At 41.1% G+C, this 72089-nt stretch overlaps 1 long non-coding RNA gene across 1 annotated transcript; it reads left to right on the top strand.

The window, feature by feature from the left end:
* Positions 1-9784: 9784 nt before the first annotated feature.
* Positions 9785-52955, top strand: LOC133247490 (uncharacterized). Its single transcript, XR_009736408.1, has 2 exons — positions 9785-10512; positions 52429-52955. It is a non-coding gene; the product is annotated as an uncharacterized LOC133247490 (long non-coding RNA).
* Positions 52956-72089: the final 19134 nt, after the last annotated feature.

The raw sequence follows: 72089 nt of genomic DNA on the forward strand, positions 1-72089 counted from the left end.
GGGTAAACTAAATCACAATCGGCCTGTCCCTCATGAATAGAAAGCCAGCTTCTTTTCTTGAGGCAGTGCCTCTTAGTGAATCATATCTAAATCCAGGAGTTTTGACTGGCCCAGATGAACCCATCTCCCAGAGTATAATAAACTTCAAGAATTCGCTTCCAAAAAAAAAAAAAAAAAAGAATTCGCTTCCACCAGTGCATTAAGTGGGGGCTTCCCCAATGGCTCAGTGATAAAGAATCCACCTGTAATGTAGGAGATATAGGAGACACAGATTTGATCCCTGGGTGGGGAAGATCCCCTGAAGGAAGGAATGGAAACCCACTCCAGTATTCTTGCCTGGAAAATCCCATGGACAGAGGATCCTGGTGAGCTACAGTCCATAGGACACTCATTGCCTGTCGCAAAGGGTCAGACACAACTGAGCATGCATATTAAATTAGATTAGTACGTTAAATATCTGTAGCCTGTAACACACCAAAAAAAATGGAAGTTCGCAGAAGAGGTTAAAAAATCCATCAAATGACACTGACTTTTTTTTTACATGTTTGTTTTCATCCTATATTACTTTGGGAGGTTTGGTTGTTGTCCTAAGGCCCTAACTCTTAATAAGGTTATAATCTAGTTAGTAACAAAGAATGAGATGGTTGGATGGCATCATCAACTCAATGGACGTGAGTGTGAGCAAACTCCAGGAGATGGTGAAAGACAGGGAACCCTGGCGTGCTGTAGTCCATGGGGTCACAAAAAGTCAGACACAACTGAGTGACTGAACAACAAAAACAACTAGTTAATGAGAAGACCTCAAGACAGAAAACAATTAAATGACCAACACGAATCAGCATACTGAAAGATGCAGCTCAGATCCCCCTCTTCGAGACAGAACTCCCTACCCAGCTGTGAGGACCGTGGTGAGCTGACAGCCTCCAGCTGGGAGCTCCTTCAGCTTCTAGCCAAGGTCACACTCTTCTCAGGAGGTCCCCAGACAATAACTGAGCAAGGCAGGAGTACAGGGCCTGATCATTTCCACACAGTTAATATTCCTCTCACAGCCATCTCTGCTGTAGAACTCTCCATGGAGATGGCAGGGACTCTGTCAGGTCCGCATGAGATTTGAGGCCTCCCTGCCCAGGTTTGTGGCCCATTCTTTTCTTCTCACAGTGGCTGCTCCTCAATAAACCTTTTGCAATCCTCACTATGCCTCAGAGTCTGCTTTCTGGAGATCCTAACCCCCAGTAGTTTGAAAATATTAAGAGAAATCGAGAAGCAGGTAGGACCAAAACCCTGTGTGTGCCTTCAGGGGAGTGGGAAGTGATAGGTGATGGAAGGGGTGTTTAAGTCCCCAGGGGAATTGTGATGGCTAAGGAGCTTTGGGTTCCACTGCTTGAAGTGATACCTGCTCTTGGAAAGCTGGAGAGATCGGGGACCAGTAAAAGGAGAGATTTGGGCAGACCAATCAAGTGTAGGTCAGGGAGAAGGGCACCAGGAAGAGACCATCATCCATCCATTGTCCCTCCATCGTCCCTCCTCTGAGGAAAACTTTGCAGGAATGCAGTGGAGGAAAGTGCGTATCTTGCATTCACTAAAGCTCAACTTGAATCCTTGATCCCTCTTTGATGGCCTGTGTGACACTAGACAGGTCACTTCATCTGGAATCTCCTTGGACCTTTCTTCTTCACCAGAGATGATGCTTGATTCTCCCAGTGCTTATGTAGAATCAAATGAAATAGTCCACAGGGAAGTGTTTAATTGGCTGAATGAGATTACCTTGCCACGTCTCAGAGGCTAGGAGGCAGCCACGGAGCACCACCTCCTCCCCCAGACATGCTGTGTGAAGCTCTTTCACCCTGGTGGGCTCAGGTCCCCACTCCCAGCATCATCACCCCCAGACTGAGTACCTACGATGATGATATAGTTAGAACATCCCTACCTTCTCAAATGTGTATCTGTTAATCATTTTATTATCTTCCTGGTGTATAGTTTAATTTAGCAATCCTGGCACAAAAATACACACTCAGTATCTGTTGGGTTGAACTGATTTGATCCTTTATTTAGTCTATTGGTCTCTAAGGGTTTGTGATAGCTTTTATTATACAAACTGATTTTTTTACACTACTGTAACATCCTGTCCTTTATGTCATGGTGAATGATTTAGTCTCTGTTGTTAAATAACATGCTGTTATTTCTTTCATTAGGAGATAATGACTTGAATTCAATGTCAATTTATCAAGGCTGCATGAAAATAAATATTCAGGGACATTTGCTTATCTTTAGTGAATTTTACCCTAAAAAAATTTACTGAATTCCCTAAGGTATTTTTTATGGTGTGCAGTCTTAAAAATAAGTGTCTTCTAGACATAAGGGAGCAGGTAGGTGTTGCCTTTTGTTTTGTCTTTGTTTTGTCTTGCTTTTTTTTCTGTTCAGGGTCCTTTTCTTCAATTTCTTCTAATAATAACACCCTTACTTTGTGGGAGAAGCATGCCCCCTACCTCCACTTAGCTTTGGTGGAACTGCCAACCACAGTCACAGTGGCCCTGGCCGCAGGGTGAGCTCATCATGGTACTCATCCCCCTGGCCTGGGTGACTGACCCAGGCCTGTAGATCCAATCCAAGCTGAAATGATTTGTGGATGGATATACTAGGATAGCGGGGGGTCAAGATTGGGCAGGGCTAAATTTAGAGCGTTTTAAGGTCAAAGTCCTCCTTTTCCTCACCACATCGAGGTCTGTGTGATGCAGGAGAAATGACCTCAAACTCCTATAGAGTAAGGCTGGGGGAGGAAGAAGGGAGAAGAGAGGCAGAGAGAGGGACAAGGAGAGGGAGAGAGGAAGATGGGGAGAAGAAGGCGGAGGGAAGGGAGAGGAGGAGGGGAAGGAGGAAGGGAGAAGGGAGGAGGAGGAGCGGAAGAGGTGAAGTGGGGCAGGACGGGAAGAAACAAAGATGGATCAGGGAAGGAGAGAATGAGGAGAAAAAATGAAGACGTCTAGGGAGAAAGAGAAGCAGAGCGAGGGCTATAGAGATCAAAGAAGAGAAAGGGCAGGCAATACAGAGGAAAGGAGGGGAAAAGAGAAGGAACTGGAGAGCAGAGAGGAAAGAGGAATGATGGGAAAAAGGTGGAGATTGCTGAGGACTGTTGTACAAAGACGCAACACACAAAGTGAACTGTTTCAGCATTATCATGTCAGTTTACTTGCTAAACCCCAAAGAATTTCTAGACAGTACAATATTTTGTGATTGAGAAGATAACAGATTTTTCCAGATGAAAGGGTACAAATCAGTATAGATTAATTTTAAGATCATGACCTTGTAAATTTTTGAAACACTATGTAAAAAAGAACAATGTTACTATTTTTCCACCTTCCTTATAATTAAGATTCCTCATCAAAAATTACATCTTTGTGTTCCCTCCAATGACTTGGATACAGTAGATACTCAATGAATGTCTGTTAAATGAGCACGGGCTAGATAGACAGAAAAACACATCACAACTTGGAGGCTCTCAAATGGCATAGCCAAGACCACAGCTAAGACCTCGTAAAAAAAGCAAGAAGGATTTGTCTGTGGGTTTCTCAGTGTCTTCTTTAAGGACATTTTCATCTCTTTTTGGAACCCACCCTGCCCCCCACTGCTTTTCTCACTCACCGCCTAATAAAACCTGCTTTCAAAGGACAATCAAACACTTCTGCTATCAAGTTGTAAAGGGCCAGAAGAACTTAATGGTCTGTCTTCGGGGGGCCTTTCTAAGGGCATTTTAAAAAGAGACAAAGAAAACAAAGCTTTAAAAATCACACACACAAAATGAACGTTTAATTCTGGAATTTCTGGCCAGTGCAGAAAGCATTTAGAGATGATGACACAGGAAGGCAGGGGCCTTCTGGGGTCCCTGTGGTTGTACAAATGGTCATCTATGTGTTAGTTCTGGGTGACAGTGCTGCAGAGTCAGGTTTCAGACAGAATTCCTGAAATCCTGACCACTGGGCCCCAGAAAGAAACCCATCTGTTTGAGCCTGATTGCATTTGTTTACATTTTGCATTTTTCTTGCAGGAAAATACATAGTTATTTTGGCCACGTTGTGCCCACTAAAATCACAGAATGTGTTCCAATACCTTTAATGTCCACCATGAAAAGAACAAATTTATTACTTTTCCACAGTTCCCCAGAGAGTTTTCTCAGAACCTAAAAACAAAATTTTCTTATTAATAGGCTAACACACAGAGAGAGAAAGAAGCCAAAAAGGGGGCAATGAAAAATGCTCATCAATGATTAATTTTGACCTTACTATAGAATTCTTTTAGTCTGTTTCTGTCTTGATTTACTGATAAGGAAAAGGACAGCTTTATCCAGGAATTTCCAAGTATCTTTTTGCATTTTTGCCTTGCTCAGTAACTCTGCTGGATTGTTAGAGGCTACAGCACTGCACTGATAAAGCCATGTCCAAGTACAGTGAGAAAAAGTACCATGACTGATGATCAATGTCTGCCATGGGTGCAAGAAAGAAAATGGTGGATTACATGCCATCAGTTGTTCTTGCCACTTGGCCTTCATTCACATTTCTCCTGGTAACTGAACCCAGATACCCACCTGGGAAACAACACATCTTTCCAAACCAGCCCATATACTCTGGGCTCAGAGCAGAGCATAAAACCAGGACCAGGTCTTTTGCTCCACTAAACTAATAGTAGACCAGACTCATAAGACCAAGCTAATCAGTGTTTCCTGTTCTCTGAATCATAATGACAGGGTTACAGTGGTCAAATAACCCTATCAAAGCCAATAACACTTCAGTAGGAGATGCTACAGTAAGGACTCTCACTTTTTCTGCAGAATTTCAGCTTGGAAGGATTTCGTAGTTCCTAGCGTATATCTTGCAACCCTGAAAGAAGATTTCTCCTGAAAATGAATTCAGCCCAGAGGAAGTGGAATCAAAATTTACAAGAGTAACTCTCCATGGCTGCACCACTGAGTCCTATTTAAAGTCATACCCGAAATCACATATTTGCCTTGCCTAAGCTACTTTGGGTCAGATATTCTATTACTTGTAATCAGATGAATCCTAACCGATATGGCCATTAATGCTATTTCCTGCCCTGGCTACAACCTTTGCATCGTGCTTAGCTGATTCAGTCATGTCCGACTCTTTGTTATCCCACAGACTGTATAGCCTACCAAGCTTCTCTGTCCATGGGATTTTCCAGGCAAGAATACTCAAGTGAGTTGCCATGCCCTCCTCCAGGGGATCTTCCTGACCCAAGGATCAAACCTATGTCTCTTATATGTCCTGCATTGACAGGAAGGTTCTTTACCCCTAGTGCCACCTGAGAAGCCCGGCTATAACCTTTAACCAGTATGTTTTAAAATTAGTTTACCTAAGGAAGTCACCAAAAAAAAATAACAAAAAAAATGAGGGTGAATATTTGTTGATAGAATGTTAAGGGGGGCTTTTCACAGTTTGGGGGCCCTAAAAGGTCAAAAAATTTCTAAGCACTCTATACCTGAAAAATATAGGCTTCACAAAAAAGTATCTGGACCATCCTTACTCCATCCACCGTCCTGGACATCCTCACTCCACACTGAGAAATCAGAAGTGATTGGACAGCACAAGAAGGAATCCCTAGAATATGAAGCTGTTCTGCGGAAGAACCTCGATACAATTAATGAATGTTTCCTGAGCACTTGCTGGGCTCCAGGTCAAGGATCTGAGTCTATAAGGGATGAAGATAAAATATAATCTCATCAGGGAACTTACCTTGGCCACCTGATCAGCATTCCAACCGTGCTGATTCCAGCCCTTGTGCGAGAAGTTAGTTTGTCCAGATTATCAATCAATGTTCCATGCGTATGGGTAGAGAACACACATTAGAGGTATTTTTTCATTCTTAGTAATTCACTTGAGCATGCACAGTGCTCTGTGAAGAAAGAGAAATTTCTTCTTTGCCTTTGCATCACCAGAAATTTACCTTGCAGATGGAGGGTTTCCTGACAAGTTTAGGTTTGCCTCAGTCTCATCAGGGATTGTTCTCAAAGATACTGATGTCAGAAGCTCCCAACACTCTTTCCCCATAAAGACTATGAAGACCAAGAGAAGCAACAGCTCCCTCTAACACTGCTCTCAGTGCACTTCTGTATACTCTTCTAATTCCCTAAACTACATCTCTATCTCACATCCTCTTCCTGATCATCAAGTTGTGAAGACTACTGAAAACCTCTACTTGCTATCACATGATCATTTAAAGCATACCATGCCAGAACTCACCACACAGAACTCACTATCCTCCCTGTCTTGCCCCTCCCCGTTTCAGAGACCGACTCTGTTGTTCACTGGGTTGTTCATACCAGGAGCCTGAATCTGTCCTTGTCCCACTCTTTATTCCTCACTACCCATTTCTCATCAAACAATACACTATTTTTTAAAGTTTTTATTGAAGTATAATTCATTTATAATATTGTGTTAGTTTCAGGTGTACAGCAAAGGGATTCAGTTACATATATATGTGTATTCTTTTTATTCTTTTCCATTATAGTTTATTACAAGATTTTGAATATAGTTCCCTGTGCTGTAGAGTAAATCCTTGTTGTTTACCTGTTTCACATATGGTAGTGTGTTATCTGTTAAACCCACGTCCCAATTTATCCCTATCCCCTCTTTCCCCTCTGGCAACCATAAGTTTGTTTTCTATGTTTGTGGGTCTGTTTCCATTTTGTAAATTAGCTCATTTATATCATTATTTTAGATTCCACATATAAGCTGTATCATATAATATTTTTTTCTCAGTCTAGCTTACTTCACTTAATATGATAATCTTTAGTTCCATCCAAATTGCTGAAAATGGCATTATTATTTTCTTTTTATGGTTGAGTAATGCCTGCAGTGCAGGAGACCTGGGTTCCTGCATTGGGAGGATCCCCTGGAGAAGGAAATGGCAACCCCCTCCAGTATTCTTGCCTGGAAAATCTCATGGACAGAGGAGCCTGGTAGGCTAACGTCCACGGGTTCGCGAAGAGTCAGACATGACAGAAGCGACTAACACTAATATTCCACTGTGTGTGTCTCTCACACACATGCATCTTCTTCACCTTTTCATCTGTTGATAAACTGGCTGCTTCCATGTCTTAGCTCTTGTGAACAGTGCTGCTATGAACATTGGGATGCGTGTATTTTTTCAAATTAGAGTTTTCATCTTTTCTGGATATATGTACAGGAGTGGGATTGCTGGGTCAGGTGGTAGCTGTATTTCTAGTTTTTTAAGGAAACTCCATGCTGTTTTCTGTAGCAGTTGTACCAATTTACATTCCCACCAACAGTATAAGAGGGTTCTCTTTTCCCCACACCCTCTCCAGCATTTGTTATTTGTATAGACTTTTTGATGATGGTCATTCTGACCAGAGTGAGGTGATACCTCATTGTAGTTTTGATTTGCATTTCTCTAATGATTAGCAATGTTGTACATCTTTTGATGTTAGCCATCTGTATGTCTTCTCTCATTTTTTGATTGGGTTGTTTGTTTTTTTGTTATTGAGTTGTCTGAGTTGTTTATACAACACATCCTATTGAGCTCTTGTTTATATCTGCTTTTCTCCATTGCCACTAGCACCACTTTGGTTCAGCCCCCTGCTCTGTCTCTTCAGTTCAGTTCAGGGGCTTAGTCACGTCCAACTCTTTGTGACCCCATGGAGCTCTCTCTCTTGCATTCCTGTTATTCGCCTAACTCATTTCCCCACTTCTAGTCTTATCTTCTCTGATTCAGCCTCAGAGTAATTTTTATAATTAAAAAGTATTACCATGTAGCCCCCATTTAAAACACTTCAATCAGTTCTCATTGTCCTCCATATAAAGTCCCTAGCATAACTCACCATTCATTATTTGACCTCTGCTTATCTCTCACTTCAAGGATCGCCCACCTTATTCTCCATAATCCCTACGGTTCTAATTGCAGCTCTTCAAACAAAAATGCCTTCTATTGTCTCTGGGATTTTGAACGTTTCTGGATGATATGTTCTTTTATTGCTTTCTATCTGTTCTCTCTCCCAGCTTCAAGTTCTTCAGTTTCTTACCTTTTTTCTGCTTGTGAAAAGTGAAAGTGGTAGTCTCTCAGTCGTGTCTGACTCTTTGTGATTCCATGGACTGTTGTCCACCAGGCTCCTGTGTCCATGGAATTCTCTAGGCAAGAATACTGGAGTGGGTAGCCATTCCCTTCTCTAGGGGATCTTCCTGACCCAGGGACCTCATTCAAGTCTCCTGCATTACAGGCGGATTCTTTACTGTCTGAACCACTTCTTTCTGAAAGACTTTCCCGGCATCCAGACTGTGCTGATATCCCTGAAATGTACTCCTATAAGGTGCACAACTAATCCTACAACTCAAACCCACTGAACTAAACTGCCTCTTAGACTGTAAACTCTTTGGGAGCCAGAACTATGACCAGTATATTATTGAGTTCCTGATGATTAATACAGAGACAACACAAACAGGACGTCAAAAAAGATGGATCAAATCAAAGAATGAATTACCAAGGACTCTTGAGTACCCATAGGTGAAGCAAAGAAAATACACATATCTGGATTTTGATGTCACATAGCATTTTGGTTTGTATGTTTACTCACTAAATATGTGTTCTATGTTGTTTCCCATTTATCACACGTCTATTCCAATGACCTTGTGAAGCGTCTGACAGGAGAGTGAAAATAACGTTTCTCAAAACTAATGACCTGATGTTGCAATAATTTCTCCCCACAACTATGCTAACCATAGCTATGGAATGTGTAAGAAACCGCCTGATTTTTTACTATATGTGTATGTATACATACAGTGTGTATACATATATACATATATCTGCATCCAAGTAGAACTTGAAAGCTGTAATTTCTGAGTTCAATGCCTTCCACGGCAGCTGCCCAGCCACAGTCAGTCACATGAGTTGTCCCTCCCAGGGCCCTGCCCATGGTGGTGGCAGGCCCCTAGAAGCCGGGTCTGAGCTGTGTGGTCCTGCCCCTGTAACCTCAGCTCATTGATCCAAGGTGGGCACAGACCCACACTGGCCTAATAAGACTTTTTCTCCCAAGAACTGGGAATCTGGTGTTAACCTGGTGTCTGGAGAACTGAGTCATTTGACATGATCTCTTTAAAGTTCCATGGTGCCTCCCCTTCCCAAGGCCTCCCTGGACAACTCTTGCTTACACCCTCTGAGAGTTCTCAGAATTGTTTCAATAAACCTCTTTTGCTGCCTTATATAGGATTGTCATTCCCATCTTTCTAAATTCCATATATATTTGTTAATACACTGTATTGGTGTTTCTCTTTCTGACTTACTTCACTCTGTATAATCCAGTTTCATCCACCTCATTGGAACTGACTCAAATGTGTTCTTTTTTATAGCTGGGTAATATTCCATTGTGTATACACACCACAATTTCCTTATCCATTCGTCTGCTGATGGACATCTAGCTGTTGTAAAGCTTGCTGCAATGAACATGGGGGTACATGTGCCTCTTTCAATTCTGCTAAAACCAACCTTTTTGATCAGGCACAGATCTCTAATTAGTTGAAAACAAGGTGACCAACAATCAATGTTTAAACATAACTTTCAATATATGCTATTTATTGACACAAAGACAAGAACAGAAACTCAAATTCCAGAAGTTTTAGTGAGTATTTGACTTTAAAAACAAACAGCCGCCCCAGAATCTTCCCTCTGTTTTTGTTTTTAATAAATATACAAATTAAGAAGAGATTAAGTTTTAATAAATGTTCTGCCACAGGAACAGAAGAAAGTATCTTTGTCACCAGCAACCAGCACCTGTCCAGTTTTTCCAAGCCCACTTGTTGGCAGTTCTCATGATCTCTATAGCAAATGAACTTCCAGCAATACTCCCTAAGAGTAGCAGTAGACTATACAAGTAGCCAAAATTGTCTTTAAAGGCTTTGTGAATGAGTGGATATCTTTCTGGGTTAACACTCAGAGTCCCAGAGAAAGAGAATTTACCACAGACATCCGAAAGATGCAGCTGCTCTTTCCGCTAAGACAGATCATGAATGCCCAAAGCTTTTGAAACCTTTATTATTCGGTTAAATTTAGGGAAATTGATACTACCAAAGAGTCCCAGCAAATCTAACTGAATGTACTTCAGAGAACAGTGATACTGGCTGAAAACCATGGTTTACATTCCATCTTCAAAGTGAGATAATGCAAGAATGCCAAAAATTCAACAGAGCCTTCTCAAGTAACAATCTTGTCCTTAAGAGAGCACTGGGATTCTGAGCTGTGGAATTTTCCACTCATTTATTCTTTCATTTTCCATCTTCCTTTGCCTTCAAGTGTCAATTGGCTCCTCTCAGTCACAGCTGTACAAATCACAGGACCCCTTTTTTTTTAATTGGCAGAAGACATATACATTATTCATCTATTCATTTCCATCTAATGGAAATCCAAAAAAGACAATTGTATTTTCCAACAAAACATTTAAAGCTGCTTTTTCCCCCATGAGAAACGGGACAGAAGACTCCATCCATGGTCTATGTAAGTAAAAAACTTTTTGCCTATTAAAGCATGTATGAATTTGATTTTATTAAAATGTGAGACTGCTTTTTTCCTGTTATGCTTCACAGTACTTGTACATAACTATGTAGCAAATTCAATGTTTTTCTTAGCTTGTGAAACCTTGTACCATAATAATACCAAGAACACGCTGTGCTTTTCCCAGCAAATATTGACTTAAGAGGGCACTTTGTTTACACTTATGCTACATCCTTGATAGAAAGCATGTACATATTGCGTTGTGGGATGTGTTTTTCTCTAACTGTAAACACAATGAAGCAGAAAAGTCAAGTAGTGACTCTGCATCAAGTGATCACCTTGGCCTCTGGGTTATTGATTGAACTGGAACGCAGGTTAAGGTCATGGTGGCTCTCATTTCGCAGGCTCCTCTGTAGCGAAAGGAAATGACCTGTGTCTAACTCAACATCCACACAACTTCCTATTTGACAAGACAATTTCCATATGAAATGAAGGGGAAAAGTGACGTTTGCATCGGTAGTGAGGTATATGTATCTGCCTTGAGAGTCGGCCACAATGATAGGTTCATGATATAAGGATAAACCTTCCTCTCCTTCAGGAGATAGTTTATTACCCTGCTCTGTAAAAGCCTTGTGGGACACACAGAGCAGGAGAAAGAAATGTCCACCTGCCTCCCCATCTTCAACCCAGCTCTCCATGACAGAAGAATGAAATCCTTGAGTAGTCACCATCAACCACTAATGAAAATGCTGAGCAAAAAAAAAAAAAAAAAGATGTGAGCTCCAAGCTCTCTGTCAGAAGATAAAAGTTCCATTATAAAAGACAGTCATGGCTTTACAAGCCAAACAGAACTTTCTCAACGTCTCACAGCCATCTCATTAACCAATGCTCTCTCATCATGAGTGATCATGGGTGTTTAGAGTCAGAAGCAAAATATGGGGAGCTCTGTCTGCAGGCAAGTAGAGACACAGCATTATAGAGGAAGAGCTAGGTGTGTGAGGAAAATGATGAAGTGGGCATATTTTAGCGCTTAATTCATAAGGAAGAAAATGCAGCGCAGGCAGGAACTTAACCCCTGTCTGGTTGGCATTTCAAATGGATACGTAAACAATTATTTCCACTTCTTTCAATATCAATCCCATCTATATGATTTGAACTTCTCTTTTGCCCCCCTACTTGGCTTTATTTCAAGGACTGGTAAAGGTACCTCATAAAGGCCTTTCACATATAAAAAGGTACAAATTTCAACATCTTTAATTGTTTTTGAAAGCTCATTGATTCTAAGTAGAGGAAATCATCATTTGAGATGATTCATTTCCGAGTTACACCAAGTGTACCATTGAACTCACAGCTGGGCATCTCAAATGAAAGACGGAATTTCTGGGACCTAACACTTCAGGGGCAGCAAGGAGAGTGGCCCTTCAGTAGTTAATGCTGAAAAAGACTTTAAATTCAAACAATACAGGACACCCAGCACATGCTCCCGCAGCATCATATCAGCGGCAAGCCTTATCTGTTCTGCAGAAGTCTGTACACAAGCCTGGGTGTTTACCTGGAGACGTCACCTTCCTGTTGCCCCATCACAGGTTGCCCTTTTGTTGGTTTAACCTAGTTTTCTCTGTATACACTTGTCAAGGCAAAGGAAAGAACTGTTGGATTGGGGACTTTATATTCTTTTGTGGGAGGATTTTGTATTACCACTGAGTAATGAGTTTGCTCAAACGAATATTTTAAGAAGTAAAGGGCAGAGGGAGGAGAGAAGGAGTGGTTATTTTATATCCCATTTTATATTTTATATCCCATTTTTCCTATGTTAAAATGTCTGGAAATTTCGTAAGCTTAATGCTTATATATAAATACAAACGATAACGATGTAACTTTTGCTTATCCCTGGAAATAGGGATATTTTTGTTTGTGTGTGTGTGCATGCTCAGTCCTGTTCAACTCTTTGTCACCCCTCAGCATACATAGCCCACCAGGCTTCTCTGTCAATGGGATTCCCCAGGCAAGAATACTGCAGTGGTTTGCCATGATGTAGGATAAGGTGGAGCAGACTAGGGGTGTGATGGGACAGCCTAGGTTCATGGAGCATATGATGGTGATCTCCAGTGGCCTTGACCTGCAATGTCTTGAAGTGGGTCTTGGGTTCCCCACCAGAAATTGGGCTGGGTTGTGGCAATGAAAACACCAGATCCTCGCAACTAGACCAGTGGTCAGTGACATAGGCCCTGATCCTTTGGCTTTGCAGAAAAGAATTTCCACAAAGATGGAAAGCAATGGAGCAAGTAAAGCATTTATTAAGAAGGGAAAAGTAGAGTACGTGTGGACAGTCACACAGGAGGACTCAGATGGGGAGAGAGTCACTGACTCGCACCCTCATGGCAGTTGGAATTACTCTGATGGGATATTTCTTCCAGGTTTCCTTTGACCAATCATTTTGATTTGCCTGGTTCACAGTCCATATCTGGTATATCTCAGCATCCTCCCAGGTGTGCACACGCATCTCTTAGTCAAGGTAGATCCTACCAAAAAGGCATCTGGGTAGAACATCCCTTGACAAAACTCTGCTCTGGCCTCCAAGGAGCCTTTTCTGGGTATGTGTGGCCAGGGAGGTCTCTTGACTTGGAGAATAAGAAGTATGTGGTCTGGGCAGGGCCTAGCTTCTCCCCTCAATTGCCCTGCTACTCTTGTCTTGGAGTTTCAGTCCATAGAGAATGAATGTCCGATTGCTTTACCCTGGGTGGGGCCTTCTGCCTCTTGCCTCAGAGGCAGGTGAAGGTGATGTAAGTGAATGTCCCTCAGTTGTATCCAACTCTTTGCAACCCCATGGAATTCTCCAGGCCAGAGTACTGGAATGGGTAGCCTTTCCCTTCTCCAGAGGCTCTTCCCACCCCAGGAATCAAACCCAGGTCTCCCACATTATGGACGGATTCTTTGCCAGCTGAGCCACAAGGGAAGCCCTCAGTAGTGGGGCGGGGACAATAGTACTAGAATGAACTGCTAGTTCAACCCAGTGGTTTTGGAGCTGAGAACCTGAGCTTCAGTAAGGGGAGAATCTTAGACCATAGATGAAGGATTGAACAGTTGGAGTTAACGATATGAAAATACTGAAAAGGAAAGTGTTAGACGTTCAGTTGTGTCCAGCTCTTTGCGATCCCATGGACTGTAGCCCACCAGGCTCCTCTGTCCATGGGATTTCCCATGCAAGAATACTGGAGTGGGCTGCCATTTCCTTCTCCAAGGGATCTTCCCAACACTTTTAATAAGAAAAACAAAAATGCAAATTTTACTTACCTGCCATTTACTAGCTGTGTTACCTGAAGTAGGTTACCTACCCTCTCTGTGGCTCATCTATAAAACTGAAATATAATGGTCATAGCTTTGCTGGGAAAATAAAATCAGTCGATAACTTAAAAGTCATCTAAAAAAAGTATCTGATAAACATCAACTGTTTTTATTATTGTTGCCACTGCTAGTGTGGATTCAACTAGGCCTTTCTCAAGTAAGTGAGTTTTTGTTGATTGATGAGCTGAAAAACTCAGTCCACTATGAATTGGCATGTCACAGCAGTGTGGGTGTCAACATTTTAGGATACACTGAGGCAGAGCCTAGCTTCAGCGTGGAGCTAAAGGAAGTGGGGGATATCTGGGAGTCTCCTCTCCGTGACTAATGATCACTCATACTTAAGAGCACTTAGGTATCATCTTTCTTATAGCATAACAAAAACTCCTAAAATGGAATTGAAAACTCAAACCTTTCCTGAGTCCCAATTTTGATTTTTGGAAACCTTGACCAAGCCTCTTCTATATCTGGTATTAATAACAATCTTCACCTGAATTGTTACAGAGATTAAATGTGTTAGAAAGCACTTTATGACCTACAGATTCTACAGAGAACTGTACATTCTTAAAAGCATGGTGTATTACAATTACAACATGTTTCTCTTATTTTGAAATCACAGGGGAAAATTCATTCTTGCTTTCTTCCAAGGATTTAGCTTTGACCATGAAAGTAGGATATATGTCCAGAGTATTCACGGAAAGTGTATTTGAAGAGAAACACTGAGCTGGGAAGGTTGGAGGATGGGTTCCAGCCCAGCTTTCCCATGGGCACAGCATACAGCTTCCAGGCAAGTCATTTAGACTTCCTGGCTCCCAGTTTCCTTTCCTGTAAAACACAGGATAAATTAGATGATCTCTCCCCCCTCATTCTATAATTCTAAATGTCAGACATAAGTTTGCATGAATCCGTGAGTCACTAAAACTTGGTAAATTTCAGAAAATTATTTAATAAACAAAATCTCTCATAAGCAACTCGAGCAAGCTTGGAACTGACTCCCAAAATATTGCATAATCGTGTTTAGGCAAAGACTTCAAACCTAAGAAGAAGATGCTGGAAATGGGCCTCTTTTCACTACCACTAGCAATTCACACGACTAAAGCGATTTAGCAGCAGCAGCAGCAATTCACAGAAGACAGGCTGTCGGTTCCTGTGTTCATACTCATTCTGCCTTAAGGGCTCAGAGCATTTGAACATTTCTCATTAATTTTATGGGTCACTTAATAAACAGAAAATGCTATTGCCTCTTTCAAAATGAAATGAAAGCCATTTCTATAACACGTTTAGCATCTCAAAATGCTTAATAACAGTTTTAGTTTCCCCCTCTTCCTCATTTCTGGTTTGATCAACATAATAACTTTGCTAAGAAGGCTGGGCCCAGGTATTCTTACGCTCATTTTGCAATTGAATATTCTGGGGACAAACAAAAAAAAGTAACTTGCTTCCTACTTGGAGTTGATGGTCCTCCTTAGATCCTCTGACCCTCACATGAAACCCGATCCTGTCTAAGAGTATCCTCCTCACTATAGTCCACCTGCCTGCAGATAAGCCCCTGGAAATGCCTAACTCAGCTCCCTTCATCAGCAGAAAACTCTCCTGCCTACTCACTGCCCAAGTCTTTCTCTGGGACCCTATATACAACTGAAGTGGTTCTCTGAGTGCTTTAGCCCTTTTAAAGAACTTCTATGGAAAAATGAGATTCCCAAGATAGAAACAATGGACTTATTGATGACTGAATTAGACCCTGCCTCCATGCCCTGTGGTTTCTCCCCATAAATGTTTTTCCCGTAATTCAGTGGCTGCTTTGGGAGAACTGTCCAGAACCCTTTCATCAAGAGTTATTTTTTCATCCTAAGATTTTGGCTATCTCTCAAAAGGGCAAGAAATGGATCATGTCCTAGAGAAAGATCCTACAAGGTCCTCAACATTTTATATCCATGGGGATAATTAGGAAGATTGAAGAATTACAGCTCCTCCAAGAACTGACTGAGGAGTGGACCAACTTCAAATCACAAATACAGGATTCTGAACACAAAGTATAATTTTATAGAACTCATTTCCCAGCCTCTGTGGTGGAGACAAGATAGTGATAGGTTTGAAGTGCCTGCCATGGGCTTGGCTGGCAGAGTCAGAGGGCTGGGAATGAAAGATCACACAGAGATTAACTCCACAAGAAACATGCTTGTGCTTACATAATATTTATCTTTAATATTTACCTTCATACTGGCTTCATTTCTTGTATCCCCCAAATTAAGTGGCAGAAATAGCTACTCATGGTGACACACAGCTCCATTACTGCTTCCACTGGTCCTGGGAGAGAGGCAGTGTTGCCTTCCCTCTCTTCCCTGGTGGCTCAAAAGAATCCACCTGCAATGCAGGAGACCTGGGTTCAATCTCTGGGTCAGGAAGATTCCCTGGAGAAGGGAATGGCTACCCACTCCAGTATTCTTGCCTGGAGAATTCCAAATGGACAGTGGAGCCTGGAGAGCTACAGTCCATGGGGTTGCAAAGAGTCAGACACAACTTAGTAACTAGCACTTTCTGGCAACTGAAGCCACTGAAGCAAACTGGCAACTGAAACAAAATAAACACAGCTCCCATCTTTGACTCACTCTTCACTTATGATGGGCGATATTGGCAGCAATATGCATCACTTCACCTAATTCATGTCCACAAATGGTAAGAAACTAGTGTGGGCAAGCACCACATTAGGTGCCCAGGGGACCAACACCTGAGCTCAATGGGGTGAACTATGGCTGGAAAGGGCTTGTGGGCAGCTGGTGATGGGGCAGATGAGTCTTCATATTACTGTTTAGAATCAAAAGTTTTATAATAAAAACATACCTAATGATCAAACTCAACAAAGATATCAGACTAGGGATCATATCTCCTTTTAAATATCCCTGCATCCCACTCTGGTACCTAAAAAAATTTTTTTAAGGAAAGAGAAATATCTTGAGGATTCAGAGAAGGGATGGTTCTTAGGAGGATAAGTAATGGTTTCATGAAGAAAGTGGTGCTAGTAATAAGTTCTAAAAGTTGAGCTTATGTATATATAATGCACATTTTTTTGGCCATGCCATGAAAGATCTTAGTTTCCCAACCAGGGATTGAATTCTTGGCCCCTGCAGTGAAAGTGCAGAGTCCTAACCACTGAACTGCCGGGGAATTCCCAATGCACAACTTTAAATGGCCCTATTATATTAGGCTTCCCTGGTGGCTCAGATGGTAAAGAATTCGCCTGCAATGAAGGAGACCTGGGTTTGATCCTTTGGTTGGGAAGATCCCCTGGAGGAGTGCGTGACCACCCACTCCAGTATTCTTGCCTGGAGAATCCCCATGGACAGAGGAGCCTGACGGGCTACAGTCCCTGGGGTTGCAAAGAGTCGGACATGACCGTTCAACTAAGCACAGCAGTACATACATCATCTTCCTTCTTAAGACAAGGAGAGGAGGTCCCTTCACGTAAGAAGTGGGCCAGGAGTAAAAGCAAGGGCCTGGAAGCACCAGACTGCACACGCCAAACCTTTAGTGAGCACCTACTATGTTCCAGGTGTGAATGTAGGTGATATAAGGATTCTGAAGCACGGATGTCTGCCTTCAAGTATCATGCAGCCTGGAGGAGAGGCTGACATAGTTGGCTCAGAACGTGTGTATCAGGTGGAAGTAGAAGATAAAGGTGGGAGACTCCATCAGGACCAGGTGAAAGGGATCATTAAAACTAGGCTAATGGGGCTGTACTTATTTCAATGGTGCCACGCTGTGCTCAGTCACTTCAGTTATGTCAGACTCTTTTTGACCCTATGGACTGTAGCCTGCCAGGCTCCTCTGTCTATGGGATTTTTTTTAGGTAAAAATACTGGACTGGGTTGCCACACCCTCCTCCAGGGGATCTTCCCAACCCAGGGATCAAACTCACAGCTCCTGCATCTCCTGCATTACAAGTAGATTCTTTACTGCTGAGCAACCAGGGAAGCCCTATTTCAGGGGTAACAGAGGATTGTTAAATATTTGAGGCCGAGGAGACATGAAGTGGGTTGAATACATGATTTGTTTAGAGCAAATGCATAGGATTCATTCAGAACAAGAAGAAACCTGGAAGAAAAACTGGGTAGGAGATGAAGGCAAAGGTCCCAGGCTATAGATAACAGCGCTCTGAATCTGGTAGCACTAAAGAAGGATGAAAAGAATGAAGAAAGGGGGACCCAGCTAAAACAGACAGTATAGGACACTGAATTGCTTGAAAGGAAAAAGAAATGTTTGGTACGGACCATGCTGAGTTTGGGATGCTAGTAGAATGCTGAGAGGAGGTGTTTAGCCCACAGTTGGACAATCGGGTCTGTGGTATTCACGTGCTGGCTAGAAGCATATGTCTTTGGTGCTATACACAAGTGGGTGGCTGATGGAGCATGTACAGAAGGAGGAGGAAGAAAACATTTCTGGGGAATGCATCCATTTATGGGGTAGCAGTATTGGGTTGGCCAAAAAGTTTGTTTGGGTGTTTCCATACGCTGTTACAGAAAAACTCGAACAAATTTTTGGCCAAACCCCCAATAGAAAGTGCTATATCTGAGGAAAACAAGAGAAATCAGAAAAGAGTTGATGGTCAAGATAACACATGCCAGAGAACACAGAGCAGGAGAATGTTCAAAGGAAGAGGTATCAAGAGTGAGATGCAAAGATGAAGCCAGGAGATATAGTCTGGGTCAGGATGAGCCATTGGATCTAGTGCTTGGGGCGGGCGGGTTGGTGGGGGTGGGATTGGGGGGGTGGGGTCACTGGCTGCCTTGAAAAAGAAACAGAAAAATCAGCATGCATCAGGAGCAAGTTAGAGAGTGGAAAGAAGGAAGAGACAGATGGATGAGGGGATGGAGAATATACATGAGTGTGAGGATGGATGGACGATGGGGAAAGGGGCAAAGGAAACAGGTTTGCAGATAGGTGACATAGCAAGGGAAAGGCTGCATACAACCCAGAGACACGCTGGAAAGAAGAAAGAAAGCAGGGAGCGGGTGATGAAAACAAAGACTCTCCCTAGACTATTCTCACCCATGCCAATGGGCGCAATTACCACCTCTCCCTGGGGTGACTCACACATTTATATCTCCTGCCCCAAGCTCTTCCTGAGCTCCTGATGTATATATATGATCTGCTAGACAACTCCACCTGGGTTCAGAAAGATACCTCAGACTCAACCAGCCTGAATCAAATGTGTGATCTTTCCCTCCAAGCCACATCACCTCCCACTGTTCCCTTCTCAACATGACATCTTCGTCCAAAGTCATGTTAGAACTTATCTCAGCACCTTGACTGCTCTGAAACCCCTCGCCACCTCTAAAGGGTTTTAATTTATCTCCCCAAATCAACCTTTGCCCTCACCTAAGCTCTATACTACAGCTGGAGTGACTTTTTCAAAATGCTAGTCTGATCACATCCACCCCTGCCTAGAACCTTTCAGAGATTTCCTGTTGGGCAGTGCCAGGGTCTGACCTGGCTCCCCAGCTCCGGACAGCCTGGCCCTGCCCACCTCCCAGCCTCACCTCACAGCCTCTTCAGCATGCTTCTTTTCTCTTCCCCCATCACCCCGTCCACCCTGCTTCTCTTCTCTCCCACCTCTGTGCTCCACACAAGCTGTTCACCTGCCTGGCATCCCTTCCCAGCATTCTCTTCACCTGCTTAAGTTATATCTCAAGCAAGACAGGAGACAGTACAACAGAGTGGTAAAACTCCAGACTTTGCAATTACATTGAGTTCCAGTATTTCTACTCAAGCTGCATGATCCTAAACAAGTTACTTACTATCTCCAAGCCTGAGTTTTCTCACCTATATGTTAACATGAATCCGTAACTCACCAAAAATCCATATAAAGCACTAAAATCTGGGCCTGGTACATAGGAAGCACTTGGTAATTGTCAACCAATGTTATTGTTCTTGTTTCAACTGTAGGTCAGTGATTTCTTTCTGGAGATACCTCTTGACCAGGTCACTACCCCCAGTCGGCACTCTCAGCCCCCTGTACCCTCCCTTCTTTGCACCCGTGACAGATTTAATTTTGCATTTATTAAGAGATTTTTAGGTCATGTCTGTGTTCTCTAACAGATTGAAGGCTCTTTGAGATTCTGCCTCCTTAGCTCATGCAAATAGCCTAGAAAAGACCCTGATGCTGGGAAAGATTGAAGGCAGGAGAAGGGGACGACAGAGGATGAGATGGTTGGATGGCATCACCAACTCAATGGACATGAGTTTGAGCAATTCTGGCAGATAGTAAAGGACAGGGAAGCCTGGCATGCTGCAGTCCATGGGGTCACAGAGAGTCGGACATGACTGAGCAACTGAACAACGAACAACAACCAGCCAAATTAAGTCAACCAATACCGGCCTAGTGAGTGAGTGAGCAAACAGGTAAACAGACAAGGCCCAGCGGTGGTTAGAATATGAAGGTTGGCCCATTCAGCTCATCTTCTATGCGACAACCCAGTATTCTGTCACCTAGCCATTGCATCCTGTCTCTAGGGAGGGCCAGATAAACAGTGTGTCTTCTCATCTGTGAAAACCAGTACGTTGTTATTAGCAATATATATTTTTAAGAAACCAAATGATTCTGGAGTAAAATCCATATTTGTGCAGGCCTCATTGACCAAGGACATTTGGTAATCCTTGACTGAGGCAGATGACGACAATGAGGATCGTCTCGTAATTAACAAGGCTTATGCATGTTAGCACATTCAGTCCCAGAACACATTGGGCTAGTGAGTGGAAAGAATAGAATAGAAGCTCTGGAAAGTTATCTTATGTGCCAAGTGAGAAACACTGGGGAAGAGCCACCTTCCCTGCACGCTTTAGCCCATCTTAATTTTCTTTGTTGTAGATACAGCCACAGACATCAAACTGAACCCCTCACCAGGGTATGCCCTGCAGCTTTCTGACCGTGAACTGTGACTCACAGGCTCGGGGGTCAAATCACATCCTCCCTTTCTTCCACATCACTTTCCCTCCAGGTCACTTCTGAGGAAAACATTTTAGTTCAGAAAATATTTTCTGAAGAATTCTCTTGGTGTCTGCTATTGGGCACATACTAAATCCATGGGAAATTCTATACAACCTTGGACAAATATGAGAAAAGCAGATAAAAGATCCATATAACTCCATACAGATCGCCTTTACTACAGCAGGCAAACACTTTGATTAATGCCATCCTAAGGAAATGGCAACCCACTCCAGTACTCTTGCCTGGAAAATTCCATGGACCGAGGAGCCTGATAGGTTACAGTCCATGGGGTCACAAAGTCGGACACGACTAAGCGACTTCACTCTCTCACTCTCACTCTTGCTTCTAATATCAGTGTGTTCTTTCCCTTGATGGAACAGATGACTGAGCAACAGTAGCTAGAATTTATGCTGCTAACTGTGGCCTTTCTTCTATTGAGTACCTTGTAAAGGCAGCAAACCACAAGGCCCTATGTGCGTTCCCTATATTTGTCATTAAATTGAGCAGGAGTTTCGATGCCTTCAGTGTAAAAGCTAAGAGCTTTGTATTCTTGATAGAACGGGAAAGGAAAATTGACCTCTTTTTAGCACTCACAGATTGTGACCCTTCCCCTGTTCTCCTAGGACTGTTAATCTTAGGAGCTTTGTTTGGGCCCTGGCAAGTTGCTGTCTCAGTTGAAACAATAAAGATTACCCACAATATGGTAACTTTGAGAACAGCAATGAAAACCTTTCACTTCCAGAACTTAGATAACCTTTTTGAAGAGATCCATTATCGCCTAGAAATTCTGCTGTAAAGGCACATTAGGGTTTCAAAATGCAAAGTGGCTGAGAAAAAAGACTTATGTAACATTAGAAACAAAAACCTGATTGTAAAGTCTTGTCTAGGTTATGAAAATTAGGTAACATATTGACTAACTGGAAGGAAACATTAAAACAGCTGGTTTTTAAAATGGCAAAATGAGAGATATGTTTTCCTTTCCTTTTTTCGTGTTTGATTTCTGTGGCACTTCTTATGGTATGGTTTGTACAATGCATAGCTGCAAGTTAAACATTTGTATTATGCTTAAAATATGGTGGAAAATTATAATTCACTTGTAGTATAAACATTAAAAATTATACCCCACCTTAAATACAGAAAATATTGAGCTATTCTATCATATCTTTAAAAACGATTACTTATTCTACCAAAAAAACCTTCTAGCATGGCTCTTAAAATTGGCAGAAACAAATTTCATTTATCTCCTTTGGCATCATGGGCAGCAACCTCAAAAATCTTATTTTCTTCAATGAGAAATGATAGAACAAAATTAATTTTTATTAAATTTTCCCTCTGATTATCTAATAGACCAGAAAACCAGTCTAGAGAAACTACCGTCTGTTTAAGGAGTCCTTAGTAAGGCTAGGTTAGAAAATACTTCAGCATATATTTGCCTCATGACTACAAATGCTTAAAGACAGAATTCTTGCTGGGTGCTGACAGCCAGAGTTGAATCACTGCATTATAAGTCTACAAATTCAACTCAGAAAATAATCACAAAGTTTTCTGTTTCTTAACCATCTGTTATTGGGTGTTTCACTCACAGGGCCCTATTGCCTATGAACAACATGATGCAGGGTTAGGATAAATCTCACATGGAATGGGCATTTCCTTCTGACCAGATATTTCCACCTTTTAAATGAAATAATTTCTATTCATAAGAACTGGCTGTCTTTGCCCTCTAGAATGACATTAAGAGGTTAAGGGAGTCTGTGGTTAGGTTGGACTTTATCTGTCTTAGAGTTCAGGTCCCTCCTTTTGTCCCTTTCATGCAAGTCATTCCAACAAAAATGTATCCAGCTGAGTGACTTCCCAGAGCTATTGAGTCAACAAACTCTACCAGGAGGCTATGGAAATACCTTATTGGCCCTTGAACGCTGTGTCTCACCCACTGATTAGTTAGCACGGTCCATGCAGCTTCTAAACAGTTCAATCCGGAATCAGGGGGACTTCATGTTCCTAACTTTCCTCTTCACATGAGTGGTTATACGCGGTAAGAGTTATCAGCTGCAAAAATAAATTAAGTCCAGTGCTACACCAACAAGCAATCTGCTGACCCACAAATGAATGACTCAATCTGGTGAGTTGATTACTACACTAAAGATCATGAACTTGATTCTGGGGGCAAAGGGGATTGCAGAATGATCTTTAAGAAGAGCATGCATAATGTAACTCTGCATAATGAGAACTAAGCCTAGAGGCTGGAAGAAAACAAATGGGAGAGGATAGGGATTGGCTGGAATCCGGAAATGAAGAAGAAACAACTGAAATAGCTGAATTGGCTCAAATCAAGGCAATGAAGACAGGCATGAAAATCAAATAAATAACAGAGTAAAAATGGATCAAATGATGCAACAGATTTGATACAAATTAATGAACCCCTGTAGTAATCTCTTCCTGTTCTCCCTGTTTTATGCTTTATTTCCCTCAGTTCCCCTCTGCACGGAAAATAGTGAGATCTTGTATACTAAAGATGAGCAATGGAGAAGGCAATGGCGCCCCACTCCAGTACTCTTGCCTGGAAAATCCCATGGATGGAGGAGCCTGGTAGGCTGCAGTCCATGGGGTTGCTAAGAGTCGGACACGACTGAGCGACTTTGCTTTCACTTTTCACTTTCATGCATTGGAGAAGGAAATGGCAACCCACTCCAGTCTTCTTGCCTGGAAAATCCCAGGGACGGGGGAGCCTGGTGGCTGCCGTCTATGGGGTCACACAGAGTCGGACACGACTGAAGTGACTTAGCATAACTTAGCACAAAGATGAGCATCCCATTACTCCTCTGCTTAAAAACCTCTAAAGACTCAGCATTCCTACCCTCAAACATAACACTCTCACCCTAGCCTCAGGGCCTTGGCACTTGCTGTTCCCTCTGCCTGGAGTGCTCTTCCCTAGATTCCTCGAGCTTAGCCCTTTTACATCCTTCTGCTATTAGCTTACATGTCACAATCTCATGGAAGAAGCCTTTTGATGATCCTTCCTTCACCCACCCCAAGCACTCTACATACACTTCCTCTGTTTTTATTTTCTCTGTAGAAAATTATCATTCAAAATGAAAAATTCATGTATTTGTTTACATCTTCTGTCTCCCTCTTCAACTGCAATGTCAGTTCTTAATATCATGTCTGTCTTATTTCTCTTTATAACCCCAGTTCCTAGGACAAAGTAGGATCTTCATAAATAATTGCTGAGTACTGGTCAGTTGCTCAGTTGTGTCTGACTCTCTGTGACCCATGGACTATAGCCCTCCAGGTTCCTCTGTCCATGGAGTATTCCAGTATTCAGGCAAGAATACTGGAATGGGTTGCCATTTCCTTCTCTAGGGGATCTTCCCAACCCAGGGATCAAACCAGCATCTCCTGCATCTCCTGCATTGGCAAGCAGATTCTTTATCACTGTACCACCTGGGAAGCCTAATTGTGGAATGAAAGAATGAATATATATGGAAGTATACAGATCCTTAAATATGAAACATGCATGTCTTCCCCAGTAAGACTGAACAGTCTAACTCACAAACATAATCCTATGGCCTTGATTTACTCTAACCTGGATGTTTCACCGAGGTAAGCCAATAAACCTCTCTGGTCCCCATTGTCCTTCTCATTATGAAAGAGCCAACAATTGCCACTCTCCTGCCAAAGTCACATGTAGTGAAAAATAAGCAAGATGAAATCTGGCCAGTGCCTAGAGTCTTGCAAAAGGAAGACACTCCACTTAACTGTTCAACCCACCAGAAACATGACAGGCTGAGGCCAAAACGACAGAATCAAAATCCCCAAAGTCACATCAAATCCCAAATGGCCAAATGGACTACAAATGGACTACAAATCCCCAAATGGCCCTCAAACAACAGTCCGTCAGAATTTCCACCAAGCTATAGGTCACAATTCAATGTGGCAATTCCTAAAATTTTTGGAAAACAAAGCCACTCCCCAAATGGATTACTGATGACAAAGAAAATGGAAAATGCCTTCTGCCACAGCATGGTCAACACCCCAGTTCCCAGACTTCTGGCTTCCCTCTTTCCATGGAGACCACCCATCAAGTCCCTCAGGTGCCCCAGAGCCCACTGCCAGAGCATTCAGCCAGCACCCCCTAGGAGTTCACTGTCTGAAAACCTTTTCAAGATACACCCAACCAAACTGAAGAAAATAGTTTAGTCTTGAGCTTCACTTCAAGCCCAGCAAATGGAAGTTGGCTTTATAAATCTAGGATAATGACTCAGCTCAAGAAAACTGACATAAGCAGCGTTCTTCTCCAGTTACAAACCCACTGCTGCCTGTGAAGTCTCTATTAGAATAAAGGAATTCAGAAAGCTCATCACATCTGGTGTAGGAGTTAAGAAAATGAACTGTAGGGACTTCCTTGGTGGTCCAGTGACCACAACTGTGTGCTTCTGATGTTGGCAGGGGGAGGCGGGGGCTGGGTTAGATCCCTAGTCAGGGGCTGAATCCCACATGCCACAGCTGAGGATCCCACAAGCTGCAGCTAGAACTTGACTTGGACAAATAAAAAAATATTAAAAAAGAAAATGGATTTTATTTTTTTTACTTAGAAGGCACCAGGGTTTTCCTGATTTTATCACTTAGCCAGTTGTGTCACTTCAGGCAAGTTATTCTAAATCTATACAGGTTTCAGTTCTCTATAAAACTGAATTGAATGCCTACTTTAGTGGGTTATGGTAGAAGAGACAAAGGAGATAGAACAAAATGCTAAGCATGCTCAATGAACGCTATCTGTTGTTGCTGATCAATAGGTAATGATTAATTGTCAATAAAAGTATCTGAATTCATGTTATTTCTTTTGTACGTATCCAGCAAATGTTTACTAAGCATCTACTTGATGCCCAGCATTGTGCTAAGTGCTGGCAATGAACCAACAAACATGGGAGACTGATCCTGCACTCGTGCAGCCAACAGATTTGTAAGCAGACATTTACAGGGTGGTGGAGTAAGTGCCTCTTCATACTGTTCATGGGATTCTCAAGGCAAGAATACTGAAGTGGTTTGCCATCCCCTTCTCTAGTGGACCACATTCTGTCAGACCTCTTCACCATGATCTGTCCATTTTGGGTGGCCCCACATGGCATGGCTTAGTTTCATAGACTTCTGCCAAGAGAATGCACTGGCCATAGCAAACACCCTCTTCCAACAACACAAGACAAGACTCTACACATGGACATCACCGAAATCAGATTGGTTATATTCTTTGAAGCCAAAGATGGAGAAGCTCTATACAGTCAGCAAAAACAAGACTGGGAGCTGACTGTGGCTCAGATCATGAACTCCTTATTGCCAAATTCAGACTGAAATTGAAGAAAGTGGAGAAAAACACTAGACCATTCAGGTATGACCTAAATCAAATCCCTTATGATTATACAGTGGAGGTGAGAAATAGATTTAAGGGACTAGATCTGATAGAAAGAGTGCCTGATGAACTATGCACGGAGGTTTGTGACATTGTACAGGAGACAGGAATCAAGACCATCCCAAAGAAAAAGAAATGCAAAAAAGCAAAGTGGCTGTCTGAGGAAGCCTTACAAATAGCTGTGAAATGAAGGGAAGTGAAAAGCAAAGGAGAAAAGGAAAGATATACCCATTTGAATGCAGAGTTCCAAAGAATAGCAAGAAGAGATAAGAAAGCTTTCCTCAGCGATCAATGCAAAGAAATAGAGAAAAACAATAGAATGGGAAAGACAGAGAAGGCAATGGCAACCCACTCCAGTACTTTTGCCTGGACAATCCCATGGATGGAGGAGCCTGGTAGGCTGCAGTCCATGGGGTTGCTTAGAGTCCTACACGACTGAGCGTCTTCACTTTCACTTTTCACTTTCATGCACTGGAGAAGGAAATGGCAACCCACTTGAGTGTTCTTGCCTGGAGAATCCCAGGGACGGGGGAGCCTGGTGGCCTGCCATCTATAGGGTCGCACAGGGTCGGACACGACTGAAGCAACTTAGCAGAGATCTCTTCAAGAAAATTAGAGACACTAAGGGAACATTTTATGCAAAGATGGGTTCAATAAAGGACAGAAATGGTAGGGACCAAACAGAAGCAGAAGATATTAAGAAGAGGTGTGTGTATTACACAGAAGAACTGTACAAAAAAGATCATGACCCAGATAATCACGATGGTGTGATCACTCACCTAGAGCCAGACATCCTGGAACGCGAAGTCAAGTGGGCCTTAGGCAGCATCACTACAAACAAAGCTAGTGGAGGTGATGGAATTCCAGTTGAGCTATTTCAAATCCTAAAAGATGATGCTGTGAAAGTGCTGCACTCAATATGCCAGCAAATAGGAAAACTCAGCAGTGGCCACAGGACTGGAAAAGGCCAGTTTTCATTCCAATCCCAAAGAAAGGCAATGCCAAGGAATGCTCAAACTACCGCACAATTGCACTCATCTCACATGCTAGTAAGGTAATGCTCAAAATTCTCCAAGCCAGGCTTCAGCAATACGTGAACCATGAACTTCCAGATGTTCAAGCTTGTTTTAGAAAAGGCAGAGGAACCAGAGATCAAATTGCCAACATCCGCCGCATCATGGAAAAAGCAAGAGAGTTCCAGAAAAACATCTATTTCTGCTTTATTGACTATGCCAAAGCCTTTGACTATGTGTATCACAATAAACTGTGGAAAATTCTGAAAGAGATGGGCATACCAGACCACCTGACCTGCCTCTTGAGAAACCTATATGCAGATCAGGAAGCAACAGTTAGAACTGGACATGGAACAACAGACTGGTTCCAAATAGGAAAAGGAGTACGTCAAGGCTGTATATTGTCACCCTGCTTATTTAACTTATATGCAGAGTACATCATGAGAAACACTGGGCTGGAGGAAGAACAAGCTGGAATCAAGATTGCTGGGAGAAATATCAATAACATCAGATATGCAGATGACACCACCCTTATGGCAGAAAGTGAAGAAGAACTAAAGAGCCTCTTGATGAAAGTGAAAGGAGAGTGAAAAAGTTGGCTTAAAACTCAAAATTCAAAAAACAAAGATCATGGCATCTGGTCCCATCACTTCATGGCAAATAGATGCGGAAACAGTGGAAACAGTGGCTGACTTCAATTTTGGGGGCTCCAAAATCACTGCAGATGGTGATTGCAGCCATGAAATTAAAAGATGCTTACTCCTTGGAAGGAAAGTTATAACCAATGTAGACCACATATTAAAAAGCAGAGACATTACTTTGCCAACAAAGGTCCGTCTAGTCAAGGCTATGGTTTTTCCAGTGGTCATATATGGATGTGAGAGTTGGACTATAAAGAAAGCTGAGCACAGAAGAATTGATGCTTTTGAGCTGTGGTGTTAGAGAAGACTCTTGAGAGTCCCTTGGACTGCAAGGAGATCCAACCACTCTATCCTAAATGAGATCAGTCCTGGGTGTTCATTGAAAGGACTGATGCTGAAGCTGAAGCTCTGATACTTTGGCCACCTGATGCGAAGAGCTGACTCATTTGAAAAGACCTGGTTGCTGGGAAAGATTGAGGGCAGGAGGAGAAGGGGATGACAGAGTGTGAGATGGTTGGATGGCATCACCGACTCAATGGACATGGGTTTGGGTGAACTCCGGGAGTTGGTGATGGACAGGGAGACCTGGTGTGTTGCAGTTCATGGGGTCGCAAAGAGTCGGACATGACTGAGTGACTGAACTGAACTGAAGTAAGTGCTATATGGGGAAATTCAGAGTGAGAAGACCTGAAGGACATCAAACATGGGCCAGGGAGTCATGGAAGATTTATTGGAGGAAGTGTTGATTAAGCTATATGACAAGTATGTCATCCAAAGTTTGGAGAAGCTAGAGCAAAAGAAAATCCTATGCAGAAGAAACACTCTTCACAGATGCCCAAATAATAGAGAGCAAGGCATTTTCAAATTGTTGAAAACAGGTTTGAGCAAGGCACATTAGGCTAATAAGGATCCAAGTAAGTATTTGTTAAGGAATTTCTGCTTTAATCTGAGTACCTTGGGGAGCATGGTAAGATTTGAAGCCAAAGAGTGGTATGGTTGCATTTGTATTTTAGATTGATCACTCTGGCTGCTGTGTAAAGAATGTGCTGTGCTGTGCTTAGTCGCTCAGTCATGTCCAACTCTCTGCAACCCCACGGGGATTCTCCAGGCAAAAATACTGGAGTGGGTTGCCATGCCCTCCTCCAGGGGATCTTCCCAACCCAGGAATCAAACTGGGGTCTCCTGCATTGCAGGGGGATTCTTTACCAGCTGAGCTACCGGGAAACCCATGTAAAAAATAAATTGAGGCAAAGAAACCATTATGAGTCTATGAATCAAGAAAATATCCCACAAGCATGAGAAGAAGTGGACATATTCTAGAGATATTTAGAAGAACAATGACAAGACTTGACAATGGATAGAATGAGGAAGAGGGAGTGGAAGAAGATAATGCCAGGTTAAATGGTGGTACCACTCACTGAAATAGGAAACAGGAGAAGAACAAATTTTGGATGTTCTGTACAGAGTAAGCTGAGTCTGAAACGCCTGCAGGATTCTCCAGGGGAAATATTCATGGATAAGTTAATTAATAAGGCCTGAATCTCTTCTTGTCATCACAACTACTTTTCTAGAGTACTTACTCACTGTCACTATGATCCAGCCACATAGGTCTTCTCCTCTTCAAATATACCAAACTCATTTCCTCTTCTAGTCCTTTCCATCTGCTGTTCTCTCTAGCAGGGATCCTCTTACCTCTGCTGGCCAAATCTGGCCAAAACATCGAGGGGTCTTCTGTGACTGCTCAACCTAAATTTGCCCCAAAGTCATGCTTAATCACTCCATCCTAAATAGCATTATCACCTCCCTGACAAATGATAACTATCAGGAATTATCTGCTCTTTTATTTATTGATTTTTTGTTTGTCACCCACCTATATGTGTTGTTCAATACCATAGCCTCATGCTGCTTTGTAAATTTCAATAAATTAAAATTTAGAAAGATTTGAAAATTCAGTACCTCATTTGCACCAACCACATTTCAAAGACTGAAATCACATGTAGCTACTGGTTTACACTTTTCATCATAGGAGACTAGAATGCAAAACTAGGAAGTCAAGAGATACCTGAAGTAAACAGGCAAGTTTTGCCTTGGTGTACAAAATGAAGCAGGGCAAAGGCTAATAGAGTTTTGCCAAGAGAATGCAACTGGTCATAGCAAACACCCTCTTCCAACAACACAAGAGAAGACTGTACACATGGACATTACCAGATGGTCAATACCAAAATCAGATTGATTATATTCTTTGCAGCTGAAGATGGAGAAGCTCTATACAGTCAGCAAAAACAAGACCGGGAGCTGACTGTGGCTCAGATCATGAACTTTTTATTGCAAAATTTACACTTAAATTGAAGAAAGTAGGGAAAACCACTAGACCCTTAAGGTATAACCTAAGTCAAATCCCTTACAATTATACAGTGAAAACAACAAATAGATTCAAGGGATTAGATCTGATAGACAGAGTGCCTGAAGAACTATGAACGGAGGTTCATAACACTGTACAAGAGGCGGTGATCAAAAACCATCCCCAAGGAAAAAAAAGCAAAAAGAGCAAAATGGTTGTCTGAGGGGGACTTAAAGTAGCTGAGAAAAGAAGAGAAGCAAAGGGAAGAAGAGAAAAGGAAAGATATGTCCATCTCAATGCAGAGTTCCAAAGAATGGCAAGGAGAGATACAAAAGTCTTTTGAAGTGAACAATGCAAAGAAATAGAGGAAAACAATAGAATGGGAAAGACCACTTCAAAGGTCTCTTCAAGAAAATTAGAGATACTAAAGTAATATTTCATGCAAAGACAGGCACAATAAAGGACAGAAATGGTATAGACCTAAAGGAAGCAGAAGATATTTAAAAAGAGGTGGCAAGAATACACAGAAGAACTATACAAAAAAGATCTTAATGACCCAGATAACTACGAAGGTGTGATCACTCACCTAAAGCCAGACATTCTGGAATGTGAAGTCAAGTGGGCCTTAGGAAGCATCACCACAAACAAGGTTAGTGGAGGTGATGGAATTCTAGTTGAATATTTCAAATCCTAAAAGATGATACTGTGAAAGTGCTGCACTCAATATGCCAGCAAATTTAGAAAACTCAGCAGTGGCCACAGGACTGGAAAAGGTCAGTTTTCATTCCAATTCCAAAGAAAGCCAATGTCAAAGAATGCTCAAACTACTGCACAATTGCACTCATTCCACATGCTGGCAAGGTAATGCACAAAATTATTCAAGCCAGGCTTCAACAGTATGTGAACCAAGAACTTACAGATGTACAAGCTGCATTTAGAAAAAGCAGAGGAACCAGAGATCAAATTGCCAACATTCACTGGGTCATCAAAAAAGCAAGAGAGTTCCAGAAAAATAGCTACTTCTGTTTCATTGACTATGCTAATGTATTTGATTGTGTGGATCACAGCAAACTGAGAAATTCTTCAAGAGATGGAAATACCAGGCCACCTTAACTGCCTCCTGCAAAACCTGCATGCAGGTCAAGAAGCAACAGCTAGAACTGGACATGTAACAATGGACTGGTTCCAAATTGGGAAAGGAGTACATCAAGGCTGTATATTGTCACCCTGCTTATATAACTTATATTCACAGTACATCATGAGAAATGCCCTCCTGGATGAAGCACGAGCTGGAATCAAGATTGCTAGGAGAAATATCAATAATCTCAGATATGCAGATGACACCACCCTTATGGCAGAAAGCAAAGGGGAACTAAGGAGCCTCTTGATGAAGGTGAAAGAGGAGAGTGAAAAAAGCTGGCTTAAAATTCAACATTCAGAAAATGAAGATCATGGCATCTGGTACCATTACTTAATGGCAAATAAATAGGGAAAAAGTAGAAACAGTGACAGAGTTTATTTTCTTGGACTCCAGTGTCACTGCAGGTGGTGACTGCAGCCATGAAATTAAAAGACGCTTGCTCCTTGGAAGAAAAGCTATGACCAACCTAGACAGGGTATTAAAAAGCAGAGACATTACTTTGCTGACAAATGTCTGTATAGTGAAAGGTATGGTTTTTCCAGTAATGTGTGGATGTGAGAGCTGGACAATGAAAAAGGCTGAGCGCCAAAGAATTGATGACTTTGAACTGTGGTGTTGGAGAAGACTCTTGAGAGTCCCTTGGACAGCAAGGAGATTAAACCAGTCAATCCTAAAGGAAATCAATCCTGAATATTCATTGGAAGGACTGATGCTGAAGTTGAATATCCAATACTTTGGCCATCTGATGCGAAAAGCCAACTCATTGGAAAAGACCCTGGTATTAGGAAAGATTGAAGACAGGAGGAGAAGGGAACAACAGAGGACAAGATGGTTGGATGGCATCACCAACTCAATGGACATGAGTTTGAGTAAACTCCAGGAGTTGGTGATGGACAGGAAAGCCTGTCATGCTGCTCTCCATAGGATCCCAAACAGTCAGACACGACAGGGTGACTGAACAAATACAATACAAATACTGCATTGGGCAAGACAGTTATAGAACATTTCCATCATTGAAGAAAATACAAATGGACAGGTCATCTCTGGAAAGAAAGTTCCATGTGATCAAATCTTATATACTCCAAGAGCCTAGAAGAATGTCTTCCAAACTGTAGGCTATATTGAGGATTGGAATACTCAGTAGTTAATGATGAGTACAAGTTTGTGAAATAGAGTAGAAAATAACAAAGCATATAACATTAAACCTAAGAAGAGTAAGAATCTCCGCAGGAAATTTTATTTTGCATAAATTACATAATTATGCATAAATTACACATTATGCATAAATTACAAAAATTACATATTACATAAATACATATTATGCATGTATGTTCTAGACAACATTATAAGTTATATTTCATGTTGTATGTCACAGTCTATAAAAACCTTGTACATAGTAACTGTAATATGAAAAAAGTGTGTTAGTAGCTCAGTTGTGTCTGACTCTTTGCAACCACATGGACTGTAGCCCACCAGGCTCTTCTGTTCATGGAATTTTCCAAGCAAGAATACTGGAGTGGGTAGCCATTCCTTCCTCCAGGGGATCTAGTGTGGACTTATTTTTTGTTGAATCAATCAACCAATAAAATGTTTTATAGTGTACCTGATTATGCTGATTCCCAACTCACACCCCTTGATGAGGGAATTACTATACTTATTTTAAAGTTGAGAAAAATGGAAGTTATGAGAGTTAAATAACTTGTCCAGAAGACAAAATTTAAAACGGTTGGAAATTCAGTGTCAAATTTGGATCTGGCTGGCTCTATATCCCATGATCTTAAGCACGGACGGGACTGGCTCCTGCAAGGGGAGATGAGATGAGGAGCTTCGAGAGGACTGGGAGGAAATCTGGCATTGGAGGATGAGCAAACGAGAAAGAGTCTGAAAGAGAGGAGCCTCCTGAAGGAGAGGGAAGCTTTCGGAAAGGAGGGAGTGGTGGAAGCTACAAAGGGGTCCAAATTTCAAGGAAAATGGAGCCTGAAAATTTCAGTCCAGTTAGCCTTGAGGAGGTTGTTAAAGACTTTAGCAAAAATGATTTCAGTGAAGTGACTGGGAACCTATCCCTGAAGGCCGAAGGGGAAAGGGGAGGTGGACTTACACTTCCGCTATAAGGGAGGAAAGACTTTGCAGTCGGAGGCAGTCACTACTGATTTATTTTCAAAATAGAACATTCTGAGCATGATAATATATTGATGAGAAGGGAGAGGTTGACATAAACAGTTCCTGAGCTGATGGAAGGAGACGAAATCTAGGGAAGAGATGGAGAGAGGGCCCTGAATAATGGGAGGACCGCCCTCTCTGGTTTAAGAGGAGGAAAGGGAGGTTGAGAAATGGGTCCAGACAAACTAGAAGCAGGAGGCTGCTGCAACTTTTCCCCAGTGGTTTCTTTTCTCTGGGAAGCAGAAGACATCTTGTGCTAAGAATAGAAAGTAAGAAAAAAAATATGGAAAGAGCATTTTCTTAAATTTATTTTTATTGAAGTATAGTTGCTTTACATGTTGATTTCTGCTGTACAACAGTGATTCTGTTATAGTAGTACTTATATATACATATATGCACATTCTTTTCATATTCTTTCCCATTATGTTTATTACAGGATATTGGATGTAGTTCACTGTGTAGGACCTTGCTGTTTATCCATCCTGTATATAATAGTTTGCATCTGCTAATCCCAAATTCCCAACCTATCCCTCCCCTTGGAAACCACAAGTCTGTTTTCTGTCTGTGAATCTGTTTCTGTTTCATAGATAAATTCATCTGTGTCATAGGTTACATTCCACATATAAGTGATATCATGTGATATTTGTCTTTTTCTGGGAAGGATATTTTTATTTTTTTAATTTTTAATTTTTTTTAATAAAAATTAAAAAATTTTAAAAATTTTAACTTATTTAAAAATTTTTATAGTAGCAGGCTTCCCTCATAGCTCAGTTGGTAAAGAATCCTCCTTCAATGCAGGAGACCCTGGTTCAATCCCTGGGTCAGGAAGATCCCCTGGAGAAGGGAAAGGCTACCCACTCCAGTATTCTAGACTGGAGAATTCCATGGACTGCAAAGATTCAGACAGGACTAAGTGACTCTGATTTGCAATGTTAATTTCTGCTATACAGCAAAATGAGTCAGCTATATGTTTACATATAGCCCCTCTTTTTTGAACTTCCTTCATTTAGGTCACAGAGCACTGAGTACAGTTCCCTTGCTATACAGTAGTTTCTCATTAGCTAACTACTTTATACATAGTATCCGTAGTGTATATATGCCAATCCCAACCTCCCAATATCCTCCTTTCCCCACTGGTATCCATATGTTTGTTCTCTATATCTGTGTCTCTATTTCTGCTTTGCAAATAAGATCATCTATACCATTTTTCTAGATTCCACATATATACGTTAATTTATGATATTTGTTTTTCTGACTAACTTCACTCTGTATGGTAATCTCTAAGCCCATCTACATCTTAGCAGTTGGTAGAATTTCATTCCTTTTTATGGTGAGCAATATTCGATTGTATGTATTTACCACATCTTCTTTATCCATTCTTCTGTTGATTGACATTTAGGTTCCCTCCATGTCCTGGCTATTATACACAGTGCTGCAATGAAATTGGGGTGCATGTATCTTTTTGAGTTATGGTTTTGTCTGGGTATATGGGGCTTCCCTGATGGCTCAGCAGGTAAAGAATTCACCTGCAATGCAGGAGATGCAGGAGACGCTGGTTCAAGCCCTGCGTCATGAAGATCCCCTGGGGGAGGAAATGGCAACCCACTCCAGTATTCTTGCCTGGAAAATTCTATGGACAGAGGAACCTGGTAAGTTGCAGTCCATGGGGTCACAAAGAGTCAGACATGACTAACCAACTGAGCACTGGTTATATGCCCAGGAGTCGGATTTCTGGGTGATATGGTAGTTCTTTTATTTTTTTTTTTTAACTTAGCTGCAGCGTACTTTCACAGCTGACCAATCCCCAGCACAAGTCCATGTCAAAGAGAAAAGGACTAAGAGTCCTCTTAATCCCGAGGAAGGCTTCATTGACTGAGATTGGAAATGAAATCCCACTTCGGTAGTTCTATTTTTAGTTTTTTTAAAGAACCTCCATACTTTTAAAGAACCTCCCTAGTGGCTATATCCATTTACATTCCCACAAACAGTGTGAGAGGGTTCCCTGGAAAGGGTAATTTTTATTGTATATTGGAGTATAGTTTATTAATAATGTGTTAGTCTCAGGTGTACAGCAGAGTGATTTGGTTATACATATACACGGATCTATTCTTTGGAAAGAGTATTTTTAAAAAACAAGGCTTTGTCTATATTTACATGTGCTGCTGCTAAGTCGCTTCAGTCGTGTCTGACTCTGTGCGACCCCATAGATGGCAGCCCACCAGGCTCCCCTGTCCCTGGGATTCTCCAGGCAAGAACACTGGAGTGGGTTGCCATTTCCTTCTCCAATGCATGAAAGTGAAAAGTGAAAGAGAATAAACCCTCAAAACCCTGTTCCTAGTTCTCCTAAATCAGAAAGCCAAAATTTCCCTTCATCACAGTACCCTGAAGGAGTTAGAACTACAAAATGTTGAGAGAAAGGTACTCTAATCAGCTGAAATGGACTAGACAGCTGACCTGGAAAGTAAGAATGGGGAGCAGCATGCCCGGACCCCATGGAAGCTGCATCCCGTGAACTTCAAGTGACACCAGTCAGCAAGCATCCTGGAAATGCCTGGATAATCTTGGACTTTAATTGAGTGTTTAAGACGTCGGACTTTAGCGTAAGAACCTGACCTCATTCCTCCTGTGAAAGCTAAAAGCTGAAAGAAACAAACCTCCAGTAGAGAGCAGAAGAAAAATACAATCAATGTGACCATTGCTTAACTAAACTTGTACCCGTTTTGCACCCTCCTTTTTGTTTTACGTGTTCATTGAAAGTTTCCAATCTTCCACTTGCAGGTGCCTAAAATGCTGTTAGTACACAAGGTTTGCTTAAAGTTTGAGAAACAAGCCCTCTGTGCTACAAAAGCTCAGTTTGCTCTACCTGCTGAGTTGGGAAAAACCTTTTCTTGCCTACCCTGTGTTTCTTTCCTGTCTGTCTCCTTTACTGCTCACACTGCACGCTTCACTTCTGGTCACCAAGTATGTGGGGGTTTCTACTCACACCAAGCAGTTGTCCATGACGCCAGCTGGGTGTCATACAGCTTAATTCTGACTCTGTCTACCTGGAGAGGAGGTCCGATCCCACATGCTAAGAGCTCAGTCCCAGTCCCCCACCTGAGGGGGCTAGAGCAAATTCAGATTGTCACCTGTGCTTCAACCATGGGCTCCCACAACCCCCTCAACTGGCTTGATTAATTTGCTCAAGGGGCTTGCAGAATTCAGGAAAACAGTTTACTACATGGACTGGTTTATTGCAAAAGGATATGATAAAGGATATAATGAACATCCAGATGGAAGAGATGCCTAGAGTGAGGTAAGTGGGAAGGGGTGTGGAACTCCTGTGCCCTCTTTGAGGGCACTGTTCTCCCCACACTTCCACCTGTTCACCCACCTGGAAGGTCTCCAAATCCCTTACTTCTGGAATTTTTATAAAGGCTTCCTCATGTAGGCACAATCAATTCTTAACTCCATTTCCTGCCCCTCTCCTCTCTTTGGCGGATAGGGGGAGGGTTGAAAAATTCTAAGCTGCTAATCATAGTTTGGTCTTTCTGGTGGTCAGCCCCATCCTATCACTTAGGAATTTATAAGGGTTTTAGGAGCCCTGTGTAGGGATGTAATGAAAGACCAAATTTTAGAACACAAGATGCTCCTAATACTCTTCTGACTCAGGAAATTACAAGGGTTTTAGGAGCTCTGTGCCAGGAACTGGGGGCAGAGACCAACAAATACATTTTCTATTATCTCATACCCTAAAAGTCTTGTGTAGCATTGTCCTAAATCACATTTTAAAAATCAAATTTAAAAACTCCCACTATCACTATTAAGGATGAACTAGAAATACAAACGGAGAAGGCAATGGCACCCCACTTCAGTACTCTTGCCTGGAAAATCCCATGGACGGAGGAGCCTGGTGGGCTGCAGCCCATGGGGTCGCTAAAAGTCGGACACGACTGAACGACTTCACTTTCACTTTTCACTTCCATGCATTGGAGAAGGAAATGGCAACCCACTCCAGTGTTCTTGCCTGGAGAATCCCAGGGACGGGGGAGCCTGGTGGGCTGCCATCTATGGGGTCGCACAGAGTCGGACACGACTGAAGCGACTTAGCAGCAGCAGCAGAAATACAAAATTATCGAAAGGATTTTCATTTCCAATGGTAACAGCAGCCCTTGCTGTTTCTCTAAAACGTTTGTTCCACTTATATCACTATCCTCATAGCCTCTCACCTGACTCCCTCTCTTCCAGTGAATCAATATTCTCCTCATCACATAACACTCTTAGCAGTTCCTCTGCAGATCCCCCATGTCTGTATTTGCAAACACACTGACAATAAAACAGCATACTACTCTGTGTGTCCAGAGCCCAGTGTAGCTCTACAAGGCAAGGTCACTTCTTCCATGCTGTAGCCATATCCTGCCTTGCCGAGTGCTGCCCAAAGCAAAAAGCCTAGTAAACATACATAAGATTTTCACAGGCATCCAGGGAGAAAGTTGAGTCCATACATTATACCACATACCCACAAAAAATCCAGATATATCAAAATTTACATGAGAAAAATGAAACCAGAAAAGAACTAAGGGAAAAAAACAGGAGAATGCCTTAAAAATCTCAAAGTAGAGAGGCACTTTTTAGATTTTTTCATAAAACCCAGAAACCACAAAAGTAGTGATTGATAGATTCAGCCAAATAAAATTTCTAAAATTTTACATAAAAGTTTTAAAATATATTAAAATACCATGGGCAAGAGCAAAAGAAATTTTGCTTTACATCACAGACTAACAGCTGATTTCTTCCATAAATAAGGAACTCTTAAAAATCAATTAGAAGAAAAAATTGAAAGGGCAAAGTATAGGAACAGATAATCCATGGAAAAGGATAAGCAAATTATTTAGGTGTATGAAAAGATGCATTGTACCATTAATAATAAAAAATACAAATTTAAGGTACAATGAGAGACCAGCATTCAGCAATCAGATTGGCAAAGATCAAAATATTTGAAAATATTACAGACACATTCCTGAGTTTGTGGTAGAAATATAAATTAACCTCTTGGAAGGCATGACAATAATCACAAAAAATTGAAATTTTTTATATTAGTTAAACCAGTAGTTGACTCACAAATATTTTCTTCACAAATGTATTCCCTCAGGTAAAAATATACCTTTGTCATAATATCAAAGAATTGGAAACAATCTAAATGCCTTTCCATGGAAGACTGAGATTTTACTACACATTGAGATGGATAGCTCTCCAAGAGACAGTTAAGGGGAAAAAGTATTGTTCAGAACAGTGTATAGAGTATGCTACCATCTGTATACAAATAAAATATATACACATAATTCTCATCTTCAGTTCAGTTCAGTTCAATCGCTCAGTTGTATCCGACTCTTTGCGACCCCATGGACTGTAGCACGCCAGGCCTCCCTGTCTATCACCAACTCCCGGAGTTTACCCAAACTCAAGTCCATTGAGTCGGTGATGCCATCAGAACATCTCATCCTCTGTCATCCCCTTCTCCTCCTGCCTTCAGTCTTTCCCAGCATCAGGGTCTTTTCAAATGAGTCAGTTCTTCACATCAGGTGGCCAAAGTATTGGAATTTCAGCTTCAGCATCAGTCCTTCCAATGAATATTCACGACTGATTTCCTTTAGGATGGACTAGTTGGATCTCCTTGCTGTCCAAGGGACTCTCAAGAGTCTTCTCCAGCACCACAGTTCAAAAGCATCAATTCTTTGGTGCTCAGCTTTCTTTATAGTCCGACTCTCACATCCATACATGACTACTGGAAAAACCATAGCCTTGACTAGACGGACCTTTGTTGACAAAGCAATGTCTCTGCTTTTTAATAAGCTGTCTAGGTTGGTCATAACTTTTCTTCCAAAGAGCAAGCCTCTTTTAATTTTATGGCTGCAATCACCATCTGCAGTGATTTTGGAGCCCCCAAAAATAAAGTCTCTCACTGTTTCCACTGTTTCCCCATCTATTTGCCATGAAGTAATGGGACCAGATGTCATGATCTTAGTTTTCTGAATGTTGAGTTTTAAGCCAACTTTTTCACTCTCCTATTTAACTTTCATCAAGAGGCTCTTTGGTTCTTCATCGCTTTCTGCCATAAGGGTGATGTCATCTGCATATCTGAGGCTATTGATATTTCTCCCGGCAATCTTGATTCCAACTTGTGCTTTACCCAGTCCAGTGTTTCTCATGATGTACTCTGAGCTTATCATCTTAGGAAAGTATATATACATATATATGTATATGTTTGTAAATATGTGACAGACCTCTAGAAAGATATATATTAAAAGTGACAGTAATTGGGAGAGGAATTAGATGGCTAGAATATAAAGGAAGATTTTTTATTCAACATCTCTAAGTGAATATTTTGAACTTTTATTGAAGAATAGTTGATGTATAATACTATATCAGTTATAGGTGTAAAATATGATAATTCACAATTCTTCAGCAAAGGAATCAGAGATCAAATTTCCAACATTCGTTAGATCTTAGAAAAAGCAAAGGAATTCCAGAAAAACATCTACTTCTGCTTCATTGACCATACTAAAGCCTTTGATCTGTGGATCACAACAAACTTGGGAAATTCTTCAAGAGATGAGACCTGCCTGCCTCCTAAGAAAGCTATATGCAGGTCAAAAGCAACAGTTAGAACCAGACATGGAACAACACACTGATTCAAAACTGGGAAAGGAGTACATCAAGACTGCATATTGTCACCCTGCTTGTTTAATTTATAAGAAGAGTACATCATGAGAAATGCAGGGCTGGATGAATCACAAATTGGAATCAAGATTACTAGGAGAAATATCAATAACCTTAGGTATGCAGATGATACCACTCTAAAGGCAGAAAGCGAAGAGAAACTAAAGAACCTCTTGATGAAGGTGAAAGAGGAGAGTGAAAAAAGCTGGCTTAAAATTCAACATTCAAAAAACTAAGATCATGGCATCTGGTACCATCACTTCATGGCAAATAGATGGGAAAAAGTGGATAAAGTGACAGATTTTATTTTCCTGGGCTCCAAAATCACTAAATGGTGACTGCAGCCATGAAATTAAAAGATGCTTGCTCCTTGGAAGAAAAGCTATGACAAACCTAGACAGCATATTAAAAAGCAGAGACATTGTTTTGCCAACAAACGTCCATCTAGTCAAAGGTATGGTTTTTCCAGTAGTCATGTACAGATGTGAAAGTTGAACCATAAGAAGGCTAAGCATCAAAGAATTGATACTTTCAAACTGTGGTGCTGGAGAAGATTCTTGAGAGCCCCTTGGACAGCAAGATCAAGCCAGTCAATCCTAAAGGAATTCAACCCTGAATATTCATTGGAAGGACTCATGCTGAAGTTGAAACTCCAATACTTTGACCACCTGATGTGAAGAGCCAACTTATTGGAAAAGACCCTGATGTTGGAAAAGATGGAAGGCAGGAGAAGGGGATGACAGAGGATGAGATATGGCACATCTTCTTTATCCTTTCATCTGTAGATGGACACTTAGGTTGCTTCCATATCTTGGCAATTGGAGAAAGCAATGGCAACCCGCTCCAGTATCCTTGCCTGGAGAATCCCAGGGACAGAGGAGCCTGGTGGGCTGCCATCTATGGGGTTGCACAGAGTCGGACACGACTGAAGAACTTAGCAGCAGCAGCATATCTTGGCAATTGTAAATAACACTGCTGTGAACATTGGGGTGCAGATATCTTTTCAAATTAGTAGAGGATTTTTTCAGATACAATGCCCAAGAGTGGAATTGCTGGGTCACACGGTAGTGCTATTTTTAGTTTTTCAAGAAATGTTCATAATGTTTTCAACCATAGCTGCACTAATTTACATTCCTACCATGTACAAGGGTTCCCTTTTCTCCACATCCTCGCCGACATTTGTTATTTGTGTTTGTTTTTTTGTTTATGATAGCCATTCTGAAAGGTCTTATATTACCACTGTGACTTTTATATGCATCTCCCTGATGATAGCAATGTTGAGCACCTTTTCATGTACCTGTTGGTCATCTGTACATCCTCCCTGGGAAAATGTCTGTGTAGGTCTTCTGCCTATTTTTTAATTGGTTTTTTGGTTGTTTGATGTTGAGCTGTATGAGTTGTTTATACTTTGTGAATATTGACCCCTTGTTAGTCATATCATTTGCAAATATTTTCCCCTATTCAGCAGGCTGTCTTTTTGTTTTGTCAATGGTTTCCTTTGCTGTGTAAGAGCTTTTAAGTTTAATTAGGTTCAATTTATCTATTTTTGCTTGTATTTCCTCAGCTTTAGGAAACCAGTTCAAAATATATATATATTGCTAAATGTTTTGAATTCTTTGTAGGTGTTAACCCACTGGAGAAGGGAATGGCTACCCACTCCAGTATTCTTGCCTGGAGAATTCCATAGACAGAGAGCCTAGTGGGCTATAGTCCATAGGGTTGCAAAGTCAGACATGAATGAGCGACTAACACTTTCACTTTCAACCAGTTAAAAATATCAACGTCCAGCAAACCAAACAAGAGTACTACCAACTCCCATAAACACAAAGCTCACTTAACACTGTATAAAACTATAGAAATTATAATCAGTGATCCTATGGAATCACCTCTGAAAGATTAGAACCTAAATAATGGGACCCTGAAGTTCATTTATAATTATGAATTCTGGCTGAACCTCACAATTTAACATTCTTATAGGTGCAGAAAATATATACTCGCAGAGGCCAGAAGCCACACCACTCCTGGTGAGCAGAATAAAACAATCCAAGTAACTGGCATACCAGTCAAGAATGCTTCCTTACCAACCACCATTATGTGACTCCGTCTTAGTTCCAATCTTAATTGAAAATTAATTTTTTAATAATTCAAAACAAATGTAATCACAAAAAGTAAAACAGTCAAAGGGAAAAACTTTCCCCCAAATTGCCCTGAATCAAACTAGGGAGCATTTCCTCTTCAAGGGAAAGCCAAACGGCCTCTGAGTTATTTTTGAGTCTGATTAAAACCTTGCTCCCGAGACTGTACTTAGTTCCCTTTGTGGATTGCTTGTCATCACAGAAATCTGGCACATTATGTTCAAGACAAGGATTAATGTGATCCCCAAGTAAATTTAACAATGACGTTCAACCACAGTTACTCAAGTTGAATGGTTTGGAGCACTGGTACACTGTTGTAAAACACAGTTGACGATTTATATAAGACAGGGAAGCAATTTTATTTCTTGTGCTTTCTCCTCTAACCTTTCTGAGCAGTTACATTAGGAAGTGGCTGCTTCTCCTGGCAGCTGGGCTCTGTATCTCTACCCTTGGAGAAGCAATTCCCTGTGCTTCAAATACCTAGGAGCTGCTGCTGCTGCTGCTAAGTCGCTTCAGTCGTGTCTGACTCTGTGCAACCCCATAGACGGCAGCCCACAAGGCTCCCCCGGCCCTGGGATTCTCCAGGCAAGAACACTGGAGTGGGTTGCCATTTCCTTCTCCAATGCATGGAAGTGAAAAGTGAAAGTGAAGTCGCTCAGTCGTGTCCGACTCTTAGCGACCCCATGGACTGCAGCCCACCAGGCTCCTCCATCCATGGGATTTTCCAGGCAAGAGTACTGGAATGAGGTGCCATCGCCTTCTCCGACCTAAGGGCCAGCTCCTTACAAAAGAACTTCCTTTTGGTAAGAGAGTTTGAACATACTTTAGACCATGCACTAAACATTAGTGTTAATCATTGTCAGAAAGGCAAGAGTAGAATGCAAATAGATTGATGAGGTTAAATCCAAAGTTACTTTAATAAAATTCAGTACCTTGGACTCTAGATCTTATGCACCCAGCACACACGTGCACCAGATAATTTCTCTTTCCATTACAAGTCCAGTCTTACTGGGTGAGCTATTACACTGCTTTTCTCTGTTTCCTCATCTAAAAGTTTAAGCCTTGACTACCTATATTAGGGCTGTAGCGAAGTTCAGTTTACTGTGCCTAATGCCACATAAACTCTGGTAGAAGTAGCTCATAAAATAAATACCTTTTTTAAGTTTAGGCAAAAATAGAAAGCAGAAAATATGTAATTTCATCTATCACAAAATTTTATAGCTAAAAAAATAACTATTCAACTATACTCACATATGTAGTCATTTTTTTTCTAACTTGCTTGCACATTTCCATTTTTTTCTACCATAAAACAGGAAAAAAATTATCTCTGGATACTTCCCAAAGTGAATGTATTTTTTTTCCTTGCCTGGGCATACAGCCAATAAAGATTAAATTGGTGGGAGTCATTAAACATATGACCTTGGACAAGCACATTAACCCTTCAGGATGCCAATTTCCTCTTCTATAAATTAAGAAAACTGGACAAATAAGTCTTTCTGAAAGCACAAAATGTTCTGGAATTATCTAGGGACCATGTATCTTGGCCATTGGAATAGGGTCTATGAAGCTGCATTTTTTTAAGAACTCCCCAAGAGATTCTGATGCACACCAAGTTAGAGAATCTTTAAATCTGATGATCTCTAAGTCATTTCTGGCTCTAACAATTAGTAATCTTTTTTTAAACATACTTGTTCTGTGTATGTAGACAACTTCATAAAACTGCGCAACGGTAATCATATACTTGCTTTGCTGTTGTCCAGTTGCTCAGTTGTGTCCAACTCTTTGTGACCCCATGGACTGCAGCATGCCAGGCTTCCCTGTCCATCACCATCTCCTAGAGTTTGCTCAGACTCATGTCCATTGAGTTGATGATGCCCTCCAACTGTATCACCCTCTTGTCATCCCCTTCTCCTCCTGCCCTCAATCTTTCCCAGCATCAGGGTCTTTTCCAATGAGTCAGCTTTTCACATCAGGTGGCCAAAGTGCTGGAGCTTCAGCTTTAGCATTAATCCTTCCAATGAATATTCAGGGTTGATTTTCTTTAGGATTGACTGGTTTGATTTCCTTACAGTCCAAGGGACTCCCAGGAGTCTTCTCCAGAACCACAGTTTGAAGGCATCAATTCTTTGGCATCAATACATGCTTTGGGGACCTTTTTTCTCCCTCTTCCTTTTTTTGTGTGGCTTCTTCTGCTGCTGTACATCCTATTCTATTCATAACAGTCACCTTCCTCCCAAAGGACCCCATATGAACACTCTACCCATGATCTCAATAAATTAAGCAAAGGCCTGCTTGGTTCCTTATTCTAGATTTGGGATGCTGAATCCAGAGTCTTAAATGTATTTTTTAATCTAACTGAATATATAAATGATTTGCCAGTTCTCTGTCTCCTCTTGTTCCGCCTCCCTTGCCATCCAAGTAACCTCACGTAAAAGCAATTGCTCCTTCGCCGTCACGGTTGTCTTTACCTCTGCATCTCCTGAGCCTGGCTCAGTGCTTAGCTGGCACAGGGTATTGCTGCTGACGGATTGGCTTTGAAAAAAGATATTGCAATCTTTGTCCCTGACTGTTTTGTGACTCTTAATGGGTCATTGTCTTTACTGAACAGATAGGAGTAAGAAGGTCAGAGATGAATGAAGGCTGCAAAGGAGATGGAAAGCCAGACCCAGAGTCTCCTATGATTCTCTGTCTCTCAATTCACAGGCAAAAGACTCTGAAACTGGACATTATGTGTATAATAAAAATAAGAAAAAATAATAGCTCCTTTCAAAAAAGGTAAATAGAATTCTACAAAAGATCAGACCCAAATTGAAATAAAGACTATGTGGAATCTCATAAAAGCTCTTTATCTTTGATTTAATTCGATTTAGTTTTGTTAAATTTTTGATTTGGCAAGAAATTAGTAAATATTTTACTGATAGGTGGATTATGTTCATGAGACTGAATTTGATCTTTGGCAAATCTCTATGAATGGGAAATTGAGGTATGACTTGTCACCCCACAACCCTCACAATGTACTTGTAGTCCCTCTCCATGTTTTATTCTGTGTCCACCCAAATCTCCCTGACTCATAACCAGGTATGTGAGTGGACATGACATTGCATTGCTCATCTCTGAGGTGCCAGGAAGGATTGTGCCAAAGCCATCAAGTAAATGGACCGTGCTGCTTACCTTGGCAACAGAAACCTGTATAACAGCTCTCTTGCTCAGGTCACTCTTTCGGTGCTGTTAATACTTATTACATACTTTATTAAGACTTCAGCAAAAGACCCAAAGCTCAAAAGAGTATGGCTGATGATGATGACACACCCTCAGCTACTTAAAAAATCAGTACAGAGCCCACACATTGACCTGTTCTTGAGAACACTTCTGCTACTATCACACATGCCAGATAGCTCCACAGAAAAGACGGTCTTCAGGGCCATCAGGCAAACCTCCTGACACGAACATTGCAATAAACATCAATCACTGTGGCACTTTTCACTCAGATCTTTGAACAAACTTAGGATATTATTGAGAGTCCTTTAGAGTTACACTTTCATCCTATATCTATGAGTTGAGGTGACATCCAGGTTTGGGGTAAGAAGAGTCAGCAGAAGTACCATGGGAAGGCGACTCTTCCATAGCCCTTTCTGGGGTCTTTTGGTGCCTTTGTCAAGTTATTTTCCTATTTTTGAGATTATTCATATAAAATAGCAGATTCCTTCCTTTTTTTCCAGATACACAGTGAACCACACTATTCTCAGAACCTAGTGTAAACGGGTGTATATTCAGAGCTTAGTCAGGAGTACAGATCTTGGAATGTAAACATGTCTGAAATGTTTACTATGGTGAATCTATATTGTTTTGACAAATTTTCCAGAGTTGCTCAGTTGATGTAGAAGTGTAAACTTGATCCTAGACAAAGCAAGAAAGTCAAGCAGTTACTGCCTGTGAGTTCTAAACATAAACAGCTGGGTTCTATTGTCACTGGCCTCCACATCTGGAGAAATTAATCTAATGTAAACTAGTTCCCCCCAATTTTTTAAAGTTCCGTAAGATATATCAATATCTGGAACTACAAAAAAACTACTAATTATTTTTATCAAAATAAATATTAGCTATAACATACATTTGCATACATGGTCGCCAACCCTTCCATCAAATTACCACTCACCCTGTTGTTCAAACCCAAAATTATTGTTAATTGTCTCCTTGGTTCCTTGCCTCCCACACCCAATCTACCATTAGCTCTAATATAAGATATATCCTATGTTTCCCCACCTTTCCTCAGTTCCCTGGCCAATGTTCTAATCAGGGCCAAAATCATCTCTCTCCTGGACCACCACAATAACTGCAAAAATTTATTTCTCAAATTTCCTCTTGCCTCCTCAAAGCCATGCTCCAATAACAACCAGAGAGACTGTTATGTAACTCAAACTTTTCATGGCTCTCTTTTGCATTTAAAATAAAATTCAGGTTCCTTGGCCTGATCTTTCACAATCAAGCCCATGTCTACATGCTCAACTCCATCACCTAACACCCTCCCCGCCTCATGACCCTCCAGCCACTGTGGCTTTCAGTCTGACCCTTCCACCCACCAAGCTCACCCTATTCTCTTTCACCAGCACTTGAAAGGGCTAGATCCTGTCCATCGTTCAGTTTTCTAGATCACAACTCAATGTCAGTGCTCCCAAAAAAAGCACTTCTGAACCATTCTTTCTGAAGTAGCCTCTCAATCCCAGACTCTTGTTTGCATCACCCTGAAATTCCCTCCACAGCAGTAATCATTCCTTCCTGTCCTTATCTAGAGAGAGCTGACACACCCAGGGTTACACCTCTTCCTGTGGTCAGTCTGTATCCACTAATTGACCCAGGCAACAGTAGAAAAAAGAGCCCGTTCTCTACAATGAGGGATCTCTGAAGTCATCCCAGTCTCAGATCTCCCTGCAGAGTTGGCTGAGATCGTTCTTGAGTTGTTGACTAATTGCCCCCTGCCTGATCCTACTTTCAGCCCCTCCCATCCACAAACAATGATCCCAAGAGGTCTTGAGAATAACTTTTTACCTGCTAATGGCTTCCTGAGTCAGCTTCCGGGGATCCCAACCTATAACAGAGTAGCTCATATTCTGCATATGTCTTGAAGATATAACCAACAAAATTTGCCGATAGATGTGTTCGTGGGGGGAGGGGGAGAAGGGAGGCAAAAATAACATCAAGATTTTTATCTTAAGCAACTAGAAAAGCAAGTTGCCATTTACTGTTATGGGTAACTCTGCAAGAAGAACATTCTGGGGGTGGGGCCAGGACCCATTGTTTGTTTCTGTTCCAATCACGATGTCTATGAGGCACCACAGAGGAGCATCAGGTAAGCCCTTGAATATGTGAGACTGGAGCTCAAGAGAGAGGACAGGGCAGAAAGAGAAATGTGGGAGTTGTTAGCAGGCAGAAAGTGAGTGCTCACAACTGGATAAGAACACTTTTAGATCAAAAAAATATATCTATTATAGTTTTGGTCAGGGTTTCCAAAGTAGACTATTGGCATTATTATTATAGTATTTTTTAATTTTAAAATTTGTCATGAGATGTATACTGTCACTAATCAGCTATCTACCTTGAACAAGTTATTAACATAACTTACTGGCCTCTTTGTTTCTTCATCTGACATGTGGAGATAAACTATAATTATAACCTCCAACTTTAGGGGTTAATCTGAGGATCAAATGAGAAGGCAGATGGGAAGGCACTTTGAGGAGTTAAAACTTATTCTAATGAGGCATTTTATTGCTGTTAAGCATTTTTTTAGAAATATAGTTTCTTTGTCATTAGGAATGAAAGTGAGACAAGAATTAAACATTGAGTTTCACGCAAGGAGAAAAATGAATCCAGAGGAAAATTAAATAAGTGAAATAACAATAACAAGATTGAACTAAACACATTGGGAAACATTAAAATTCTCAAAAATAATAAATAAAACTCAAATTTTCAATAAGCTAAAAAATAAAAAAACATTTTGAAAATTATGAAAAACAAAAGAGCTTACACATTAAATGACAATGAATAAAACAGAAAATATTTTTAATAAAAATGAGCATTTATCAAAATTAAGGATGTAAATTTACATATAAGCTTCATTAAAGTGATAATTTTTCTCCTTGAAACATAGAAACAGACTTGTTTCACCTAGAAATTAATTGGAGTTCCTACATACCCAAACAAGATATATGTGTTGTTATTTTTGATCTATATCTTTACTTTTTAAACTACTAACTACTGAGTCACTTCAGTCGTGTCCGACTCTGTGCGACCCCATAGAGGGCAGCCCACCAGGCTCTCCCGTCCCCGGGACTCTCCAGGCAAGAACACTGGAGTGGGTTGCCATTTCTTTCTCCAATGCATGGAAGTGAAAAGTGACAGTGAAGTCACTCAGTCATGTCCGACTTTTAGCGACCCCATGGACTGCAGCCCACCAGGCTCCTCCATCCATGGGATTCTCCAGGCAAGAGTACTAGAGTGGGTTGCCATTGCCTTCTCCACTTTTTAAACTGGGAAATGCAATTTTAATTGTTTGCAGAATTATTTTTTTTTTAATATTTTCAATGGGAAAATCTGAAAAGAGTACTTAAAATATGTCACTCTCATTCTTCTAATGCCCCATTTCAATTATGCTATCTAGATGCGCTTCATCCTATTCCACTCATTGCATCCTTGCTGGGGTGGGAGCACCACAGAAACTGTTTCCATTGAAGTATAGTTGACTTACAATATTGTGTTAGTTTCAGATGTACCACATAGTGATTCAATGTTTTAATAGATTACACACCATACAAAGTTATTATCAAATAGTGACATTATTTCCTGTGCTATACATTGTATTCCTATAGCTTATTTACTTAGTAACTGGTACTTATACCTCTTAATCTCCATTCACTTATTTCATTTCTCTCCCCTCTACTCTTCCCTCTAGTAACCATTGTTTGTTTTCTGTATCTGTAAGTCTGTTTCTGTTTTATTATATTTATTTGTTTTGTTTTTTAGATTCCAGATATAAGGGAACATGTATGGTATGTGTCTCTATCTTAATTATTTAATTAAACATAATATCTTCCGGATCCATCCATGTTGACACAAATGACAAGATTTCATTCTTTTTTATGGCTAGGTAATATTCCATTGTGTTCTTTATCCATTCATCTGTTGCTGGGCACTTAGGTTGCTTCTGTAGCTTGGCTATTATAAACAATGCTGCAATAAGCTTTGGAGCACATTTACATTTTCAAATCAGTGTTTTTATTTTCTTTGGATAAATGCCCAGGAGCAGAATTGTTAGATGCTATGGTAGTTCTATTTTTAATTTTTTTAGAAATCTCCACATTGTTTCAACAATGGCTTTACCAATTTACATCCCCACCAACAGTGTACTACGGTTCCCTTTTCTCCATATCTTTACCAATATTTGTTATTTGTCATCCTTTTGATGATAGCCACTCTGATCATTGTCAGGTGATATCTCATTGTGGTTTTTGGTTTGTATGTCTATAGTAATTAGCAATGTTGAACATCTTTTCATATGCCTATTAGCCATCTGTATGTCTGCTTTAGAAAAATATCCATTCAGGTCTTCTGGCTACTTTTTGATTGGGTTGTTTGGGTTTTCATACTGAGTTATATGAGCTGTTTATATATGTTGGATATTAACCTCTTGTCAGTTACATCATTTGCAAAAAAAAAAATGTCTCCCTATCTGTAGGTTGTCTTTTCTACAGCCAAACCACCCTGAACATGCCTGGATCTCATCTACAGGTTCTTTTTGTTTTGTTGATGATTTCCTTTGCCGTGCAAAAGCTTGTTTATTTTTTTGTTTTTGTTTTTGTTCATTTGTTTATTTTTGCTTTTGTTTCCTGTCTGAGGAGACAGATTTAAAAAGATGTATATATGAAGACAAATACTGAAGAGCATATTGCCCATGTTTTCTTCTAGGAATTTCATGGTTGTAGATCTTACATTCAAATCTTTAATCCGTTTTGAGCTTATATTTGCATATGGTATGATTGCAGTGTATATTGTAATATTGTAGTGTCATTTTTTACACGTAGTAACAGCTGCCCAATTTTCCATTCACCCCTTATTTAAGAGAGACTGTCTTTTTCCCATTGTATGGACTTGCCTCCTTTGTCATAGATTAATTAACCTTGTAAGTATGGATTTATTTCTGTGTTTTGTTCTGTTCCATTGATTTTATGTGTCTGCTTTTGTGATGGTACAATATTATTTTGATTACTATAGCTTTGTAGTATAGTTTGAAGTCAAGGGGCATAATAACTCCAGCTTTCTTCTTTCTCAAGACTGCTTTGGCTATTCAAGATCCTTTGTGGTTGCATACAAATTTGGGGATTCATTTGTTCTAGTTCAGTGGAAAATGCCATGAGTATTTTGACATGGATTCCATTGAATCTGTAGATTTTTTTTAATAATATCGATACTGCAACAATATTAATTTTTCCATGAACACACACTGTCTTTCAATTTATTTATATCATCTTCAATTTCTTTCACCAATATCTCATAGGGCTCAGAACACAGGTCTTTCATCTCCTGGGTTAAATTTATTCCTAGGTGCTTTATTCTTCTTGAATAGATTGTAAATGAGATTGTTTTCCTGAGTCCTTTCTGATAGTTCATTATTAGTGTATAGATATGCAACAGGTCTCTGCTTATTAGTTTTGTATCCTATAACATTACTAAATTTATTAGTCCTAATAGTTTTTTGGTAGAGCCTTTATGGTTTTCTATATATAGTATCGTGTCATTTGCAAATTAGTGATAGTTTTACTTCTTCCATTTCAATTTATGTCTTTTATTTCTTTTCTTGTCTGATTGCTGTGACTCTGACTTCTAATTCTATGTTAAATATAACTGATGAGACTAGGCATCCTAGTCTTGTTCCTGAATCTAGAGGAAAAGCTTCCAGCTTTTTATCATTGAGTATGTTAGCTGAGATTTCTCAGAAAAAAATCTTTGCTATATTGAGCTATGTTCCCTCTATACCAACTTTGTTGAGAGTTTTTATCATGAATCAGTGTTGAATCTTGTCAAATCCTTTTTCTGCATCTACTGTGATGGGATTTTTATCCTTCATTTTGTTTAATGTAGTATATCACTTTGATTGATTTGTGGAATTCCTAAATTTTCCTACTTTTCCCCCTTTTATCATTTTTGTATGATTTGAGAGCTGGAAATAATTTCTGAAAAATTTTAATAAACTATTAATTATTAATAAATATCACCTGTTTCTTTGTGTATTCTTTTAAGAATCTAATCTAAACATGCACATTCTTAGAGACTGTAAAACATAAGAATACTGCCAATTTTTTTTTAAGAATACCTCTTTAAAGTAATGTTTTAGGTCTTACAGCTATTTTATGTTATTCCAGGTCATGTAAGTATGACATGAAAATGACTAATGAAAAGGGGTAGGTCGGTAAACAATTCATCTGGCTCATCTATGGAACTCTAGTCAAGTGACCCTCTCTGTCATCATGGGGTAACTCATTTTTCCTGGCTGGGCAGCAGTCAGTTTCCATGTCTGTAATACAAAGACTGTGAGGATTCAGAAAAATTTGTCCTCAGCAGGGTACGTACTTGAAAAACTTTGCTCGAGAGAGCCCAGCACACAGTAGGTACTCAATGAATATTCAATAAGTATATCAAATTGGTAAAAGTACTGACCAGACTCACAGACATCTTTAGTAATTAAACTTCTAAACATCTTAACAGTGCCAAGATACAGTTTCAGAAAGTCACACTTACACTGAATTATACTTTTTCCACTGGATTCAAGGAAGAGTAGGAGGATGGAAACTAACTCTTAGATTATGAGTGTAAGGAAAAGAACCAGGAACGCCTTTATAAGCATCAAATCCAACAACAACTGGGTTATGCCAAAAAGTTCGTTTGAGTTTTTCCCTAAGATCTTATGGAAAAACCCAAACGAATTTTGTGGCCATCCCAATACTTCTTTTAATGTAATCGTAGAGTTTGGGCTTGTTTAAATGACAATTTCTTTTAATATTCCACAGTTGGATACTGAATGAACAAAGTCTGGCTTCTCCTCAGAGTGAAACAGATTGCTCCCAGCCAGTGAACTCAGCCTACTTTCTCCTCGTGTAATTTTAGACTGCACAGGAAGCACTCAAGACTAAAGAAGCTGGAATGTGCCCTTTTACCTGCAATGGTACTGGCAACGCTGGCATGTGCCACCAATGACGTGGAACAGAGCTGACAGGCACGCTTTGCTCAGCAAAGCTTCTTTTCATTTGACCTGATATCTATCCCTGTAGCTGTGCAATGTCCTACAATTACTTCTGACATCACTGATTTTAAAACAAGGCATACCATACTGTATTATCTACTCCTCTTAAAAGGAATTGTAAAAATGCTACCATAGTTTTGTTATCCCTGACTGAAGATGCAAACCCATGAATGAACTGGCAGTCCAGCAGGATTATCCTCACCATAGGTAGCTACATCATCCTCCGTACATCAATTTGAGGTCTCCCTGTGTGCGGTGTCTCATTATGAGAACCTGAGTAAAATGTCTAAACCATTCCAATGTCTGGTCACGTAACATTAAGCAATTTACCAACATTCTGGTCTCTAATAGGTAACACTGCGGCACAACTGCGCTTTGAAAGTCTCTCACACTCAACCATTAAATAACTATTGGAGAACTTTGGAGCCAGTTCATAGAAAATGTTAGGTAATACCTGCTTCCTTCACAGTTACAAACCGACAGAAGATGACATCATCTTTCTTTCCTCTCATTTATTTATATGAATCAGAATCAGGCTTTTAATTCACACCAGGTAATAAGTATTCAAAAGCACCTACAGACATTCTGTATGTATTAATCGAAAACATAAATTTATTCATTACCCTAAAATTACCCTGATAGGGTTCTCGGGTAACAATCTGTGAGCTTCCTTTAAAGGCAAGTCTTATAATGCCTCTCCCCAACCTAAAATCCTTCAATAGGTTCCCACTGCTCTAAAATACAATGCTGACCCTCAAAGAGGGTCTAAAAATGACGAGACCCTTACTGCTTTCTCTTACCTTATGCCTCGCCCTATTGTCAAACTATGGTATGCTTTTACTTTCTGAAAAATTCATTAAAGAAAATTTATGTTTTCCTAGTTTTCAGATAACAGCTAGCTTTTGTAATAATAGGAGATGGATATTTTTATGTTATTATACATAAAAAGCATCTTTATCAAGCTTATCAATCCATAATCAATCAATCATTTTGTTGAAAGGGACATGAATATGATGAACAGGCATACATTTTAAGCTACTAGATGATTTTATGAGATAATGGCTACAATTTTTTTGAGTGTTTAATATGTGCCAGTCATATATACGTACTTCACATATATTAAATCTCATCTAACTCTCCCATAAGCCCTTTGTGGTAGGTAACATACATTTCCACCCTAGAGTTGAGATTACTGGGTGCTGGAACTGAATTTACTCACTTAATTTCCATTCACTCTCACAGGTTGCAAAGACAAAAACTAAATTTCCCATATTCCCTTGCAGCTAGGGTTCTGGAAGAAAATTCTGTCCCAAAAGGTTAATACAAACAAGTGAGACATGACAATACAGAATGCAAAGTGAGGCAGAAACCATTGTTTTTTATTCCTTCTTGACTACTTCTAGCAAGCAAGTTAAGGCTCCTTGGCACCATGTTCCAGCATCCATTTTATAGATACATTGATGTTTAGAGACAGCAGCAAGTTCTTGATCCTTGCAAAGCTTTGTTGCTGGTCTCAGAGGTAGTTTTGTACTTTTGCAGTCATTCCTGGACAACTTTAGAACAACTCAGAACCTATTTCTTCAACCCTTCTATTGCTTTTGTAAGTGCCTAATCCCCTGGCTTCCCTAGCTCAGTCAATAAAGAATCTGTCTGCAATGCAGAAGACTGGGCTTTGATCCCTGGGTCAGGAGGATCCACTGGAGAAGGAAATGGCAACACATTCCAGTATTCTTGCCTGGAAAATCCCATGGACAGAGAAGCCTGGAGGGCTATAGTCCATGAGGTCGCAAGAGTGGGACACAACTTAGCAGCTAAACCACCAACCACCAATCCCCCTGTTGGGATTCGTAGGTGCTGCTAATGGAAGAGAACCTGCCTGCCAATACAGGGGAAGAGATGGGGTTCTATCCCTGGGTTGGGATGATCCCTTAGAGAAGGGCATGGCAGCCCACTTCAGTATTCTTGCCTGGAGAATCCCATGGACAGAGGAGTCTGGAAGGCTACAGTCCATAGCATTACACAGTCGGACACGACTGAAGTGACTTGACACGCACGGACTCAATCCCCTGTATTTAATCACTAACTGTTTAAAATACTTAAAGTGGTTTCTCTTTTCTTATATCTAATCTGAGAGTGTGCAAAAGCCCATGTGTTCATTAGATTACAGGTTAAGCTGAAACAAAGGCACTCAAAAAATAGTGTGGCTTAAATAAGAGCAAAGTTTATTTTTCTTCCACGTAATAGTACAGAAGTGGGTGATATCACACAGGTGGGATGGCTCTACTGTCATCAATATGCAACTCTTCTCTTTGGCCCAGAGAAGGTCCAATATGAGGCTATTTCAAAGCCATGGAAGGCAGTGTGAATAGAAAATATCCAATAATTTTCAAACACATACAAAACTCCTCACATACCATTGGTTAAAAATGAGTTGCAAAGCAAACTTAATCCCAAAGAAAGCTGAGGGAATATAGTGACTAGATAGGCAACCATGTATATCCTGCTAATACTTATGGGTGGGTTGGGGAGGGATGCAGGGGGAGAATTGGATATTTTGTTAGAAAAAAAAAAGAAAAAAATGGTTATTAGTATAACATCACTCTCTTCCACAGAGAAGGCAATGGCAACCCACTCCAGTACTCTTGCCTGGAAAATCCTATGGACGGAGGAGCCTGGTAGGCTGCAGTCCATGGGGTCGCCAAGAGTTGGACACAACTGAACAACTTCACTTTCACTTTTCACTTTCATGCATTGGAGAAGGAAATGGCAACCCACTCCAGTGTTCTTGCTTCGAGAATCCCAGGGATGGCAGAGCCTGGTGGGCTTCCGTCTATGGGGTCGCACAGAGCTGGACACGACTGAAGTGACTTAGCAGCAGCAGCAGCACTGTCTTCCATGTCTACCCCTCAGTCCAGTATCCATGTCTCCCCTTATTTCTGCAAATAGATCGCACAGTCTAAGTGGAATTCTAATCTACTGGCGTCCATGTGAAAGAAACAGTAGCCAAAGACCTCTCTGGTCACAGCTCTTGAGCCAAGATTCCTCTTTTTTTTTCTTTTACTAGCCTCTCTATTTATCCTTTCCCTCTTTGCTTCTATTTCATGTTGGCTACCTTTAGTGGCACAATTTGAAACAATTAAGAAGGCAGTGTCTTTTATCCAGTCTTTGTTTCGGGCTGATTTCCATTTTCTGGCCAATGAAAATACTTCACAGAAGGTCCACAAGAAAGACCTCCATCATCAAACTTCTCTACTGTTGTCTGGGGACACAGATCTTCCAACCTTGCATGGTCCAAACTTAAGCTGTAAGATATATAAGATTGCAATCCATAAATGAGAAAACCTCCCTCATCAGAGCTATATTCCCTTCTATCTCCACTTATTGACCAATAATTACCTGACTTTCCTTTCCTCTTATAATACATCATTAACAGTAGTGAGTGGTAATCAATATATACCTATATTCTTAATTGTTCTCCTTGAGCTAGAGGTCATGAGGCCCATGATCTGTCTTCCCAATTATAATAGGCAACTGTCTTAACAAATGATATGTCACAAAATAACAAGTGCTACCAATGTTCCTAAATGAAATACTGTGCCTATGTCACCTCTTCCTGTTTTTTAAATGCTCACGTCCCATTTCTGGTACCAATTTCTATACTAATTGGATACATGCTTATTCATTCCTTTTAAGCAAATGTCACTGTTCAGTTATCTCAGATAGTTCCAAAATTATATGATTAGGGAACTGTTTGCATTTTAACCTAGGTTTGTAGTTCTCTTCTTGTTTGTTACACAATCTAATGCTTAAAAATATTGCACAGCAGTGTCTTTGAACGTTTTCAGTTGTACTGCCAGATCATCTTTACTTGTTTAATTTTCACCTTTAAATCTGCAATGTGTTAGTTATGTGTCTGCATGAAAAACCTAGCATAAGGTTTCATGGTCTCTGTGTGATGGCAGTTGATACAGTTTGTTAACTTTCATTCTTTTGGGACGTGAGGATTTTTTTTTGTTTGCTATAAAGATTTTAATAAAGATTTTAACAAAGACTTTTAATAAAGATTTCAATGATGACATCTGAAAAAATTTGGATTCATGCTAAGATCTTTTTTAAATTTAGAAAAAGAAATCCCAAAATACAATGTCTTCATAACGTAGAAGCTTGCTTCTCCTTCACCTACCAATGCAGGGCAAGCAGGAGGACTCTGCTGCCAATGTGTGACCTTCATCTCTGAGTGCCCTTTAGCTGTTCGAGTGTCACCCTCTCTCACCCAGCAGGAATTGTCTTTTAAAAGGAATATTCAGAAGGTATCACCTCACTTTTGCTGACTTCCCATTATCAAGAACTTAGTGTTGTAGCTGCAAAGGATGCTATGAATTATTCTCTCGACCTGAGTAGGTGTGTGTGTGCCTTGCAAATGCTCAGGAATCTCATCACTCAAAGAAGCAAAGGAAAAGGGACCCTAGGAGATAACTAGCACTCTCCACCACTGATTACAGCTGTTTGACTCCAGATCGCAAAGGCAAAACTACTTCCAAAACTCTTCCAATATCTAGAAAAAATGTTAAGTCTCTTATTCTTCCTCACTACTCTGATGGTCCATATTCTCTAGAATAAGAAAGTTGTCGCACTTTGTTTGCCATCTTGTTTCAACTTATTTACTCATTCATTTATTCTAGGAGCTGTGCTCATGTGCTCAGTCATGTCTGACTCTTCGTGACTCCACGGACTGTAGCCTGCCAGGCTCCTCTGTCCGTGGGATTCTCCAGACAAGAATACTGGTGTGGGTTACCGTTTCCTCCTCCAGGGCATCACCCTGACCCAGGGATCGAAACCATGTCTCCTGAGGCTCCTGCATGGCAAGTGGATCCTTTACCTGCTAAGCCATTGGGGAAGCCCATTCTAGGAGCAATTATTTATCAAATACCTACTATATGGTGGAATTTAGTTAGACAATAGAAAGAAAAAGATAACTAAGACAGAATCATCTGGACTCTTTATTCAAGAGTTTCTATTTATTTAGAATAGAATATTTACTTAGAAAATTCACCATTCTCTTCTGAACATACCGTAACACCAAAAATGTATTTAAAAATAATAAATTGAAGAGAAGGACACAAGAGAGTTTTATATTTTTCACTTTCTTTCCTCAATTTTGTATTACTTCCATCAATTGACCTAACTAAAAATTATACTTTAGTGTCAAATGAATCATTTAAAGCACAAAAGTCTTGCCAATAAGGACAAGATGCAACTCAATTATACCTACAAGACTCTTTCTAATCAACTGCTATATTGACACCAGTTTTCATCATTAATATGAAACTGCAATATGCAAAAGATTTTTTTCCCTCCACTGAGCCCCCCATTTGGAATTCTACTTCTATCAGATCTAAGTCAACATCAAAATATTCCCCAAAAGAAGCCATACACAAATTAATACATACTACATTATTCCATTTATACTTAAAGTATAAAAACAGGAGAAAACTAACTTATGCTATCAGAAGTGAGGATAGGATGCCCACCTTGATGAGGGGCATGCAGGATGCTTCTAGAATGCTGATAATGTTCTGTTTCTGGATCAGGGTGGTGATCACATGGGTGCATTCTGTTTGTAAATCCCACCTAATATTCTATGTTGGTAGCAGTTTTTTCATATAATTCTGGTAGTAGTTTTCACATAATTTAGAAAGCATCTCGGAGAAGGCAATGGCAACCCACTCCAGTACTCTTGCCTGGAAAATCCCATGGATGGAGGAGCCTGGTAGGCTGCAGTCCATGGGGTCGCGAAGAGTCGGACACGACTGAGCGACTTCACTTTGACTTTTCACTTCCATGCATTGGAGAAGGAAATGGCAACCCACTCCAGTGTTCTTGCCTGGAGAATCCCAGGGATGGGGGAGCCTAGTGGGCTGCCGTCTATGGGGTCGCACTGAGTCAGACACGACTGAAGCGACTTAGCAGCAGCAGAAGGCATCTAGAGGGCTTACGACATGTCAAGCATTTTGCCAGTCACTGTGAAGGTTTCCAACAACATGTAGTGTGTGTGCCACCTTTCCATTTCCCATCAAAATGAGGCAGCTGCGATGTGAGAGGGAAGAAGGGGAATCAGGAGCTAGCCTGTATGTCCACGTGTAAGTCCAAACTAATAATTCCCTCTCTGAGCCTCAAAATTTCTCAGATAGATCTGAACTCTAAGGCTCTATAATTCCCTACTGGTCAGTCACGGTTGCCCATTTTCCTGTTTGTATCTAAAGCACCTTTTTTTTTTTGGAACTCATAATATCAAATTAGGTGGACACTGAAAAAACATTAATACATTATAACGAACTTACATAGCTCTTTACCAAAGGGCTTCCCTGGTGGCTCAGATGGTAAAGAATTTGTCTGCAATGCAGGAGACCTGGGTTCGATCCCTGGGTCAGGAAGAATCCCTGGAGAAGGGAATGGTTACCCACTCCAGTATTCTTGCCTGGAGACTTCCATGGACAGAGGAGCCTGGTGGGCTACAGTCCATGGGATCACAAAGAGTCAGACACAACTGAGTGACTAACACTTTACCAAAGGGAGGATAGTACGACTGGAAAACCCTGGGACCAGGTACCCCTTGACTCCTGATTTATGGTCAACACCCAGTCACTAGCTCATTGCATGACGTTAGGCAAAGCCCTTCAGTTTTCTGGATGTCAGTTTCATCATTTGTAAGACGAGGGGCTTAGACCCTAAAGATTCTGTTTCCAAGTTAACTTGTTCAGACGAAGAAGTAGCAAAACCCAGACTCTGGTTTTAGGCTCAACTCCAGTTTTGTTCCTACAAATATGTATCTTAAAAAACAACCTAAATTTATATTTAAAAATTCTTGTTGCCCAATATGTGCTGGACATAGACATCAACTGTATCAGGGAGATATGTTACCTGTGCTTTTCAGATTAGGAAACTGCCCATCAGAAAGTTAAGTGACATGTCCCTTTATGTGCCCTAGTCAGTACCAGAGGAAGCAGGGGAAGCCTGGTCCACAGGCTGAGGACCTTACTCTCCACATGGAGGCTTGTAAGGGGTCCAGAATCAACAAATAAGCCAAAAATAAATCCAATTCTAAAGCAAAAAAGTTTTACTTTTTCTAGTTTCCTCTGGTTGAGAAAGAAAAATAAGAACTAGGAGTTTCACTAGTAAGTATAAAATTTCATGTTATTTGTTAAAATGATAAAACTATATACAGTTGAATAAAGCCTCAGGATGGCTCCAAAGTCACAGCACGTTTTAAGACATGATACACATGTCACTGCAATTCACATTTTCTCTGGAAGATAAGTTCCTCGGGGGTGTAAATGATTTTACGAGCCTAGAATCAAAGAGGAACAATAATTTTCTCTTTTTTTTAATGTTTATTTTATATTGGAGTATAATTGATTTAGAGTGTTTTGTTAGTTTCAGGTGTACAGCAGAGTTATTCAGCTATAAATATTCATAAATCTATTCTTTTTCAAATTATTTTCCCATTTAGGTTGTTTTAGTCGCTCAGTTGTATCCGACTCTTTTCGATCCCATGGAACATAGCCTACTAGGCTCCTCTGTCCATGGAATTCTCTAGGTAATAATACTGGAGTGAGTAACCATTTCCTTCTCCAGGGGATCGTCCTGACCCAAGGATCAAACCTGGGTCTCCTGCACTGCAGGCAGACTCTTTACCGTCTGAGCCACCAGGGAAGCCCATCCCATTTAGGTTATCAAAGAATATTAAGTAGTTCCCTGTGCTATATGGTAGGTCCTTGTTGGTTATTATTTTAAATTTAGTAGTTTGTATATGCCAGTCTCAAACTCCCAATTTATCCCTCCCCTCAACCTTACCCCCTTAATAACTGTAAGTTTGTTTTCTAAGTCTGTGAGTCTCCTGCTGCTGTTTTGTAAATAGGTTCATTTGTATGATTTTTTTAGATTCCACATATAAGTGATGTATATTTGTCTTTCTCTGTCCTATTTATTTCACTGACTATGATAATCTCCAGTTTTCTTTTCTTTAAAAAGAAAAGTCCTGATAAAGCAGGAAAGCTTCGTTATACCATGCCCTTGCCGGGTATCATGTATGATATGGGGGCGTGGTCCCCGAGGAAACAGCTCAAAGACGCAGAGGATAAAAACTCTGGGGTGAGTGAGATGCTATCTATACACGGTGCTCTCAGCAAGCCTAGAAATATTTCAAATGTTGTTCCAGCCCAGATGATGATTGTTTTAGAACAAGTCTCCTGTCTAGGCCTGGCCCTTGATCTGCAGAATTCCTCCAAAGACATTGAGACCAGCAGGCAGGAATATATCATCTTCTAGGGGGGACACCAAAAGTCCTGGAGGTTGCCATGACTCTCAGGTTATTAGAGTTCACTTGAGTACTTCTAAAAATACATTGGGATAGCCTTCCCAATCTTTCTTTTAAAGCTAGACCATCAATGAATAGGCAAGAAACAGCTATTATAAGACAGCTTTGAGAAAAATGTACAATATTTTTTACAAGTCATTAACTTGTCATTTTTCTATGCAGAAACTCCAGTTTTTAACCCTAAATTCTACCATAAACTGAACGCTGAGGTATGGGGTTAACATTAAGTATAATAGGACTAGTTTCTAAATCAGATGTTAATGAGCCTATTTGCTCCTGTAATTGTAAACATAGGGGAATGTTCCCAATAAAGCCATGCTCCTGAGCCTCTCTACAGTCCCACCCCCAACCCCTCCCCACCCCGCAACAGAGTGCATGGATAATGTCTCCTGCAAACTGCTTAGTTCCACAGCACTTTCTAGTGTTCCAGGTATCATTTGTTAAACATATTTTTAGAATCTATTCCGCCCGAGGTCAGAAGTTACAGATAAAGCAGAGCAAGTCAGAACTGACCGCCAAAATGGATGTGGCCTGGAGCCCTGGGTTTCCCAATGGGAGGGAATTAGAGGAGCCTGTGGAGGCTTATTGGAGGCCATCGCATGTTTTCTGAAAGTTTCATCCAAGATGAGACTTGAAAGGCAGCAAGAATTTTCCAAATGAAGGAAGAGCATGCGGGGGCGAGGAGCAGTGTTGGGGAACGGGAGAGAACAGGAGAAACAACATCTCTGGCAGCGGAGGTGGAAGAGGCCCAGCTTGAGTTTAGGCAGGGGCCCACACGGGCCTTCACCTTGACCTGGGTGCCCAGTGTGAGGGCAGGCAGTGACCATCTGCAGGCGACAGCCATGCTGTGACATTAAAGATGCTGATAGGAAGTGCTCTGAGGCTCCTGAACTGTATGACCCAGACTCTGCCCCACCTTCCTGGCCACTTCTCACCCAGAAACCGGAAGCAGAATTCTACTCAGTACTCTGTAACTCTTATCAGCCTGTGTAGTCTGCACATTTATGTGGGGTCCCTGCAGAGGAAGGGGGCAGGGGGAGAGCAGGGCTCTCCCACCTGTTGTCTGCAAGCCTGCGTGTGGAAAGCATGCATCACAAGGTGAGCAGTTTGGGAGAGGTCCTGTGAACAGTCACAGCAAACCTGGAACCGGCGCTGCTCTAAGCCTTTTACACATTTGGGGATTTTCTCTTTTAATTCTTATAGCCCCTATGAGCCTGCCTATGTGTTTTTTTCTGTAGTTTCCCCCCCTCTATGATTCCTGTTCTACAGATGAGGGAAACTGAAGCACAGAGTGGCTGAGTAATTTGTCTGAGGTCACACAGCTAGTTCCTAAAGAGAAGCCCTGGAACCCAGACGGCCCAGCTCCAGCCTGAGTTCTTAGGCCCTGACTTCCGTGGCCCTTACTCCAGCACAAGGGAGAGCACCACAAGCCCCCCTTTCCTCCAGGAGCTGGGGCATGGAATAAACACCGACTGAGAGCACAGGGCGGAGAGGCAATGGCACCCCACTCCAGTACTCTTGCCTGGAAAATCCCACGGGCGGAGGAGCCTGGTGAGCTGCAGTCCATGGGGTCGCGAAGAGTCGGACACGACTGAGCGACTTCACTTTCACTTTTCACTTTCATGCATTGGAGAAGGAAATGGCAACCCACTCCAGTGTTCTTGCTTGGAGACTCCCAGGAACGAGGGAGCCTGGTGGGCTGCCCTCTATGGGGTCGCACAGAGTCGGACAGGACTGAGGCGACTTAGCAGCAGCAACAGAGAGTACAGGGGCTTGACTAGAAATAAGAATCACATGGGTGCAGCTCACAAAACAGACTTCAAAGAGGCCTAGTCCATAGCATGTATACAAAACAGAACTGATTCTGCCTAGGAGAAATGGCTGCTTCATTTAAATTATCTCATTGCTGTCTCACCACTGGGTTAGGGAGATAGAATCTCCTCATCTGATTCAAGAGGAAACTGAGGTGAAGATGGTTGTGTAACCAGGTCCAGATGGTGAAGCCGAGTTCTTTTCCTATTCAGTGAAGCCTCCTCAAAATTCAGAGCTTTGTCCTCACTCCTAAAAGTTGGCATCCATTTCAAGTAACTTCTCTTTGACGTAGAGAGTAAGGGGAAGTGTTTTCATTCAGGCAGTTAGCAGATTCGCTTCCTAAACTCTGCAACAGGAAGCTGATGCAAACACACTAAAACATCCTGCTCACGGCAGCCTGGCTGTTTAGAGAGACCTCTAGCTCCAGACTATTCCATCTGAGGCTGACAGGGACTCTGCTGAGGGCGCTGTAAGTAAAGTGGTGCCATGTTGGAGTTCTAGATCCCACTTGGCCAGAAGAGAAGGCATTTGAAGAACACTGCAAGTCAGGAGGGGATAAAGGAAACAGTGTAAGGAGGAGGGAGGTGTGGGTGGAGGTTGGTTATGGATCAGACATCACAGCACAATCCAAGCTTTGATCCTCCCATCAGGATCTTCCTTCAACAGTAAAGGCTGCCCAGCCCATGCTGGTCAACCCAACTTCTGCTTGGGCTGCAAAGTATCTTCCTGGAAAGGAAAAAAAAACTTTTGAGCCAGGGCTTATAGCCAAGATTTCAGGAGAGGAAGCTACATTTTAGCTCTGAAGTACAAGACACATTGCTTCGAAGAACAGGGAGAAAAATGAGAAGTATAACTTTGTTTTTAAGCATAGAAGTAAAACTTTGTTCCAGTTCTATAATAACAGATTCCTTCCTCCCTCCTTCAATTCCCCAACCCTGTGAGACAAGGACAATTGTACTAATGAAATCCGCAGTTGCAGAACCTGAAGATCAGTTTATATTGGGTTTTACTCTTTGGGGAAGATAAAAGGGGCAAGGTGTTAGACTTTCCAATGAGTAGAAAAAAAAGAAAACAAAGAGGCAAACACAAATAACCTAGCATTTGGGTATCAAGGGCAGCAATGATTCAAGTAAGAGTATAGCAAAGGAACTGTGTGGCTGAGTCAGAACCATGGTGACTTGCGTGAAAAACAAAGGGAAGTGAGTCCTGTCCCTTCTGGCCAAGACATGCAGGCAGCATGCCTGAAGCCTGGGGGCAGCCTGCTTTCCCTTGGGGCTGCTTGAGGGATTAAGTAAATATAAACCTCTTCAAATAACCCAAGATGTGAGAAATTGAAAGCATAGCAAGCTGGAGTAGTCATCAGAGGATATATTTAGGAGAGCTTATTGTGCAAGCTAGAATTACAGAACAACAAGATGCAGTCAATTAAAAGTATTAAAGGGTGAAGTTTCTATGATTGGGAGAGAGTTGCCATCTATGACAAAGCGCCAGAAGGGACCACCGTTCTCCAAAGATCAGGCAATCATTTTAATAAACTGGCTCATTCTCCCTTGCCCCAACAGCCAGTTTCTACATCAAGACTAGTTCAAGATTTCAACAAAAGGAAGTGGTTTACAAAAGAATCAGCAGGAACACAGAAATGTTTAATTAAAAAAAAAAAATGACCACACAAAGAAAAACTTGCTCTGTATACCATTTAGGTTACACACGTTTTTTTAAATAGCATAGAGTAGGAACTTTAAAAACAGACACTGCTACAAAATTTCACTATATTCACAGAATTCTGTATAGCCCTTTCAGTTCAGTTCAGTCGCTCAGTCGTGTCCGACTCTTTGTAACCCCATGAATCACAGCACGCCAGGCCTCCCTGTCCATCACCAACTCCCGGAGTTCACCCAGACTCACGTCCATCGAGTCAGTGATGCCATCCAGCCATCTCATCCTCTGTTGTCCCCTTCTCCTCCTGCCCCTAATCCCTCCCAGCATCAGAGTCTTTTCCAATGAGTCAACTCTTCGCATGAGGTGGCCAAAGTACTGGAGTTTCAGCTTTACCATCAGTCCTTCCAAAGAAATCCTAGGGCTGATCTCCTTTAGAATGGACTGGTTGGATCTCCTTGCAGTCCAAGGGACTCTCAAGAGTCTTCTCCAACACCACAGTTCAAAAGCATCAATTCTTCAGCGCTCAGCCTTCTTCACAGTCTGACTCTCACATCCATACATGACCACAGGAAAAACCATAGCCTTGACTAGACGGACCTTTGTTGGCAAAGTAATGTCTCTGCTTTTCAATATGCTATTTAGGTTGGTCATAACTTTCCTTCCAAGGAGTAAGCATCTTTTCATTTCATGGCTGCAGTCACCATCTGCAGTGATTTTGGAGCCCCCAAAAATAAAGTCTGACACTGTTTCCACTGTTTCCCCATCTATTTCCCATGAAGTGATGGGACCGGATGCCATGATCTTCATTTTCTCAATGTTGTGTTTTAAGCCAACTTTTTCATTCTCCACTTTCACCTTTTTTTTAGTTTTTTTAGTTCCTCTTCACTTTCTGCCATGAGGGTGATGTCATCTGCATATCTGAGGTTATTGGTATTTCTCCCGGCAATCTTGATTCCAGCCTGTACTTCTTCCAGCCCAGCATTTCTCATGATGTCCTCTGCATATAACTTAAATAAGCAGGGTGACAACATACAGCCTTGACACACTCCTTTTCCTTTAGGTACTGTCATATCCCTTGCCTTGGTGGAGCCTCTTAATTCCCTACTTAGGTAGAGCAAGAATTATGGTCATTTTACAGATGAAGAAACTCTAGCTCTGGAAAGTTAAATATATTGATGTGATCACACAGCTAACAGGGCAGGACTGAGATATGAACCTGTCTGCATCACGCTTTTTTTCCATAGGTTCCTCAAAAAATAAAATCTGCGATCAGCTAATACATCGTCAGTGTTTATAATGTGCCAGACACATGCTACATTATTTATATTTATTATTTCATTTAATCCTCAACCACTCTCCTCAGTTGACCGATGAGGAAATAGAAGTACCGAGAAGTGAAACAACTTGCTCAAGGTCACGCAGCTTGTAGGTGGCAGATTCAAAGCCCCAAAAGGGGCCACATTTTAAAGTGGTCATGTGGTGCGATTACACATAAATAATTATTCTATGGTCTTTTTTTTTCATGCTTATTGAAATATTATCAATTTATGTGATTTTTCTGCTTTAATTTTCACAAAAACACTTTAAGATGTGCAATATTATTCTTCTGGACCCAACATTTAAAAAGCTCTGTATCTTTTAAAACGTTACTGAAGCTGAGGGACTTTGCCTATGTTTCATCCTCTCTAAAATGAGAATGTGAATAGTTATCATTAAGATTAAACTAGTTTATTCATGGAAAACACTTGTAATTAGCACCAAGTGGTGCCCATGGCAGGCTTCTGCTTGTATAAACTATTTTCATTATTGCCCATGGGCTGCCTTCCCCAGTATGGCTAAGAACTTGAGTTGTAGAAATCCACTTACTACCATTAAGGCAGATGCATATGTCTCACCAGCATTCAGGATGTGCTTTAAAACAAATTGGAATAAATGATCAAAAGTTCAAACAAGAAAGTGAATGACTGATAACAAAATTACAAAGTTCAAAACGATCTGCAGGACCTGGAAATAAACGCCTCCAAAGAGGAGTAAAATGGAAACCACATATTTTTTTTTTAACTTTCCAAGAAATACATTTCACTTAATCCACTGTGAACCACATTTCTGTTAAAATGAAATGATTATTTTCCAAAAATAAGTAGTATGAAGTCACATAAAAAGCTAATAAAGTCCACGTCCAACTATAAGAGAGCTTTATTGAGATCTCACTTAAAATTGAGGAAGGAAATCCGTGGTCAGGTTTTTATTTCATCTTTAATTTCCCACGGTTTTCAAAGAGCCATATTACAACTCTCTCTCAAACATTTGCAAGGAAGTACTGTGATTGTGAAAATAGATACTCCGAATACCTAAGCTAAATATTGACATTCTGTCTTTTTTAGTTAAACAATTGACTTTGTTCTTTAGCATTTAGGTCAAAATATTTAAATGCTGTAAAACATCAATAACAAGAGGATATGGTTTTTCACCAGATAGTCTAAACTTACTGGTTTTAGCAAAAGCTTCACAAGAAGGAATTGGGCACTTAAAAAAATGTTAACTTGCATACACCCTGGAAATAAGGAAAAAAGGGTGGGGGAGGTGTCAGTCATTTATTCTTTTTGGCACAACACCACATTTCTTCACTTCGTTATCTTTATGTAGTTAAGACTTGCTGAGCATTTACACCTACCTACATCATTGCAACAATAGCTTCAATTTTCTGACTTTACATAGGATTTACTTCAAAGTAGTTCTTGGATTGACATGCTTTGGTTTATTTATTTTCAGAGCATGTCTGTCTATAATAGGTATGGGACTAGCATCTTATGTTTATCCTACAAAATTAAAACTGGAGGTACTAGGGGATGAAGGGACCTGCCCCCAAAAGACCAACTATTATTAGGAAACTTGCGTTATAACTCACATCTTCTTTAATATAGTAGGGTGTTTTCCCACTGGATTATTTTTCCTTCACATAAGGGAGCAGCCAGGTTGACAACTGGGCAGGACAGGCTACCTGGGCAAATTCCAAGAACATTTTTGGAGGATAGGTTAATGTGACCCAGCAGTGGCTCTGAGGCTGGAAAGAAAACGTGAGGCTCAGAGAACTGTGTATGTTTAGTGATACTCAGTGAGCTACATATAACTACTGGTAACAAGACAGTCAAATCAAGCTGTGTAAGAGAAGTTGAGAAACAGAAGTGTTTTCTAACAAACTTCTTTCCTTGTTAGTTTCGTTTAAGACTTCCGCTCAGGCCCTGTGTTTCGTGTGTGCCTCGTGCCTGCCCAGCCCGAGTTCTCCTCTGTGTTATTGGAGCTGCTGTTGCAGGAGCTGGAAAGCCAGCTTCTGCAGCCGCCAGCTCGGGGCAAGAGGTTTTATGCGAGGAGACTACAGAGCGGAATGTCCGACTGCACCAAACCAGTCACATTGATGACACTGGAATGGCACGTTCTTCAAGAAGGAAGCCATTCAGGCACCCTTTGCTGCAAAAGCCACAAGGAAACATTTGGATTCCCCAGTCATTTCTCTCAAACCTGACTGGAGCTGCCAGGGCTGAGTCACTTTCTTTCCACTGTGGCTCACATTACAGGTGGCAGGTTCCACCTGTTTCAATATTTGAATGATGACAAAAGTGACCCTTGAGGGCTGAGTGACGTGGGCAGCTGAGCAGGCTTCCACACCAATTGTGGGAGAAACCAAGATAACCTGCCCTCTATAAAAGGGATTACAAAGACAAATAAGGCCAAAAGAGGGTGTTCCGAGAGGCTCTTTTGTCTAAAGCTCTTTCTGAGGGTTAACAAGTATTGGAGGGATCAGTTTAAACAGTAGCAGGAGAGGGCATAAGCTTAAGTTACAGCAGAGAGAATGAAGGTCAGATATATTAAGGACCTTCTGAACACGAGAAAGCTAACACGGGAGGAGAAAGAATAGACCACGCAGATCTCTCAAGTAAGATCTGTCACAAGTCTTTCTCAAACTAGGATTTTCGACAAGGAGATAGGTTTCTGCCCAGTGAGGCACCTTGAGAAGAAAAGATTCAAAATCTTTCCTTGTGATTTTGAAACACTCTTCCCCTGAATCCCTCCATGCTTGCTCTCCAGTGCAAACCCCACCATTGTCTGTTTTGTGTGCTAATTGCTATAGTACTGAATATAATGCCAGGAACAGATTTCTCACAGCTCTGCTCTTCACCGCATTCACCTTCTCCAAAGCACTACCCCTTTCCAACCATCTCTCATGGGAGAATGAAGTGATTAATTAATAATGATTTAAGCAATGAGGAGAATTTCACCAGTTCTCCTCCATCTTAATCTTGCCAATGCAAGAAGTGGCAGCCAGCTTTCACAGAAACAGGGGACAAGATTAAGGGGTGGAAAAGTAAACAAGCACTTTAAAGAGAAGCTCAAAAGATCAGGGGGTTTTGTTTTGCTTTTGCCACTCAATGTTCTGTGCAGCTTTGTGTTCGTAACTCCACTGCTCTCTGCCTGCTTCCCTCATAAAACCTGCCCATGTCTTCTCCTGATGCTTTCTAAATAACAAAGAATCCAGCAATCAATATATAGTCTTTCTTCCTCTTGTATCTGGTCACTCACACTAAAGGTTTCTGGAAGATATAAATTTCCATCATCAGAATCTCAGAAAATGACCATGAGTTGGACAAAGCTGGCCCTTTTAGTTCAGTTCAGTCGCTCAGTCATGTCCAACTCTTTGCGACCCCATGAATCACAGCACGCCAGGCCTCCCTGTCCATCACCAACTCCCGGAGTTCACTCAGAGTCAGTAATGCCATCCAGCCATCTCATCCTCTGTCGTCCCCTTCTCCTCCTGCCCCCAGTCCCTCCCAGCGTCAGAGTCTTTTCCAATGAGTCAACTCTTCGCTTGAGGTAGCCAAAGTACTGGAGTTTCAGCTTTAGCATCAGTCCTTCCAATGAACACCCAGGACTGATCTCATTTAGAATGGACTGGTTGGATTTCCTTGCAGTCCAAGGGACTCTTGAGAGTCTTCTCCAACACCACAGTTCAAAAGCATCAATTCTTTGGCACTCAGCCTTCTTCACAGTCCAACTCTCACATCCATACATGACTACTGGAAAAACCATAGCCTTGACTAGACGGACCTTTGTTGGCAAAATAATGTCTCTGCTTTTGAATATGCTATCTAGGTTGGTCATAACTTTCCTTCCCATGAGTAAGCATCTTTTAATTTCATGGCTGCAATCACCATCTGCAGTGATTTTGGAACCCAAAAAAATAAAGTCTGACACTGTTTACCAGTGCTTATATGATGTGAATATTTATCTCTCTCTGAAGTCTATAGTTTCTCACTAAAAGAATTTATAGAACAAGAATAATTTTGTAATTAAAGATTATTTTAATTTAGAAATTGTTAGTGAATTCAATTATAATAAAGATGTGGGGATGATTGTATTTCATGCCTGAAAAATTAATATATATTTGATGCCTTTCTTTAACTGCTGCTAGCACTGATATTTTCAGGATTAAAACATCTGTAGTTAAACCATAACAACTCAGCATTTCCCACTGAGGAAGATGCTATGGCTGGGTTTTCATTAGATGATGTTTATCGATTTTTTTATTAAAGAAGATCATGGGATCCAGTCCCGTCACTTCATGGCAAATAAATGGGGAAACAATGGAAGCAGTGACAGACTTTATTTTCTTGGGCTCCAAAATCACTGCAATTGTGACTGCAGCCACAAAATTAAAAGACACTTGCTCCTGGGAAGAAAAGCTATGACCAACCTAGGCAGCATATTAATTAGCAGAGACATTACTTTGCCCACAAAAGTCCGTATAATCAAAGCTATGGTTTTTCCAGTAGTCATGTATGGATGTGAGAGTTGGACCATAAAAAGGCTGAGCACAGAAGAATCGATGTTTTTGAACTGTGGTGTTGGAGAAGACTTTTGAGAGTCCCTTGGGCTGCAAGGAGATCAAACTAGTCAATCCTAAAGGAAATCAATCTCGAATATTCATTAGAAGGACTAATGCTGAAGCTGAAGCTCCAATACTTTGATCACCTGATGCGAACAGCTGACTCATTAGAAAAGACCCTGATGCTGGGAAAGATTGAGAGCAGGAGGAGAAGGGGATGACAGAGGATGAGATGGTTGGATAGCATCACTGACTCAACGGACATGAGTTTGAGCAAGCTCCGGGAGATGGTGAAGGACAAGGAAGCCTGGCGTGCTGTAGTCCATAGGGTCACAAAGAGTCAGACACGACTGAGCGACTGAACAACAGTGGACTTTTTATAATCATTAAGCCTCATCAGATAACTAGATTTTCATCTTCTACGAAACTTTAAGGATCAAAACAAATATATTAAGCAAGAAAGGATGGATGTGTTGCTGTATCTCCTCATCAAATGGGAAAAATAGCATAGGAAAACAGCCAAGTTTACCAAAAATCACAAATACAGATCATCGAGATAAAAAGAGAGAGCAAAATTCCTGAATCCCAGGCAAGGACAGATGACTCTGTCTCTTACACGTGCCCAAAGTGATGTGCAGCTGACACAGTTTCTCCCTCAACCCCCTTGTGATTTACAGGTAACACCCAGGCCCACAGAGTTGAAGTCCCGTAGCTAGAAAGAGAGGCCTCTTTCCCACCTAGACACTGTTCTGTTCATCTCTTGTTCCATCCCAGAGCAACTGGAACAGACTGCCTCATTCCTTCAGCCAACATGTACTGAGAACCTAGCAGGCAAAGCACAGGAGGAATGGCCAAATCTCATCTGCTAAAACACATTCCTCGATCCCCTCAATGGAAAAAAAAAAAAAAGAGAGATCAAAAGTCAAAATGTACAGGGTCCTAGGTGAGGACAAGGTTTGGACGGGCTTTAAGGTTAGACAGACCTGGATACATAATCTGACTACACTTTGCTAACGTGTAACCTTGGGCTTCTACATCCTCTTCTGTACAACTGTGAAAATTCCTCAGAGGTGGTTTATGAGGATTAAATGAGATAGCACTTTACTGCTACTGCTAAGTCACTTCAGTCGTGTCCGACTCTGTGCGACCCCATAGATGGCAGCCCACCAGGCTCCCCCATCCCTGGGATTCTCCAGGCAAGAACACTGGAGTGGGTTGCCATTTCCTTCTCCAATGCATGAAAGTGAAAAGTGAAAGTGAAGTCGCTCAGTCGTGTCCGACTCTTAGCGACCCCATGGACTGTAGCCTACCAGGCTCTTCTGCCCATGGGATTTTCCAGGCAAGAGTACTGGAGTGGGGTGCCATTGCCTTAAAATAGTAATAATAACATAGTGTCTGGACATAGTAAGGGACTGAGTAAGTGTAAGCAGTCAGCACTACTACTGATTACATCAGGCTGGGAGTGAGAAAAGTATCAATACTTCTGCCGCTTTTTCTTTCTTCTCCCATCAGATGGCCTCAGGGCACATACCTCATGCCATCTGAACCACATCAATATGAGAGTTATGCGTAACTTACAGGTGGCCTTGCAAGGCCACTTTTACTGGACTCTGTCTGCAAGGTTTCCTAACTCTGTGTGTCTGTTTGTGTGTGTGTGTGTGTGTGTGTGTGAGAGACAGAGAGAGACTTTCTCGCTAAA

Source organism: Bos javanicus, chromosome 5, assembly GCF_032452875.1.
Source record: "Bos javanicus breed banteng chromosome 5, ARS-OSU_banteng_1.0, whole genome shotgun sequence".
Classification (NCBI taxonomy): Eukaryota; Metazoa; Chordata; class Mammalia; order Artiodactyla; family Bovidae; genus Bos; species Bos javanicus.